Raw genomic sequence first — 71,151 nt, 5'->3', positions numbered from 1 at the left:
CCACTGCGCAGGCCGCGTGGTAGAATTGGCGCCCAAGAGGGGGGCATTCTGAATTAGTTAGATTGAGTGGGAGCGCGTGCTAAAAAGATTAAGGGAAAAAATAAAAAGGAAGATAAGGAAAAGAAATAAAGAGAAAATAAAGGAAAGTAAGGAATAAAGAATAAAGAAAAGAAAGAGGTGACATTTGGGTCACAAAAGTAATAAAGAGGATAAAGAAAATAAGAAATAAGATAAGAGAAAGAAAAAAGTGACATTTGAGTCACAAAAGTCAGGAAATTGGAGATTACTGCAGGATTTAAGAGCAATAAACCAGACAATTCAGCCTATGGGATCATTACAGCCAGGACTTCCCTCCCCCACAGCCATTCCTTTAGATTATAGCTTGATGGTAATAGATTTAAAAGACTGTTTTTTCTCTATAAGGTTACATCCTGAAGATTGTGAAAAATTTGCTTTCACTGTCCCAGCAGTTAATTTTAAGGAACCTGTTAAAAGATACTGCTGGAAAGTCCTTCCTCAGGGAATGCGTAATAGCCCTACACTGTGTCAAAAATATGTTGATCAGGCAATAGATCCCATTAGAAATAGCTTCCCTGATGCATACATTATTCATTTTATGGATGATATATTATTGGCCCATGCTAATCCAGAAATACTTTCAGAAATTTTTACTCAGTTAGAGGCTTCCCTTACAGCAATGGGTTTATGTCTAGCTCCTCAAAAAATTCAAAAGGTATCTCCTTTTCAATATCTAGGTCAGATAATTCAAGGGAGTACAATCCGTCCTCAAAATCTTCAGATAAGAGTCAAGGAGTTACGTACCCTTAATGATTTTCAAAAACTATTAGGAGATATTAACTGGCTAAGACCATCCTTAAAGTTAACTACTTCTGAGTTAAGTCCTTTATTTCAGATATTACAAGGAAATCCTTCTCCAACCTCTCCACGTCAACTAACTTTGGAGGCCAAAACAGCCTTAAAGAAAGTGGAAATTGCAATTAAAAATGCACAGCTTACTAGAATAGATCCTAAAGAAATACTGTATTTATTAATATTTCCAACTGAGCATACCCCAACAGGAGCCATATGGCAAAGATTAGGAGTTATTGAATGGATCTACTTATCTCATTCCCCTCAAAGAACATTAACTCTTTTTCATGATTCTACAGCTCAATTAGTAATTAAGGGTAGAACTAGGATTTTACAATTAATTGGATCTGAGCCTGATATCATAATTATTCCATTTTCTGTTCAACAGACTAATTGGCTTTTTCAAACTTCTAGTTCATGGCAGATAGCTTTTGCAGATTTCCCTGGCCAGATAGATAGCCATTATCCTCGTGATAAGATTGTACAATTTGCATCATTAACATCACTTATTTTTCCAAAGATTGTACTTTCCCATCCAATAGAGGGAGCTTTATCGGTGTTCACAGATGGTTCCAGCTCTGGTAAGGCAGGTTTCTTAAGCCGTGTTCACACAGAGGTAATACAAACTTCTTATACTTCAGCTCAAAGGGCAGAACTTCAAGCCCTGATTTTGGCCTTAGATTATTTTTCAAATGAGCCTATTAATATCTATTCTGACAGCTTATATGCAGTCAGAGTTACCAAAAATATTGAAACCTCAGTTATTGGGTTTACTTCATCACAGGAGTTATTTGAATTATTTCATAATTTACAAAAGACAGTGCTAATGAGGAAGTACCCATGTTTTATTGGACATATCCGAGCACATTCTAGCCTCCCTGGACCTTTGGTTGCAGGTAATGATAATATTGATAAATTAGTAGCTTTTTGTCAACAGATGTCTTCATATGACTGTGCCCTAGCTTCCCATTCCTTGCATCATCAAAATGCTTCTAGCTTACGTAAAAAATTCAGTATTACCAGAGAACAAGCTCGTCAGATTGTAAGCCAATGTCCTAAATGTGTTATTCACACTCCATCTCTGCCATCAGGGGTAAATCCCCGTGGATTAAAACCAAATCAGATATGGCAAATGGATGTAACTCATATTCCTCAATTTGGTAAGCAATGTTATGTGCATGTCATAGTGGACACTTATTCTAGATTTATTTTTGCCACAGCACGTACTAAGGAAAATACTCAACATGTAATTTCTCATTGCTTAGCAGCTTTTTCTGTTTTAGGGTGTCCTATGCAGATTAAAACAGATAATGCTCCAGCTTATGTAAGCTCTGCTTTTCAACAATTTTGCCAAGAGTTTCAAATTAATCATAAAACAGGAATTCCTTATAACCCCCAAGGTCAAGCCATTGTAGAACGAGCTCATTTATCTATTAAACTTCAATTACAAAAATTAAAAAGGGGGAATAAGATAATGACTCCCCAAAATAGCCTTAATCATGCCTTATTTGTTTTAAACTTTTTAAACTGTGACGCAGAAGGTCACACAGCTGCTGAGAGACAAATGTCTCCCTCGGTGACAGGCCCATTAGGCAGAGTTCTGTGGAAAGATTTACAGACTGGTCAGTGGAAGGGCCCAGATCCGGTAATATCATGGGGCCAAGGGCATGCTTGTATTTTTCCAGAAGGTGCTTTTCGTCCTATCTGGGTGCCTGAACGTGCTATCAGACATGGAGGAAATAGAACCCAGACTCAAGCGACTGAGGATAGACACGGAGGAGCCACAACCCAGAAGGAGGAGATATCGGAAAAAGATGAAGAAAGACCAGATTGAACCAGCCGAGAAGCTGATTTCGTGGAAAGATGTGAAGAAATTGACAACCCAGGCTTCCCAAATACTTCGACGCCTAGAAAAGAACAGGACACCAGTCTTGATGGTAGCGACAGTAATTGCCCTACTGGGCTGTCAGGTAAAAGGGAATCAAGTAGACACTTATTGGACATATTTCCCAGATCCACCCCTGGTACACCCAGCTGTGTGGACTGGAGAATCTATTCCAGTATTTACTAATGACTCATTCATGATGGGAGGATTTACAGATACTCATATTACTCCCAGTCATGTGACTAGATTTAATTATTCTGGCTACAGTGCCCAATTACCTTTATGTTGGTCACGTGATAAACATGCTGGCTGTCTGAAAGTATCATTTGAAGAAAAGACAGCGATCGGTAAACCTAGACTGACAAATAATTCTATTTATGGAGACTTAAAACCTAATACTAGATCAGTAATTAAGATGGGACTTTCCCATAACAAGCCAGTCATTTCTGCAAAACCTCCACCGGTACCCCACTGTCCAAATAGTTCTACAATTGAAATTGGCACCTTTCCTAAATGGATGGATTGTGTAAATACCTTTCCTGTACAACATAAGGTGTCTAAAGCTAGTGGGTATATTTTAGACTGGTCTCCAAAAATTGATAAGAGACAATTACGAAGAAATTCTGCTATGACACCTGCAGGATTTGTTAGTAATATTTTGACTTATAGTGAAGGAGGCATTCAAAGAGATATTTGGCGTTTAATTGCTGCCTCAGAGTATTTACATTTTTCAGACAAACCTTTACCAAAATTTGTCGGCAAGAACTGTAAAGAGGGATCTTGCTATGGCCTAAGAGCCTGTGTCCAATCTCCTTATGTTTTAATTATTGGAAATGTAAAAGTTAGATGGATAGATGATAGATATTTTGTTACTTGTAATAAGTGCAACCTAACCAATTGTATTTCTAGGTATAATGGAGGAAAAGGAGTGCTGATACTTCATCAGCCCTCTTTTGTTTTATTACCTGCTAATATTTCAGAGCCATGGTATGCTGATGCTGGTTTACAAGTTTTGCAACAAATTCATGCCCAGCTAACAAGACCTAAACGTGCTATTGGAGTCATAATTGTTGGTGTCCTAGCACTGGTCTCATTTATTGCCTCAACCGTCTCTGCATCTCTGACATTGTCTCAGAATATTCAGCATGCAAAATTTCTTAATAATTTAGCTCAAAATACTTCCAAGGCTCTGCGTAATCAAGTAAATATTGATGAAAGGATTGAAACTAAATTAAACGCCTTAGAGGCGACTGTTATTAACATTGGTAATGTACTTTCAGCCTTAAAATTTAGGGAAAGGCTTAAATGCCATGCTAATTATAAGTATGTATGTGTTACAGCTGCCAAGTACAATGCTTCTCTCTGGGATTGGGAGAAGGTTAAAAACCATTTATTAGGTATTTGGCAAAATAGTAATAATAGCTTAGATATTCTGGAACTTCATCACCATATCCAAGACATTCAGAATAATAGAGCTGATTTTCCAGATCCTTCTTCTTTAGCTAACCAAATATTGAAGGAATTAAATGGATTCAACCCTGGAAATATTCTTAAACACTCCACTTGGTACCTTATTGGATTATTCTCCTTGCTGTTAATTCTCTTTTGTATTGTAACTATAGGATGGCGAGTCTTCCAATCAAGAATCCGGGGACTCCAGAGAGTGAACCGCCGCCTCATTGTTAAGAATAAAAAGGGGGAATATGTGGGGAGCCATTCTGACACGTGATTGGGTGACTCCTGTTAAGGGCCTGAGGCACTCTGGCTGTGTCGGAGTTATCCCGACCCTTTCCTGATGAGAGAGCCCATCCGTGTGGGGGTGTGCGTAACCACTGACCCTGGAGACCCAATCACTGACCCTGACCTTGGAGTACAGCCCCCCCTCAACCTTCATTGGATGGAATTCTCCCCTGAATCTCTTGTCCCCCCAAATAAAAGGCTGATCCCCGGCGTGTTCGCTCTCTCTCTCTCTCTCTCTCCTGCTAGCCCAGAGTAATCCTCGCTGCCTTGCTGAGCGGCTGGAGGCAGGGAAACAGGGAGACCGAGCCGTCTCGGACCTAGCATTAAAATAAGGTACTGTCTGTGTGTTTTATTTTGATCTCTTCTAACTAACTGAATGCCAGAACCTCATTAATGAAACCACTGCGCAGGCCGCGTGGTAGAAGGACCATCTTAGCAGAATCTCCAAAAAAAAAAAAAAAAAAAAAAAAAAGGAGAAGAAGTAGAAAGAAGGGAGGAAAAGTAGGAGAAGAAGAAACCAAATGGGAAAACATTGCAAATACACTGAAAAAGGACCCTGTTTGTAGTATGAGAAGAAGCCAGGAGGGGATGGTGACCTTGCTCCTTCTCAGCTGGGGGTGTGCACCTCACGCAGTTCATCACGAGCTCTAATGTAGGGGCTACAAATAAATGTTAGCAAGTAAGTTAATTTGCAACAACAGGGTTTGCAAAAATGAGAATCAACTGTCCTCTTACAGATACTCCTTGGCTTACAACAAATCTTAATAAAACATTGTCAAAAACTCATTTAACTGATTTCCCAATCACCAAGATCACCCACCCAGCATACGGAGCAGCGTTGGTTCTTTGCCTTGGTGACCAGAGTCTGATGGAGCTGTAGCTCATCTGCTGCTCCGCATGGAGAGAGCATCGCCCCACAGCCAGGAAAAGATCCACAGTCAGAGTGTGGCATACAGCTTCTACTGGGTTCATATTGAGTTTGTATCATAGTAAAGTCGAAAAATCACAAAGCATCATGAGTTGGGGACTGTCTTCACGTCCCTGTTTCACAGATGAGAACCTGAGGCACAGAACCGTGAGATGCCTACCCCAGAGCTCAGCCACTAAGTGTCAGAGACAGCACAGGCAACTCAGGTGCTCGTGCACCTCCATGGGGCACTGCGCTCTCACCCCCCAGGGCCACCAGGTGTATGGAAGGGGCAGTGGGCGCCTCTGAGGGGACACACGTTCACTGTGGACAGAGAATTACAGAGAAGGAGGAAGTGCAGACCCCATCTCATGGCACTCAGTGTGAAGAAGATCGTGTGTGGGCATGCAGAGCACACAACCTGGGCTGGACAAGGGGTCCCTGAACCAGCACACGCAGGAAAGGACACAACCCTGAACCCCCTGCAGGTCTCACAAGTGGCCTTTGACCTGAATGCAGATCCTTGTTCAGGGGAACTCTAGCCTAGACTCAGCAGCCATCCAAGATCCTATAGTTTTACACAGTTTAAGAGTACAATATCCACAGGAACCTGAGAGCCACAGAGATGCCAACAAACGTTTTCAGATTATTTGATGGACATTTTGAAACTCTGCAAAATCCTAATTGTAAAAATTGCAAAACTGCCACAAAGAGAAAGAGATGGGGATTTTTTTTTCCCCTAATGGATCCAAATGATCAGGAAAAATGTTTGGAAGTTTATTCATTTAGAAAACTCTTTCAATGGGTTAGACACCCATTAATTGCTAAGATACAGAATCCAAGAAGGCTCTGTGTTCAGTGAGGTGTCATCAATTTAATATGGTGCTTTGCTAATTAAATGCATAATGTGAATAAATTCTGAAAGAGATGTCACACTTGCACAGGTTAAGAAAGAACACAGACTAAAATACAGAAAGAACCTGGCAGGCACGATGATTTTTAAAACAGGTTGGGGATAATAGGCACATTAAGATCCCACCTCTGGTGCATTCAAATGGTTAAAGAGTTGGAGGGCAAGCGAAAGGGGTGACCTGGAAATGAAGATTGGTTCCTGGCACAGAGTGAATGGGAGCTGGGACACACTCGAGGCCTGCATTGGTGGCTATGCCAGGCAGGTGGGCTTCCGGGTGAAACCAGCAAGACCCTAAACAAACAAGTGAAAAGACCTATTTACCTGCTTTGATGGATGCTCAGTTTTCAGCTGAGTTGGAAGCCATTGAGCTTCTCACTCACTTGTAGATCAACCGTCTCCACAGGGAAACGGGGAAAGTAGTCTCTGCTCTCGGTATTTCTCAGTTCTATCTCAGTGGTGACAATAATGGCTAACATCTAGTAAAACTTTGTCCTGAGCCTCGTGTCACACCAAACGCTTGACATGCTCTCCGTCCTTTCACCTGGAAGTGCAAATATTCCAGTTTTCAGATGGAGAAACCCAAACTTGGAAGGTTCAAGAATAGTTTCCATATCTATAGTTAATGAGTAACAGCATCTGGAGTTGAACCCAGACCCATCTGCTCCAAACCCTTAGTGTAACCATTTTACCAAATGTCTTCTCAAGGGTAATAACGCTTTGAAAACATGAAAAGCCTGGCTAAAAATCAAAATGTTAGCCACTAGCCCTCAGGATGCAGCCCTCAGGATATTACCCTCAGGATGCAGCCCTCAGGATGCTACCTTCAGGATGCAGCCCTCAGGAGGCAACCTTCAGGATACTACCCTCAGGATGCAGCCCTCAGGATATTACCCTTAGGATGCTACCCTCAGGAGGCAGCCCTTAGGATGCAGCCCTCAGGATGCTGGCCTTATGGATGCTAACCCACACCGTGGGAGCCCAGATGCAAGTCCCCTTTGCAGTGGCTCTTGGGAAATCACAGTGTCTTGGATAATAAAACAGGGTGACAACAAGCCCCAATAGTGGAGTGTGAAGAGATTTTATTGGCTCCTTGATGCCAAGGAAGAACCATAGGTGTCTCATTGCTGTTTCCGAATGGTCCTTGTAAGAAAGACTGCCAAGAAAGAGAAAATGCCTGTCCCTGTTGGTATTTGTCACAGTCTATTTGGGTTTCTGCCACCTTCATTATTGGAACAATTTGGGGTGTTATCAGAGAGGGCAGCTCTCTGCAGCCTTCATCCCTAACCCCAGGGTGCCTGACCTGGGAAAGCTCCCACCCCCCTTCCCAATCCACCAGCAGGCCAAGCCAGGAAGGTCCATGTCCTGGCAGCTCCAGTAGGTCCTTCCGCGTCCTGCATGGCACCACAGCCTGTGTTTCTGATGTGGATGGTATCACATATTTGGGCTCCAGGACCCACCCTCTTAAAGAAGACACTGCAGAATAAAAAGGGGAGGAGGTTGTTCTAGAAGCATCTCTGACGCTGGGCCCCTGCATTTCAAGTGGAAATCGGAATGACCTCCAGTTCTGAGCCTGGAAGACTTGGGCTACTTTCTGGAAATGCCAGAAGTGAAGCCTCCGGGGTGGGACCTGCCAAAGCCAAGAGCAACAGGAAGTCAGAGACACAGCAGGTAACCCTGGTGAGGACCCTGCTCCTGAGTGGCCCTCTTGCTGCATCCACACATGGCAGGGAGAGAGCAAGCAAGCCTTCTAGCACCTTCTCCTACGAGGGCACAGATCTCATCACAGGGCCCCCTCATGACTCCATCCAGCTCTAATTATCTCTCAAAGGTCCCTTAGACACCCTCACTATGGGGTTAGGACTTCAACTTATAAATTTGGGGTGATAAAAACATTCAGTTCGCATCACTTTCTTTTTTCTTAAAGTTTTCTTATGGTTTCCAAGAAACCCTCCATGTACCCGCCAAGGACTCAGGCTCCCCGGTGAGGATTTAAAAAACCAGATTCTGCTTCTTGATGGGTGTGCAGCTTTTTGTACCCAGGGATCCTGAAGGCCAAACCCAGCTCTCAGCCTCCTAATACAATTCAGACTTTATTGGAACACAGCCACGCCCAATCATATACATGTACTATGCTACTTTCACACTAGAACGATAGTGGCAGCAGAACGCTCTGGCCCTCAGGACCTAAAATATTTACTATCTGTCCATTTACAGTACCCGCCCCCACATTAGGCAGATGATTTTGCCTCTCTGAGCTTCAGCTTCCTCTTTGGGAAGAGTGGGCAGAACAAAGCCTGGGACACTGTGTCGCATCCAACTCAGGGTTCCACGCAGAGGACGTAAACGCCATTGTCAGGCTCCAAGTCCTGGTCACTGCTGTTCTTGCAGATGAAGAGCCCCTTCCCTCTGTTCTTCCAGGCAAACCTCATCTTGCCCCTGACATTGTGGAGCACTGGCTGGGCTGCAGCCCCAGTGCTCGAAGGTCTACGGCAGCTTCAGAAAGGAACAGACAGCCTGGACGTTCAGCAGGAGGTGACTTCATGGAACTCGGGGCCTTCAGGGCAAAGTCCACTGAAATCTCCTGTTGGGCCACAGCATAGAATACAGGTTGAGTATCCAAAATGCTTGAGAACAGGGGCTGGGGTTGTGGTTCAGCAGTAGAGCACTCGCCTGGCATGTGTGAGGTGCAAGGTGCTGGGTTCGATCCTCAGCACCACATAAAAATAAATAGATAAATAAAGTGTCTGACTACAACTAAAAAAAATGCTTGAGAACAGAAGTGTTTAGATTTGGAAGTTTTTCAGAATTTGGAATATTTGCATAGATGTTGCCAATTGAGCATCCTTAATCCAAAAATCTTCTAAAATGCTCCAAAATCTGAAACTTGTTGAGCATCATGTTTTGGAGCGTTTGGGAATTTCAGATTTGGAGATTAGGATGTTCATCCTATACACCCTTGGAACTGAGAAGTTGCTACTTTGGCAGGTTACCCTAATGTCCTTTCCCCTGACAGCCAGGAAGCTGCTACAGATGGGATTGGGGATTGTACACATCTCTTTTAGATAATACCCCATCCCCAGCTGCCCCAAGGGTTGGTTGCTGAATTCTTATGGGGTTACCCTTTTTCTGATTATTGCCTGCAAATTAGAAGACATCTCACAGGGAAATGCTTGGGTGGCTATGTCCTCTCCAGGTGCAGCTGGCAACTACTGACTGACCAGGTCCACCTGTTCACTGGGGGAGAGCTGACTGTGTTATTTCTTTATGCTCAGGAGCTCCCCAGGGGATCCAGCATAGGCCATTGTCCTGCGCTGCCCCTAGAGCCAGCTATGTAGCAAATCTCTGAAGTTGATGAAAACTGCCCTTTTTCCAGAGATCAGGCTATCTGCAGTCACAGATAGTTGTGTTTCTCTTTGCTGAGCTCAAATTCAATCAAGCACAGCAATTACCTTCTTTGGTCTCGGTTATTTCTCTTCCAGTAGCGAGTTTGCTCAATAGGGATACAAATTTAGCTTTTAAAAAGATCAGTTCGTTTGGAGGAGACCATGTTTCAAAGCAGGAGTCTGTGGACAGGGAATAAGGATGCATCCTGCAGGGAGAGAAGAGTGGCCACCCGAGCCAGCCTGTGCTTGCCTGATGGTTAATTAGTGGCTTTCCTTCTGGCCGAGGCAAGTCACGTGCCCCATGCAGAAGAAATGTGGAGAGAACCATAAAGAGGGTGGGTATACGGGGGGGGGGGGGGGGGGGGGGCAGGAAGCATGGGGCAGTGATGCAACAACATAGCACAGTTCCCCTCTGGCTCCAGGCTACTGTCCCTCTCAGGGGCACAAGGCACTCCATCGGAGCCTCAGCAAGGTCTGGGAGTTCCCAGCTCACATCAGGTCCAGATGGGCTGCTCGAACATGCCCTTGGGTGTGGTTCTCCTCCACCCTGGGACTGAAGAGTCTGATGATTCCTGGAAGCTCTGACCCAGCTAGGCACCAGTTCTTTGGCTCCAGATTTAGGATCCAGTTTGTACCTGGGGAGTGGCTCTCTAGGCCCTGGGTCCCCACCTCTTTGTCTCCACCTCTGGGCTCTGGGCTCCTGCCTGTGCCAGGAATGTCTTTTCTTTCCAATGTGAAAGGGGGCCTTGTTTGCGGAGGGGGCTTCTCCACCCGCTTCCCACCGTGGAAATGTAAGAGTCTTGAATCCTTGTTTTCATTTTTCAACTTCTTTGTTCCAATCTGCTAAAACTCACTTAACATCTTTGCGTGGGTTTCTTAGGGTGGTTGATTTTTTGCCTAAAAGCCGCAGCTCTAATTCTTTTTGACACAGCTTCTCTGTACTCTGGAGTGATGGGATGCTGTGGGACAGACCTCGCGATTGTTGGAAGGCCCTTCCCCGGTGAGAGGGCCTAGGAGACATCACCTTAAATTGACCTGGCCTGCCTACGTCCCACAACTAGCTGGTCTCCGTGTGGGAAAGGACCTTCTTCTCTCCTCAGTCCCAGCTCTGCGGAGCATGCTCACATGCCGCCCTGTCGAGCCTGCAGCAACCCAGACGGGAGACTGTGTCCTTCCACTCCTCAGATGAGAAAACTGAGCCTCTGGAGAGGAGGTGGTTGTGTGAGGTCACCCAGTGGGGTGTCTAGGCCAAGCCAGTCTGATTATCTGGTCCCCAGAATCAGGGGCACGTGGTGGCCAGGAAGCTCCTGCAGTGGCCCAGTCCCTGCTCCAGGGGAACCTCTGCCCCACACCTCCCCCTCCTCAGAGGAAGGCGGCCCAGGGAGGCTGCCAAGACGTGGGGCCAGAGTGAAATGCTTCCCAAGATGTGTTTGCCCTCTGATCCATCCTCTGTGGTCTCTCCAACGCAGAACTGCAGGGGCTGTGTTGAGTTTTTACCTAAATCTCACATTCTCAGCGACTCCACACCGTTTTAAGCACTTTCATATCCATTATCTCATTTGTTCTTCACAGCAACCATGTAAAACAGGCAGCACAGGTATAATTACAATCAGCAAGAGGATGGAGACATTCAGATGCCAGGAGGGTCCCACAGTGAGGCAGCCTTGGAGAGAGAGCCCTGCACTGCTCTGGATGGGTAGCACGAGAGAGAGAGAGAGAGAGAGAGAGTCCTGGCACACCTTCTTATTCCCCAAGTGTGGAAACTGAGGCTCAACAGGGGAAGAGGAGTCTGAAGCTTGCTCAGCTAGGGAACTTTCAGGATGTGAACACAGTCTCCACCTTGGAGTGAGTCTTTTGATACAGACTACGGGCTTTCTTGATCTGTTTCTGTTTTTCTCAGTCTGCAAGGCAAGCCTAACTCATCTTGTATAGGGGACAGTAAATTCTGGGCTTCTTCTTATACCTACCAGGGGTGAGACCCAAGCCTGCCCTGCATACCTGTGTTTTCCTACCAGCTACATCACATGGGAGTGAATTCCTAGCATCCCCCCGCCGCCCCAACTTGGGAAAATGATAGCTGATCACCAGGTCAAGAGACTCAAAGGCTTTATCACTGTAGGGTGAGTCCAGGCTGAATGAAGTGAGTTGCTCCGCATGCAGCTGGGTTAGACCCAGTCTGAGGAAGAAATCAGGTTTCTGGGGTCTAAGCCTGGTCATCCAACAACATTCTTAACCAGGAAAGCAGAAGAAAGAGGGGGAAAGCTCATAATTGGAATACAAAATTTCCTGACTCAATTAGGCTGTTGGCCTCATCTGTGATTTACCTAAGAACAAATGAGATCTGACCTACCTGACTGTTCATCTCTATTCATCCATCCATCCATCCATCCATCCATTCAATAATCCGTCCAACCATCTATCCATGTATGCATTCATCCATCATCCATCTACCCACCCATCCATCATCCATCCTTCCATGTATCCATCCATCGTCCATCTAACCAACCATTCATTCATATAGACATGCATGCATCCATCATCCATCCATCCATCACCTATCCATCCCATCCTTCATTCCTTCCTGATCCTTTCCTCTCTCTTTCTGTGTTCTTTTATTGCTCCATTTATTCATTTGTTTACAAATTCTATGATTCTATTGATTAACCAACAATCAATTATTAAGCACGTGGTTTTTCTCAACTATTCCTAACAGTATCTTGGATTCCTTTTCCTCACCCCACATACCTTTGTAGATGAGAAAAGTGAAGGATCAGAGAAATCACATAATCTATTCTATAGCTATGTATTGAATGGTACATAATCAAACTCTTTCTTTGGAGGATTTTATCCAGAGAAGGAAGAGCGTCAGGCGTGAGTTAGTCCTGATGATCTGTTTCCTGAAGACCTTCTCCTAGCTCATTTCTGAAATTCTCAGCAAGCATTTATTGCAGACCTATTGTGTATTTATTGAACCATACTATGTGCCAACAATGAACCAAGGTTTTTAAGAATAAAAACCATTTGTTCTGGTGGCAGATACGTACACGGAACAGTCAACAACTGATCATTTACATTTTAAAAAATTTTAAGTGTAATAAAGATGGCCTGGAAAGTTCTGGCAGAGATGGGTTCTGTATAAAAAGCAAAATTTGCAAAATAGGAGTTTGGGATAATTTTTAAGCTAATTTTTTAAATTATAAAACAACTACACACATATGCACACAACATGATGAGCATTTTGAAGGGGACAGATTGACCAAAATTATAAAGTGGATTATGTCCTTTGCCACAGCCCACATCCTTGACACCCACTCCACACAGGCCACCCTGCCCCTCTGTCCAGTGTCTTGCTCCAGAATCCTCTAGCCAGGAGCAAATTATCTCTTCGGTGACTGTGAATTTGGGATTTTCTGATTTCTGGTAAGCTAAAGTTGGTAAGGTTTCCTTTACCAACTAGATGAACTATGGTCCTTCTGAAAAGTAAATACTTGTTTCTTCTAGTTATTAATTTTCAAGGTAAGGAGTTTATATCTATCCACATATTTTTCCATATTGTCATTTTTTTAAGAATCGCTATGGATAGGCAGATTTTGATTCTTCCTGCATTTTGCAATCAAGCTGTTTTTCTTACCATGTTCAAAATGTCCCAGACATGGCCAGTGGGGGCTTCTGTGACCTGGCCTCTGTCTTTTGACAAGCCTCCCTGCTCTTGTTCCCACACCTCCATCTCCTCTTGTGCTCCCCTGACCTCCTACTTAGAATCACCCACTTTTTCTGCTGTTTCCTTTCAGAGAAGAATAGTATGTAGGAACCCAGTTCTGGGCACTAGGTGAGCTCACAGCTATTCCAATATCTTTTATTGTTGTTTTTTATAGGTCCACCCCAATGCAGAGAGCCAGAAAATATGTATTTTTAATAAAATCATGTCTTCACATTGATATCCACAATTCAAAATTAATATTACAGGGCTGATTCTTAACACCTGAGTTGCAGTCACATATACTCATCCCTCCATATCTTCAACATCTGTGTCCACGAATTTAACCAACCGAGAATTAAAGATATTTGAAAAGAATTTCTTTGGTACTGAATGCGTAAAGATATCTTCTTGTCATTATTCCCTGAACAATAGAGCACAGCAACTACTTACATAGACTTTTCATTGTCTTAGGTGTTATGAATCACTAGAGATGGTTTAAGGTATTCAGGAGGATGTGCACAGGTTACTTACAATACACCATCCATTTAATTGAAGGGACCTGAGCACCTTCAGATCCATTACCTGTGGAACTCCCGGAGCTAGTCCCTGGATAGTGAGAGCCAACTCTATGCATTCTAGATTTGCTTGACCTTATAATGAACACTAAATAATTGCAAAGTTACAATTACCCTATGAATGTGAACAGTACTGAAAGGTTAAAGATTTCTTTGCCGTTCTTTTTGCCCTAAGGATATACAGTCTGAGAACTGTGTTCAAAAATCACTTGAAATCTTTTCTCTATGTTGATGTTATGAATTTAATATGCAAGCATGGTTATTTGCTTCAGTTTAATTTCAACATTTGGTTGATTTTTCCTTTTTAATTTAATTTTTGAACGATGTGAAACATTAATAGAGTTCAAAAGTTAAAATGGCACAGACTAGTTTACTTAATCATTCTCTGATTGATGCATGTTTGAATTGCTTCCAGTCTTTCTGCTCCCAGCAATAACAGCAGGAGCCATCTTTCTTATTCAAGCAGGTGCACCTTCAGGGTGGATTCCTAGAAGCAGAAACAGGATGTCAGGTTCAAAAGGTAAGTAAGCGTGTAATGTTGTTGAATGCTACAAAATTTTCTTCTTAGGGGCTGGGCATTTTTCGTTGTTATCAGCAACATGAGAGTGATGGTTTCACTGCACAGTACATAGCTCTGAACTCCTGGATTTCTGACAACCTGAGAGATAGGAACTGGCATTTCAGTGAAGGGGAGCTATGCCCTACCCCCGTCGCACTGAGGGTGAGAAAATCTTCATATGGGTGGGGACCTTTGCCTTTTCTTTTTCTCTATGAGCTATCTGTTTATGTCTTTTGCCCATTTTATCTCAATTTTGAGGAGGTTTTGAATGCATTAGCATAATTAGCTCTTCATGATGTACATTGCAAATGCTTTCTTGGTTTTTCCTTTGGCTTTTGACTTCTTTTTGTGTGTGTGTGTGTGTGTGTGTCATGCAAAACTTTAAAGACTTCAAGTAGTTCAACTTACCAATTTTTTCTTTTAATATTTCTAGATCATGAGTCATAGGGAAGAGGCTCTTACAGTTCCAGGTTCAAAGGAATTTGTCTATTTTTTTTTAATCTTCGTATTGTTTGATCTTTTGGGATCTAACTTTCCAGTGCATGTGGGGCTTTCTCTGGTGAATTATGCCAACATAATTCTAGCATTTTCCAATGTCTATTCTGTGATGCCAACACTGTTTTGTTACAAAGCCATTTTCCTGACTCTGGAATTTGAAATATCTCTCTTCCTTATACCAGATTTCCATGTGTGTGTGGTCCCTCCTGGACTTGATTCTACTTACATTTGTCTTGTCCATCCATATGCCAAGGGCTCTGTTTTCATTCCAGATTGGATCTCAAGTCTTCGCTTGCCCCTGTGGGCCATTCCCCAGCTTCTTCACCTTGTCCTCAATCCTGGGAAGACAGCCTGCAAGTGCCAACCAGCCCTGTGCCCCTGGCTTCTGGTTGGAGTGCAGAGAGGAACCTGGTGAAGATGGAGGAGGGGTGGAAACAAGGCCCAGGTGTTCTTTTCCCAGCTCTTCCTGCCAGGCTCCCTGATCTGTCTGTATGCCTGGACCGGGGGCCTGCAGTCCTCTCTGGACACCCCCAACTCGCCCTCTTCTGGGCTCAGCTGGCCACTCCCTCCTCCCACACCTCGGGTGGGTAGAGCCACTCTCAGAACTCAGGGGAACACCTATGGTTGACAGTGGCTCTAAAGGACATTACACGAGTGCAGACAAAGTCATGCCTGGAGTGGCCGAAGGGGCAGGACACTCCTGTGCCCACTGGGGCATGCCACCCTACAGGAAGCTCCATCTGTCCAGCAGCTCTCCAAAGCTGTCCTTCTGGGTTTCTGTGGGACATGAGACAGGCAGATTGATTAAATCATTGACTTACTGATGACCAGATTAATGCTTAGCCCCTCTGGTCTCCCTGAGTTTGGGGGTGGGACTGAACGTGGCTCCCCGTGGTTCCCTGCTGATCATGCCTAGATCTTTCCTGTGACCGGCCACCCTTCCTGAGGCTACCTTGGGCTGCCGGCCTTCAACCACCTCATTAGCCTACAAAAGACACAACTTTGGAGATTATAGGATTTTAGAACTTGGACAAAAGTCAAATAAATACTTGACAGGATCAGCAGGCCACCTTCACCTTCCCAAGGGACAGCCTGCCTTGCCCAGATGGCGTCTCTCCTGTGCAGGTCTTAATCCCCCATCTTTTGCCTGCCTGTGGCGGAGGCCTCCATTTCTTTATAATTTAAAAAGTAGCACTCTTGGCATTAAGTATCTGTTTTTCCATATTAAAGTTATCAGATTCTTTACATTTTATTTATATTGTAGGTACTGGGTATGATGGTTTTATTTTCTCTCTCCTCCTCCTCCTTCTTCTCACCCCACCCTCTCCACTTTTTTTTTTTTAAACCTACGGAGAGATTCTAATCTAGGCAGCCACACTTACTCTGGAGGACTCTAGAATTAATGTGAGCCTCTCAAATACATATTAGCTACATTTTTTTTTAAAACAAGGAGAGCACCTCTTGGAAGCAGTGTTTCTGCCCCACTTATCTGATCCAGCCAGTCACTGTCAGGCAGGTACAGTTTGCAGCGACAATTTTTTGCGAAGATGTAAGACAACTCATTGACCCTGTTTGAAAACAGCAAACCTCCTTAGGGTCTTCCTGGGAGACACGAACCCTTCTTCTGCCCTTTAAACTCCTCTCAATTCAATGAGATGCCAACCTTTTCCAGAAAGCAGCGTCTCACTGAAGATTTATAGTCACCTGTCATTCCCCAGTCAGTGTCCCTCTCAGAAACGCTAAATGCCGTGGCCTGTCGTGCCTGGGGCAGTAGAGCCCACAGTTGGTTGATTATTGCTTGTCTGGTTCCTGAAATGAGCAATACATAGACGTAGATGGTGGGTTAATGAAAATGATCTGGAAATGAAAAACACTTTTTCTTGAAAATTCCAGGGCTCCACCGTGTCTTAGCACACAGGAACTTCCTGTGACTCCCACTCCTACTCTTCACCAGGGTTCCCGCCTTCCCATTAACACTATTGAACATGTCTCTGGGGAATCGAGGGCTATGGGTTTGGATGGTTCCCCCACTGCATGTGCAGGGACGGGGTGGGGGGACTTTCCTTTTGTTCCCTGTGGTTCTCTATTTGAGTCTTTAAAATAAACTGACTGTAGACAGATTGAGGGAAAAGACTACGAAAACATTGTCTGCAAACATGGAGGTGTCCCAAGACTGACGGAGTGGGGACCCCAGACCCTGGGAGAGTTAGAAGTTTAGGTGTATAGGCCCTCTCCTCAAGGGATAGGAAAATGGGGGTGTCAGTGATTTTAGGGGAAGAGCAAATGGAATTTAGGTGAGATTAATAGGCCCAAAGAACAGGCACTCACCGGGACAGATTGGCTGTGGGTGTAGCATCAGTTTCAGTTTCTTGCTTACTGAGCTAGTCTTCCCTGTTTAGTGAGACTCTGGTCAAGGGCTCAGGAACACTGTGCTCTTTCTGGAAGCCCTCCTTCAGCCAGTTAGGGGAACTTTGGAGGTAGTCCCACCCTGTGTTTGGAAGACAGGGGAGAGAAGAGCAGGTGGAGGAGTTCAGGGACCTGCGCTCTGAGGCTTCTCATTTACTTCAAAGTACTCGGGGTGCAAAGCACTGTATTTTGGGGGATCATTTTCAAAGCTCCATATATGCCATATTTATGCCCCAGCCTTGGGGATCTCAGGTCACGCTTTCCAGAGAGCCTCCTCCACCCGAAGGCCAGTCTCATAAAATTCCTCTTCGGCTTCTTGAGATGTCTGGCTCTGGTTTGTGGAGTTCCCTTGCCCACGGGGCCTCTGAATGCAACACTAGTGAATGCATTTCTGCAATCAATTGAAATGACTCCATTGCTCATCTCCTGGCCTGGTAGGCTGTCTGTGCTGGGCACCATTAGCTCTATTCCCCACTGTGCATGCGTGTGTGTGTGTGTGTGTGTGTGTGTGTGTGTGTGTGTGTTTTCCTGCCTTGTCCTCTGCCGGGAATCTCTTGACAGGGGAAGTTGATGAGTCATTAACTGATGTAGCCCCCAGGGTCTGCTGCAGGGCCTTCAGTTGTGCTTAAGTGAACCTGGGCAAGATGCATCTAGAGTTAAGCTCTATCAGTGCCAGCACACCGCCATGATCCCAGGAACTCGGTAGGCTGAGGCAGGAGGATCTCAAATGCCAGGTTAGCCTTAGCAACTTAGCGAGACCCCAAGCAACTTAGCAAGATCCTGCCTCAAAATGAAGAATCAGAAGAGCTGGAGATGGAACGCAGTGATAAAGCGCTCCTGGGTTCAAGTCCAGTACTTAATAGGTCTGAGGAGTGAGAGTTAAACCCTGGCACTGCTAACCCTACCCCAGCCAGGGGATGCCCAGGGCCCGTTCAGCTGTGCTTTCCTGCAGTCTAGAGAACAGCTCTGTAAGCGTCTCCATGGAATAGATTTCATGGTTACCTGTCTAGTGCAGGGGTGGGAAAGGTGTGGCCTCTTTTCCTGCTCATCATAAAGGATCATGGTTGACAGCTCTGTAACCAAAGACGGGTTAAGGAGAAAAACTGGTTAACAGGTTAAGAAATGCAACCGATGGGCAGGGCCTACCGGGGCCTAAGCTGGGCCTGGGCTCCTGCACAGGTTAGAAAGCATTTATTCTTAAGAGCCACTTAAATATCTTATTCAAAATGTAAATTTCCCCTTTCCTCACGAGCTAATCAGGTTTAAACAAATTCTAAGACCTGAAGGGCTTGGAAAACACCATTTTACCCAGCTATCCTATTCCTCAGTCTATATTTAAAATCAGCATACTCTAGTAACACAGCCACAGCAGTGTTCATAGCAGCTCAATTCACAATCGCTAAACTGTGGAAGCAACCTAGATGCCCTTCAATAGATGCAGACAATGGAATATTACTCAGCATTAAAAGAGAATAAAATTATGACATTTCCAGGTAAATGGGTGGAGTTGGAGAATATCATGCTAAGCCAAGTGAGCCAATCCCAAAAAAACAAAGTCCAAATATTCTCTCTGATTAGTGGATGCTGACCCATAATGGGGGTATGTGGAGAGAATGGAGGAACTTTGATTGGGCAAGGGCGGAGAGGGGTTATGGGGGCAGGAAAGATGGTGGAATGAGGTAGACATCATTACCAAAGGTATATGTATAACTGCACATATGATGTGACACTATATCGTATACAACCAGAAAAATGAAAAACTGTGCTGCAATTGTGTACAATGAATCAAAATGCATTCTGCTGTCATATAGACCTAATTAAAATAAATTAATTAATTTTTAAAATTAAAAATAAAGGCGAACAACTTCCCCTGACTTGGGAGCTTTCAGATAGAAGACCCAAAGGCACAGGGAAAGCCAACAGATTCAAGCTGAGGTTTGGGAAGCAGTAGTAGCCGTAGAAACGTCACTGGATAAAAAGCAGGCCACTGAAGGACCCCGATTGCACCCTGCAAGCCTGTCCCTTTAGATTCCCCCAGCCCTGGGCTACAGCACCGATTTCCTCCTGAGAGGGGCAGGACCCTCTGGAGAGAGGGTCTTAGTCTCTCAGTGCCAATTCTTACACAGAAAGGAGGGGGCAGTTAGAGCCACATTCTGAGCTCCGTGGTTGGCTTTGGGAACTAGGCTTCGTTTCCACCACCCTTCCAGAAGAGGAATTCTGGCTTCTCTGGATTGCCTCATGGAAAGGGAAGAGTGAGCGTCAGGACAGTGAAGAAGGGGCCCAGAGAAAGCTCGAAACCTTGACCTTGAGCTCAACAGTGGGTGCTATATCTTCAGTCCCTCTTCAGATGGTGCTCACACCTGGGAAGGTTGGTGCGTTACAGTTCCCAGGAGCCTCCTAAAACCATTCCTAGAGCAGGGCTTATACTCTCATTGCTCATTAAACCTTTTAATTAATACTTCATTACACCCTAAGAAGCTACTGCTATAAGAACACACTTGGGGTGACAGGAAGAGGAGCTGAGTGGTTGTGACTTTACGTCCCCAAGCCACACAATGCGTCAGTGCAGAGAAGGAGCCCAACAGTGGTCAAGGATCTTTATTTCTTTTCTTTTCTTTTCAGGTAGGGATGATGGGGATGGAACTCAGGGCCTTGCATTTCCTTTTCTCTTTCTTTTCTCTTTCTGCACTGCTTGGGATTGAGCCAGGGGCACTCTACCACTGAGTTACACCCTGAGCCCTTTTCATTTTTTTTTTTTTGAGAGAGAGAGAGAGAGGGAGAGAGAGGGAATTTTAATATTTATTTTTTTTTAGTTTTTGGCAGACACAACATCTTTGTTTGTATGTGGTGCTGAGGATCGAACCCGGGCAGCATGCATGCCAGGCGAGCACGCTACCGCTTGAGCCACATCCCCAGCCCCCCTTTTCATTTTATTTTGAGACAAAGTCTCACTAAGTTCCCCATGTTGGCCCAGTTGTGATCCTCCTGTCTCAGCCTCCCGAGTTGCTGGGATGATAAATGTCCGACAGTGGGACTCTTTCTGTGAGACTGGTGCTGGGTCAGCTGCACAGAAGCTCTGCTCAGGTCCCACAGGAGCATCGGGAGCACTGGGCACTCATGGCTGTGCTGGGTGCTCTAACAGCCGACCTGTGTGGTTGCAGTAGCAGAAACTCAGCTCATGCCAGGATGTGCTCTGGCACCCAACCATCTGGCCCAGAGCTTCAAGTCAGCAGACAGCAGACTCTCTCCAGTCTCTCAATTCTACCCTTCCCTGTTGGGGCTCATTCAATAGAGGTAATACAACCACGGTCTCTGACTTATTCAGCTTCCAAATAGCATACTCCATGGAATAAGAGCTTCTCTAACCCGATGGCTCCAGTGTCCCAGGGCTCTCTCTCATCAGATAAAAAGGGACTGGGGTGTGGCTCAGTGGCAGAGGGACTGGCTCAGGAGATTTACTTTGGAGCAGAAAGATGGAATCTCTCCACCAAGCCAGGAAGACATAGGAGCTGGAGAGCAGTTTCCAAGGGAAATGAGGCTGCAAGGCTGCAATTACCAGATGAAAGGATCCAGGGCAGGCCAGAGGACAAAAGCACCAACCAGCAGGAAGAGCACAGAGGAGGTTAAGAGGGAGATGTGGGCATCGAGCCAAGCTGCTCACTGCCTTATGTGCAATGATTTCCCTCACTGTCCCCAGGAGGAGGCTCAAGTCTGGTGAAGCAGTGATTTGATGGAGGTCACATTCGTGGACTCTAAACCTGGGGCTGCTGCTTATCCATGACACTTGCAGCGACTCTCTGCTTTGCTACGGAACATTTCACCTCTTTTTCCCCCCATTTTTATTTGGTATTCTTAATCATCACATCTCACAGCGGCAAAAACGGAGCCTGGGTCATCCAAATTTGCTGCACTTTCAAATGCCTCTCCTCCTCCTCCCCTATCTGTTCTCACTGAAACAACAGCATCATGTTCCAACAAGTGGGCCGGTGGGAGTGGGTCTTAACTTGCTTGAGCAGATCTGCGATGCTTGGGCGGCCACCTGGTGTGGCTACACGGGTAGTTAGCAAACTCTGTGCCTCCCTTTCCCCTCCCATCTCTCCATAACCACTTTTTTTTTTTCCATTTGCACAACTCAGAGAACTTTCCCTGGACCAACTTGGGGCCCAGAAATATGCATTTCAGGGAGACTCCTGCTAAGTGACTTCCTGGCTGCTGGCTCTTCCCTCTTGCTTTCCTCAAGTCACCAGGGGCTTCTGACCCCCCCACCATTGGCCTCCCCCATCCTGGTCATCTCATGCTCCTGGAACTTCCCAGTCTTCCTGTCCCAGGGGTACATTGCTCCAGACTATCTGGAGCTCAGAGAGCTTGTAGGTGTGGGCGCTGCAAGCGTGGAATGGAAAGATGTCTGTATTGCGTAGGACAAACAGATCTGGCCCACTTCACCATTTCTGTCCTGGTCTTACTTTAAAAACACAAAGGCAGAACAGTAGCCACATACAATTGATGTATTTGGTCAAACTAGGTAACTGGGAGATCTGAGTAGGGAAGCCTAAATAAGTACGAAAAGTACCTGTTCGTAGCATGTGCTCAGTGTGCATTTGCTGAGAAGACTTACTTGGGGAAAATATTCCCCAAGGGTGGGATGGGGCAGGCACTTCCAGACGTATTCCCCCAAGTGTTACTTTAATAAGTTCTCTATCCCAGCTGGTTGAGACCAGAACAGGACGCCCTGGTCCGGATCTGCTAAAGCATAGGTTGTACTAGTTCCTGGGAGGAGAGGTTTAATTAAAATATAAATCACACCACCCTGGGCCCCGTGTGAATGATGCACATCATTTAAACTCATTTTAATCTCCTTCAGCGGAAGCCCTTGACTCTGATCTTCCAGGCCACAGCAGCTCCTCATGAATTCAGGAAGCGGACTCATGAGTTTAGACAAAACATATTTTTCTTCCATGAATTGCAGAAGTAAATTGTGAATCAAAAAGCATCCACTTCCCTCAGATGTGAACCTGTGGCCTGTCCCTTCCCACCTGTCTTTCTCTGGAAACAGCACCATGCTTCTGTCCAACAGCAGGGGGACCAGAGATGCTGATGGGCACCAGCACCCACCACCCAGACTGGATACGCCTGGCCCAAGGGACAGGGCTTTGTGCTTCACCAACGTGTTTCTGATTCTCATAATAAGCCTCCAAGGGAGATTGAGTCACTACTTCCATGCAAGGGTCACTTGATGGAGGACCTGAAATTTGAGTTACAAGATCCTAAAAAAACATGTGATTGAATTAAGAGAAGCTCTGGTGCCCACCCCCTCCCCCTCCCCTCCTTCTGTCAATCGATGGGTAAAGAGGTTTAGGCCCAGAGAGGAAAGCAGCCTCCCAGGCCCATGCCTGGCCTCCTTTCTGCAGTGACCTTGGCCTGCCTGAGAATTAGTGCCCCCATCACTGCTGATCTTGCTTCCACTCTGGGGCTGCCTGGCTGAGGGTTCACTGCCCCCCCCAGGCTCCCACTCTGAGTTCTTGTGCAAAATACCAGCCTGCAGCTGCACACACCTCTGTCCCTACTCCCTGGCTCCCCTCATCATCTTTGCCACCATTAAAGTGGCCAAGTTCCCTTATCAAGGTACAGAAAGAGACTTTCCATGACAAGAGGGCAGTCATCGGAGGAGAGAAACCCTAGCAGACGTCATTTTAACCTGAAAGAACGTGAATGAAGGAAACCGGCGTTATTGAGCATCTTCGGGAAGCCAGATACCATTCCATGAAAGCGCTGTGTGGAAAGCTCTCTTCCGAATAACCGCGGCCCAGAGAGACGTCCTCACTCTGCAGATGAGGAAGCAGCAACTCCTGGGGGGGGGGGGCGGCCCTCAGCTCTTGGTGGGGCAGAGCCAAGGACTGGGCCTTGGTCTGTGCCTGCAGTGCCCACAAGCTTCCTATCTCTGGGTGCCTCCCTGAAGTCACTCCCTTCCCGGGGCTCAGAGCGGCCTGGCAGGCAGCAGGAGCTGACAAACTAGCAGCTATCAATGGCCGCTCAGCTGCGTAAGGAGGCATTGGGGCTGCATCTGCCCTTGCTCCAATGCAGGGAAATCCTGGTTGCACCAGTGAGTGGAGGCTCCTGCCTTAGAGCTGCTGGCGGTTCTGTTGGAATCCAGGGGGTAGGCCTCTGAAAAAGAATTGGCCAGAGACATGGGTAAAGGCAGGAATAAAAGGCTCAAGGGCTCAGGCATGCAGAAGAAAAAGGCAGAAAAACAAAACCGTGCAATTATGCTGAGAGCTAAAAATAGGACGAGCTCTCCTTGGCCCAGTTTCCCTCCCAGCCGGTTCCCAGGATGATGGACAGGTCACTGAAATAAGCAGGGTCACCATATTCCTGGCATCCGAATGTGGCTTTTATGGAGTTTCTCCAAAATCCATCCATCAAAATGATGACTGGCGCCCGGGTGGAGGAGTTTCTAAAGGAAAGACAAATAAAAGGACCCGTGGGCACAGGTAGATCGTCCCATCCCTCAGAAGCCTGCTGGATGTCTTCGACTACATCTTTCTCAGGCCTCCCCTCTGCTGTGAGGAACCACGGGACTCCCTCCCCTGCTCAGCTGAGCCGGTGGTGGCCTGGGGGAGACCTGATGACCTGGCAGTGGGACAGTGGTTGAGCCAAGTTTTTGGCCCTAACTGCCCCGACCTATGGACAGGCTCAGATTGAGGTGGGGGCCACCCCTCAATGCCCAAGTCTGCTTAGAGTCTTTTCCAGAGGGGAAGTTGGACTCTTCTGTGCCCTTCAGGCCCTGAGCCCCACTGAGCCAGTCCTCCATCTTCAAGGTCAAGTGCACGGATCTGACTCTCATGAGTCCTGTTGTCTTCAGGAACACTGTGCTCTATGCTCACCTCTTACTGAAGACTTCCCTTCTCCCAAGCCTGAGGGAGAATGCTCAGTGTCCAAGCACTTACCGTTATTTAGGGCTTAATTCTGCAGAAGCCACCTCTCCAGGGATTCTACCCTTCCCTGGAAACCGGCATTGAACCCTGATGTGGAGAGCTTTGCAGGGCCACCTCTGCTGGGTCCAGGACAAACCGGAGACCTCACCTGGGCCCACCCAAGTTCTGTCCTAAGCAGGAACCCTGCTCCTAGGAAGGGCAGGGAGCAGGGTGCTGGGTCCTGCCGTGGTGCTGATAGTTACACCATGGACAGATGATCAGGGGCCACCTGGGCCGAGGTTCTCTGTGTTTCCTTGTCATCCTTGGTATACCCAGTGTCCACCACATATGTGTCCCTTCAGTTAAGGGTTGCTAGAACGGGTTTCTTCAACCCAAACAAAAATGGCCTATCTATCTTGCTTATTCTGCTTTTTATGTTCCTCCTGACAAAGCTCCTCAAATACTGCAATTTTGTCCTAAATCTTAGTCCAGAGAAAGTGCCCAGTTAGGGACAGGGGAATAAGGGTCTCAGAGCCTCATTTCTCCCCTTCCTTCCTCCCCGTCACCCGCAGGTCCAGACGTCCTTTCTTCCTGTACTCCTCCCCACCCACAGGTCCTATGACGCAGCCGTCATGGACTGAGGCTTTGCCAGAACAGCAAGGGACGCAGAGAAACTTCATACAGGGAACTGCCTGAGCACAGAGTCCGCCCGAGTGGGCAGGGGTGACCCAAGCACGGCAGACACACAGAAGTGACGAGGAGCAGCGTAGGACTGTGCCCACTTGGTGCCACCCAGGCACTGTGTACGTCATCTCATCAAGAGCCCCAGTGACCCTGGAGGGAGGCCCTGCCATCTCTGCGTCACAGGAAGGACACTGAGCCTCCGGTTGGAGTGGCGGCCCAGAATTTGCAGGTGGTAAGTGGTGGCCGAGCTGGGCCCTGGACAGCAGCTATGGGAAGTCAGTGGAAGAGGTTAGAGACGAGCACCCAGGGCAGGAGGTCAAGCGGTGGAAGCCTGGACAGTAGAGATCTCTAGGCGATGACGTCATAGATGGGGAAAGGGGGATCTCTGTCCACAGGAGACCTGGCTCGTTGTAGATGGCCGGAGCATGGGCTATGGGATGCCCCTGCTCCATTGCTTATCCCCCCTCTAGTGTGGAGTCCTGATGCCAAGTGAAAGAGGAGGGAGGGCCGTGTTTCAGGCACTGGAGACAGACCCAGCCACCGAGTGCTCAGTGCTCAGGAGAAACAAAGCAGCCTCAGGTCCCCCCAAGTCTGGCTGGGACCACCCCATAGGGCAGCTGCAAACATACCTGGCCCCAGTGCTGGGGCCTACCCACTGCTGTTATTAGTCTGCTTTCTTTGGGCAGAAAATAGAACTTGAAGTGTCTTAAACAAACAAGAAGAAATGTGCTGATTTGAATACCAGGAATAGGAGTGTTTGGGGTGCCTGGCTCCCTGCAATCGGGGTCCTTGAACGTCTAGCTACCCCAGCTCTTCACCCTGCCTCTCTCGGTGTCAGCTGGCCTGGCCTCGCGGGGGAGTCCACCAGCCCTCGCACCTCCGCGTCTGCCGACCAGCTTGAGAAAGCCAAGTTCAAAATAAGCGCCTCTTTCCAAAGGTTTCCGGCAACGTTCCCAGACTGTGCCATTGGCTGGGATGGAGCAGATGCTGTGTGCTCATCCCAGAGGGCCAGGCCTGAGCTGTGAACAGGCTGCGAGACAGGCTCCGTGCTGACCCCGTGGAGGATGGACAAAGGAGGAGCAGGAGAGCACTGCCTAGAGACCGGGGGGTGGAGGGTGGGGGGGGGGTGGGGGGGGTGAGACACAGCGCTGGGGGGGGGGGGCGTCTGCACCAGGGTTGAGATGGCCATGGACAAGGAAAGAGAAGAGTCGAAGGAAATGCTAACCACTATGGTCTGATCATGACACATTAACTACATCAAATTATCACCCCATACATAGGTACAACGATCATTTCCATTTAAAGTAAATAGACAAGTGGGAAAAAAAAAACCCAAGACTATGGTATCTGTCATAAAGACCAGCTACAAATCCTTCTATTTTTCCATTTAGTTTAGAAGACATTTTCACCACTGCTGTCTCATTGACTCTCTGTGTCAACTTTCCATCCCTGGGACAAAATATCTAGAAAAACAACTGAAAGGAGAAAATATTTGTTTAGGCCACAGCTTCGGAATTGTCAATCTATGGTCAGCTGGCTCTATGGCTTCTGGCCTGGGGTGAGGCTGCACATTATGGTGGAGCACGTGGTGGGGCAGAGATGCTCACTTCCTGGCAGCCAGGAAGGAGAGAGAGAGAGAGAGAGAGAGAGAGAGAGAGAGAGAGAGAGAGAGAGAGAGAGAGAGAGAGCGCACAAGGGGCCAGAGACAAAACACACCCTTGGAAGTCATCCTGCATGGTATTTACAGCCTCAGTGCCAATAAGAAAACTGAGGTCCACAGAACTGAAGTCTTTCAAGTTTCCTCCTGTGGTAGTTTGGATTATCGTCCCCACACCCCCACTCTCCCCAACGCAGGATTATGACTCCATGCCCGTTGTCCTCTTGCAAGCCCCAAGGCAGGCAGATGGCCAGGACCCTGGAAGAGGGTGAGAATGGCCGTGGTGTGCACCTCCCCGAGAAGGTCCACAATGAGCTTGCAAGAAGTGTTTGGCCTCGTGAGCTCCTGTGCTCCTCTCTGGAAGCACCTGGCCCAGGAAGCAATGGCCCCCAGGAAATGCTAAGGAGAGAACTGGTCCTTCAGCTTGGCTCCTACATTGAGGAACCGTGCAGAACAGGATTGAATCCAGCCCACTTCAGGGAGCCAAGTCCAACCGAGACCACCAGGACCTCAAGGGAGTCGCAGATCAGAGGGATGGAGATGGCTTATGATGTTGTAAGTTGTTGAGATCTAAGGGATGTTTGTTACTCAGCAAGCCCTGACTTTCACATGTAACCCCAGGGATTTACAGGCTGGTCTAGAAGGCAGCACAGAGCATGCAGAAAGGGCTTTGGATTGTGAGCACCATTCAGACTTCACCTGAGGGTACTCGAAAGGACCAAGAGGTGTGACCTCATGAGGCATGGCATGAGCACCCCAGGGCCAGTACTTCAGCGAGCAAGGCCATGAACAAGGGGCCTGGGAGGAGGTGGGATTTGAGAGCCAGTAAAAAATATGCTAAATGATAAGGGACGCAAGTCTAGCAGCCAAGTTGTGAATGTGACTTCCTGTCCTGCTGCGGCAACTCCACGACTACTCAGCTAGTTAAGAGTACTTATCAGCAAGACCAGGTGAATCCATTAGGATGCCTGGTAAAAGTGACCCTGAGGAGACTATCCAGGTGATAACAGGAGACCCCACACACAACAGCTCCTTTGTGCTCAGAATTCACTTGATCATGGGCACTGAACGGGCTGTACCCTATTACACTAAGTGTTCTGGAGCCCTGGCCTCTGCCAACACTTGGCTTCTCCCCGTTCTCTCCCTTAACCTCTGGGACACTTGCTCCCATTTCAAAGATGAGAAGATGGGAGTTAGTGAGGTAGAACCAGCCAGTAGGCACCTGCCATTCTTGCGGCCACCCCAGTACTCTCAAAAGCCCTGTTGCATTCCCTCTTAGTCTCCAGCACCCCGGGGCAGCAGAGCCAGGTGGCCCCAGGCAGCCTGTCACCAGCAGTTGCATCCTGCACCCTTATCTTTGCACCTTCTGAAAAGTGGCCAGGTTGGTCCCTGAGCTCAGATCTGGTGCTTTGGTTTTGGTTTGGTTTTGACGTGGTGCTGGCTCCAGGGTGAGCTCCCTCTAACTTCTGTCAGCAGGTGATGGCTTGCTGGCTTGTGAGGCCACAGCAGGAGAGCAGAGCATGCGCCCGATGCCAAGTGCTGACCACGGCTGCCTCAGAGGCACGCTCTGGACCTCCGCCTCCACGGTCCTGTGCAATCATTCAACCAGGAGGGGGACGTCATTGTCATCCCACCAGGAGTGGGAAGCAGAGCCTCAGAGAGGCACAGTCACTTGCTCAGGCTTGCCCAGTGGGGTCCCAGAAGCCAGCCTCCTCCTCAGGGGGCCAGTTCTGAGCCTCCATAGTCCCTGGCTCACCCTGTCCAGCTCAGGACTCCACGGTGGTGCAGGAGGAATCAGAACTCAGCAGGGGCCTGGGTGCAGTGATGGGCTGTGTCTGGCTTCACACCTATCCAAACCTGCATCCAGTCCAGGTTCTCACACTTGCAGCGTATGCAGGGAAGAGCTGCTGGGGAAGTAGCTTAGTGGCGGGGTGCTTGCTAAGCAGGCGCAAGACCAGGAGTTCAATCCCCAGTACCAGGGGAAGAAAGCTGCTCTGGAAAATGGAAAAAGAGTGACATCCTGCTCTAGTTGACATCCTCCAAAGGCCCTCGTGTTGAAGGCTTGGTCCCCCACCTGGGGCACTAGGCAGACCGTAGGACCTTCAGAAAGTGGGGCTGGTGGAAGGATGCGGGTCATTGGGGGTGTGCCGTGGAGGGGGTGGGGAGGCCCCTTCCCTTCTTCCTCTTCCTTTCTCTCCCTTCCCGGCCACCCTGAGATGAGCATCGGCTCCACCATGTGCTCCTGCCATTAGTGTCTCTGAATGAAGCCTCTGAAACCGTGAGCCAAAATGAACCTTTCCTCTTTCTAAGTTGATTTCCTTAGATATTCTGTCACAGTCATGGAAAGTCAACTAACACACTCAGGAGGCGGCCAGAAAAGTTGCTCGAAAGATGAGTTTATGCTCCCGCAGTAGATGGAAAGTACAGGTTTCCATCATCTTGATCAAAGGTGTCTTGTTTTTAAGATGCTAACATAAGTTCTGCATCTACAGATATTTTCATAGCTGAGTCTAGGAGCTAGTAGAAAAAACAATCAGAGATTTGTTTACACCCAGCCCCAGTCATATATAACTTGTTTTTGACAAATTATTTAAGATGTAAACGTTCTGCCTTAAAAAATTAGGACAAGGGCTTTATACTTTGAGAGTTGCATTTGGAAGAACCCTGGAGCTTCATACATTATTACAACTTTTTTTCTTTCTTTTTTTTTTGTACCAGGAATTGAACCCTGGGGTACTCAACCCCTGAGCCACAACCCCAGCCCCCCCTTTTTTTTAATTAAAAAATTTTTTTGTAGTTGTAGATGGGCAGCATATCTTTATTTGTTTATCTTTATGTGGTGTTTTCAGTGTGGACCCACAGCCAAGGTGCAAGGCAGGAGAGCACACCCAGGGCGAGAGGCACCCAGCCTGCTTCTCCACAGGCCCACGCTGGCAGCCACTGGGCCGCTGTCACAGTCTGTGTGAATCCACGAACTTGAGCGGAGCCTTCTGGTTGAGTCACCTGCCGCCCTGCAGATTCGCTCTAGGGACACATTCGCCACAGGCACAGGTCTGACACTGTTCTCTGCAAGGCCTGCTCACAGGCTGGCCCTTAGATAGCATCTGGGAACTTGGATTTGGGGACAGTTTCCGTCAGGCACGGCTCCTGCACCTGAGCTGCTCTGGTAGCCCTGAGACTCGGGCTGACCCTGCTCTCCATTTGGGGGTCTGGAACCTGGGAATGCGCCTGATTCAACGTGGCTCTAATAAAAACCCCCAAGGGCCAAGTCTCGGATGAGCTCACCAGGATGCAACGTCTCACTACCTCTTGCTGGGGAGTTAGGCTCACCTTGTGTGGCCCTGCAGGGAGGGGACCTGGGAAACTGCCACTGTCCCCGGATTCTACCCTGTCCGTCTTTCCCCTCATTGGACAGTGCTGGGGTCCTTCTGCAGCAGTAACCCACAGCTGCGAGTGTGTACCCATTCCTATAAGTCCTCCCACTGAACCCCTAAACCTGACAGAGGTCTTGGGGACCCTGACACAGGACAGACTGATCTGACACTTTGCAAAGACCCACTGGGGAGGAGGAGGGCAGGTAGGAGCCTTTTGCAAAAGCCCAAGCCAGCCTGTGGCTTAGCCCAGGTGCCCTGGTGGGAGTGTCGAGAAGACGTGGGTTCTGGATCTGTACGTGCTGGGACTTGGGGACAAGCAGAGCCCTCGAGACCTGGAGCTGCTCACAGGAGGGTGAGACAGTAGAGCTGCTTGTCACCCTTTCCAGGGGCTTGCTGGCTTGCCGTGCAGGTATGGTACTCCATGCTTTCTTCCTTTGGTCTGGTTCAGCGGAGAAATCCCTTTTCTCCATGAAAGGACCGGGTAGCTGGCAAGACTGAACCACCCCATGTCCAAGATCGTAGGACTCGGCCAACAAACATGTCTTTTCCAGTCCATCCCAGCTTCCCAAGCTCCGCTTTGGCCAAGTTAAAAGAGGACAGACAGAAGGATTTTTTTTTTTTTTATGTTTTCAAGATTAAAAAAAAAAGAGCCTTTTTGGTGGCGAATACAGGTGTTGTGGGCTGCTTCTGCAGTGGAAGAAGGGAAAAGACATCTCTTTTTACGACTTGATTACACAAACTTTCTTGAACTCTAAATTTGAACGCATACTTCAAGGCAGGTGGGTGGATGGGTGAGGAGGAGGGAAAAGACAAAAGGGAGCTCTTGGAGCGGGTGGATTGCACTCAGAGGCTGCAAATCGCAGAGACATTATGCTAATCCGTGTTCTAATTGCTCGGCAATAAACACCCACCAGCAGCATAAATGTCAGGACCAAGACTCCTTCTAACTCTGCTTTGAAGCCGTGTCAGTCACTGTGGGGAGCAAAAAGAGACCACACACTTCCCTTAGGCCACAAGACTGTTCACAGTGACTGAGCTGCTACTGACAGCCCCAGACCCTGCGAGGGGGAGGAGCAGAGGGCGGGGCTGGGGGCAGGGCCAGGTGGCTTAGGAGGGAGGTGGCTGGGTGGTGTGTCTGTGACACTGTCCCTGAAAACCTTACAGAGCAGCTGCCCCTAAGCTAAGCTACAGATGGCAGGGGTGGAGGGAGGGATGGGGCTCCCCAAATGCCTAAAGAAAATTAGGGCTAGGAAAACAACTTCCAGGGTTCTGATCCACCCAGTCCAGAAAGATGTCGAAAATGGCCACCAGAAAATCAAATAAAATATCCAGGTACCTAATCACAGCCTGGGAAAAACCTGGAGCCTGCTCAAAGGGCAAGAGGGAACAGTTTGGGCTGGGGGGGCCCCACAAACTGAGACCTTCTTTTCTATTTTCCCCAAGCAAGCCTTGGTTTCCTTGTCTTTGATAATTAAGGGTGGTTATTTATGAGGGAGACACCTGCTGCTTGGAGTGGATGTGTGTCTATATAGGTACACAAAAGCCTCTTAAGTTACAAAGGAACCTTAGTTTGTTTGGCGTTGTTATAACAAAATACCCTGAGACTGGAGAAATCATAAAGAAAACTGGTTTACTTTGGTTCGTGGCTCTGAAGTCCAAGCCCATGGCACTGACATTCGATTGGCTTCTGGTGAGGGCCTCATGCTGTGTCACAATGGGGTGGCAAGGCAGAAGAACAGACGCAAAGGGAAAACTTGCTTTATTAACAACCCACTTTCATGGTGTCTGTCAGGTCACACGGGACCTCAGCCACTTCAGGGAAGAGGTTGTAAGCCCTTTCAAGGGTGGTGCCACGACCCTGCTATTATGGTTTAGATAAGAGGTGTCCCCCAAAATGCACGTGTGAGGCAATGCAAGAGAGTTCAGTGTGAGATCATCAGTTTATGAAGCAAACCTAGCCCCTGGGCTAACCCACCGACATGGGTTAACTGGGTGGTAACCGAGCACCAGAGGTACTTCCTTCCTCTAGTTGTTCTTGTCAGAGCCCTCTGAACTGGCCCATCCCCCACGCCAGCCTCTGAATGACCCTCCATATCATTGCGTTGGGGGCCAAGCGTCCCACACAGGAGCCTGGGGGAGCCATGCCTCACTCAGTTCAAAACAAGGAAAAATGCCCTTGGGAGCAGCCGGGGCCAGGGGACGCTGCCAAACCTCCTCAGTGCCTTGGTCCCAAGGCACACACCTGCCTCCACCAATCCAGGACCTGCCCGGCTTGCCCCGCGGGCCATGCAGAGCTCAGGGGCGATAGGTCTGCATCCAGGTGCTCTGGCCACACATCTTAATGGGGCAGGAATTCTGCAGAGAGACGGGGCTGCTTTAGTTCCCATCGCCTCCTTATTCCAAAGGGAGACCAGTAGGCGATGACCCTCGCGGGTACGAGCCTGACCTTTGGCATTAAATAGACCTGACTTCAGTTCCAGGTTTGCCACCTCAAGCTGGGAGACCTTAGAGGAGTTGCCTGATGGCTCTGCGCCTCAGGGATCTGCATAATAATGGCAGGGGAAGGCAGACGTGTGTGTGTGTGTGTGTGTGTGTGTGTGTGTGTGTGCATCATTATGTACTATTATATTTACCTTTATTCCCAGTTTTGAAAAGACAGCTGTGTAGGTTTATTTAGTAAAAACAAAGGGTGTTTAATCTTTTAAAATGTCTTCCCAAAGTAGAGTTGTTGGAACATGCCCTCAAAAATGACCAAACCGACCGTGTTCTCTCCAATTTTACAAGCTTATTTTCTGCTGTTGCTCTCACATATGGCCAAATATTTGATTTCATTATAGATATCAGTAGAAATGTTATGCTTTTCAACAGCTGAAACCCTGAGGAGGTTTTGGAAATGGAAGAGAAGAGAAGCATCCTCTTCCACGAGTAAAGCTTTCCCTAGACTCCGAGCCTGGCAGGAGGCCTGTGGGCTGGAGGACTTATTTCATCATTCACAGGTAGGGGTGCGAGCCGAGGACCTCAGCCCCCTCCTGTGGAGCTGGGGATGGAGCCTGGTACCCAGGACATGCTAGGCAAGGCTCTGCCCTGTGCTGAGGGTGCCTTCCTATGGGAACCAAAGTGACCGGTGGCAGTGGCGTGTCCTCATTTGCCCAGAGCCACCTGGGGCTCATGGGTGGGACCTCGGGAGCATGATCTGATGCTCTATGGAACCTCCTGGGAATTGGTGGGTCCTCAGTCAGCCCGCATCATCCTCAAGATGGCATGGAGGCCTTAGAGCAGGACACGGGCCACCTTCTCTCTACGGGAGACCAAGAAAAGCCCCTGCGTCCCACCACAGGGATGAGAAGCGGGGACCTCGTGAAGCATCCGGACACGTCCTGCAGGACTAGGGTTAAGGTTTGGTGGCTCTTTCCCTCAGAGACCCAATGCAGAGGCCCCCAGAGGGCTCGCTTCTCTTAGCTCCGTGGGAGAACAGGGGGCCGGGGACTGGGGGGGGTGGTCTTTGACAGCAAAATGCTTTCCCAAGACCTGAAATTAGCAGAGAAGCCCCAGGTCTGGGAAGGTGGGAGGGTGTGTGGGGGTGGAGGGGTAGAGCCCAAAGCCCTGGGTTCCTGGGTAGACACAGCACAGGAAGCCCGGTCCCCTGTGTAGAAATAACTGTAAAACAAGGACGACTTCACAGAGAGACGAGCAGCCATGTGGCTCCGGAGGCTGGAAGTCTGTGGTTGAGGTCAAGGGTGGTGGCCCTGCAGCGTCCCTCCTTGGCCTTAGGTGGCACCATCCCCATACCCGGGTTCTTCCTTCCTCTGGGGTGTCTTCTCCTCATCCCCTCTTCTTATGAGGCCCTGTCTTCCCGGGTTCAGGTCCACTCTGATGACCTCATCTTCTCACCTCTGAAACTTCCAATCTCCAAGTGCGTTCACCTTCTAGGATACAAGTTGAATGTCCCCTCTGAAGGGCTTGGGACCCGAAGCATTTCAGATTTGGAATTTTTCAGATTTTTAGAATGTCTGCATCGACGAGCTGAATATCCCTCACCCCAAACCCTGAAGCCTCAGTGTTTTGAATTTTGGAGCATTTCAGATTTCAGAAGGCCGTATCAGAGATCCTCAGCACTCCAACCTGTGGGTTTTAGGAGATACTATGCAGCCTCTAGCACTCTCAAGGAGCAGTATCCAGCCCAGGACCTGGCTCCCAGCCTTCTGCCCAGCAGGCAGGTCACTGCCCATGGGCACCTCCTCTTGCACCCAGTTCCCTCCCGCACCCACCCGACAGCAGGCGGCCAGGACTGATGCATGTTGGAGTTGAGGGCAGCTAAGGGAGCAGCCCTGGAGAGGACAGAGCTGGAGGAAGCCCTGGAGGCTCAGCCTCACTGACCAATGGGGGCCACGGGCGGAAGGAAGGCCATGGGCAGCCGCCTGAGTGCAAGTCCTGTGGGCTGATACTGAAAACGGACCTCAGTGCTAGGAGTCACATCTCCTTATCTGCAAAATTCTGACATAATATTTGAGCACTGACTGTCAGGAGGCGCTAAAAGCTCTTATAACACTCGGGAATGTCTCAGCTATAGCTGATAGAATTGTTAAGTGGTAATTACTTCAAAAAAATACTCCAGTATCTCACCTAACAGAACTCTGAAGGCAGGCGGCTGTAGGTTTGGCTCAGGGACTTGGTGATTGAGACACTTTGTTCTTCCCATCCCACCATCTTCAACATGCTATCACCTCATGACCACATGGTGGTTGCCACCATGCCAGTCAGCATGCTGCTCCATCATGTCCTCATGTAAGGAAGAATGAAGAGGTGGGACAGAAGTCTTTTCTTGGGAGATGTTGTCTTTTCTTGCAAATTGAGAGACCATTTTCTTAACCCCTACCATATAGGATTATCGTGAGACCTAACTGTATGAGGTATAGGAAATGAACTGGCATGAAGAAGCATTCCTGAGGGCCAGTCCCCTTTGTGGGAAGGGCTTATAGCAAGATCCCAGTCTTCTGAATTGTCTGGGCAAGACCACAGCAGGCACTTCCCTCTCCGTGCCTCAGTTTTCCCAACCATGCCAAGGGGCTCATAGTGGTCAAGTGGGGAACACTGTAAACCACTCACCCTCCCATGATGACGCCAGCCCTAGGCGGACTCACCTTGCAGACCCACCTACTAGTCACCCAAGGTGCAGGGATGTGGAGGGAGTCACCACCTGGCCAGGCTCCTGTTAGCACTAAGGATGCACTGACTGAGTCGCGGGCTAACCTGGCGCCTCGGTAGAAAGTAGGCATTGAGTGCATACACAGATGACCGTCCCTGATGGGGAAAGCATCCATACTCCTGCTTGATGAGGCTTCTGCTTAAGAATGGGATTCTTGGGGCTGGGGATGTGGCTCAAGTGGTAGCGCGCTTGCCTGGCATGCGTGCGGCCCGGGTTCGATCCTCAGCACCACATACCAACAAAGATGTTGTGTCCGCCGAGAACTAAAAAATAAATATAAAAAAAAAATTCTCTCTCTCTCTCTCTCTCTCTCTCTCTCTCTCTCTCTCTCCTCTCTCACTCTCTCTTTAAAAAAAAAAAAAGAATGGGATTCTTTGCAGGAGGTTATGACACTTTTGTTTTTTAAATTGAACAAACGTAATTCGATGGGGACACACACAAGAACTCGGAGGCCAGCGTGTCAGCTCTAATGACTTCTGCCATTAATCTGATCTACATTTCCAGTATTAGATCATCAGAACAAGAGGCCCTTGCTTGGATGATGTTCATTGTGCTTGGAGACTGTGTGTGAATGTGACCAACCTTTGTCACAGCCGCCCTGTGACCAGCCCCACGAGGCCCTGGGGAAGGAGAAAGGAGAAAACCTGCGGGGCCCTGGGCTCCCAGCCGGGCAGATAGTGCTGCTGCACACAGCTCCAGGGCAACTGGCTGCGTGGACAGAGTGTGTGCTCAGGGACGCTCGGGGACACGGCTCTGCTGGCCGAGGAGGCCCCTCCGGGAGCTGGGAAGGCAAAGCTTCCCAGAGAGCAGACAGACCGGGCAGGGGCGGGCCAGGGAGAGGATGCGCTTGGGCAAAGGCATGGAGGCCGGGAGCAGCATTGCTGTTAAGGAGACTACACTCAGCCCAGAGCCAAAGTGGGAAGGGGAACAAGGGGACCAAGGGGACCAAGGCCAGAGGAGCAGCACTGGACAGCAAGAGGTTGGTGTCACAGGCCAAGGTGCTGGAGCCTGAGGACACGTACCCTCTCTCTGCCCCACCCCTTCCTCTACCTTGGTGTGGGGTCTTAGAGAACCACTATGGCTGTGCCCTGTTGGGGGGGGGGGTGACGGGTCAGGAAGCAGGTGAGCCAGGGTTTAGGACCTGGGTCTGTGGCTGACAAACAGGTGGCAAGTGCGGGGCTCTTCCCCCCCTGGGCTGGTGTGGGTGGGGCTCATCCCCTGCAGCTGTGCGGGAGCTGGGACCCCAGCAGGGTGGCCCAGGCGGTGGACCTTAAGGAAGCTGGCAGCTGTTGGGAGGGATCCGTGCCTTTCTCACAGGAGTGAGGAGAGAACTGGACAGATGGACCCCTTGGCTCTCCCTCCTCCTCTCCCCACAGGATGCCGAGACCCTCACCACAGGCTGAGCAGACGGGACCACCCCTCTTGGCCATTCCGCCTCCAATTGTGAGCTACACAGACCTCTTTATAAAGCGTCCAGCCTCGGTGTTTGGCTATAAAACATGCAGTGCCCAAAGGACAGCGGGTGGCCTTAGCTTCCTCATCTACCCAAGGGAGTGGGTCGGATGTCACTCATGTCCTTCAGAAGGCACAGACATTGAGCTCTTCCATCAGAGGACACCCAGGGTGCGTGCTCCCGGCCGGGTGAGCAGACCCTAGCTCTCATGGGGACCCGGGAGGCTCAGCCCCAGGTTTTCCCAAATAAAGATTCCAGCGCATATGGAGGAGTCTATGGATTTTCCTGGCCACTTTCCCAGGGCCGTCCGCCCACGCCTGCAGAGGCAGAGGAGAGGATGGGTGCTCTTTGTGTGACCCAGGAGAAGGGGTCGCTAGCTCCTCAGCTTGTGACCAGGGGTGTTTTCAGCTTCTGGAAGGAAAAGTGCCATCTTCGGATCCTGAGAGTCAGGGCCGCTGGGAATACTGTGGGCAAGTATTTAATGAAGCTTTTAAAAGTAACAATGGCCAAGCGTCCTCAGAGGAGGACTGACGCTGCACAGCGAGGAGCCCGGGGTCCACTAAGGTGCTTTTGTGTTGGAAGCGGATCTCCCTGCACAGAGGGACGCTGGCTAGTGTCACCCTTTCCCAATTAACAAATTTGGTCCTCACTTGGAGTTTTGCATTTCCAGGACTCTGAACAAGCTGCCTTCACTGTGCGCAGTGGACAGAGACCTGGGGCGTCTTCTCCCCCATCAGCCAGACTTGGGCTGGGAATCGGTCTAATCAGTGTCACCTGGGTCCTGTTTCCTCTCTCTCTGTCTTTCTCCAACTCTTTAAGACCCTAGAGAAGAAATGACATCCCTGTCTGTGATTTCCTTGCTTGCCAAGTTGGCTGAGCGAGTGAGCCCTGTGGAGACTTTCCTGCATACCTGGTCTCCTGGCCTCCAGATGTGGAGTCTGGCTGGCCTCATCAGTGGCAGGGCCTCTGCAGCACCATGGAGAGGAGAGGGTCCTAGAGACCAGGTATCGTGGGCCACGCCTCTAACTGGAAACTGGCTTCCGAGTTTGAGAGCCGTGTCCTTTGGCCAAGCGACTTCCCCGTCACTGAGCCTGTCTTCTGTAAACAGTGACGGATGCACACCCTTCCTCAGCACCCACACCTCGGGGTCTGGGAAGCAGCCAAGGAGCTGTGCTTGGAAAGGCTCGAGGGCCTAGCACCGCCAGCTTGGCTTCAGTGCCCACTGCACAGACGAGAAAGCCGGGGCTGGATCTGGAATCAGGACACGGTGGCTCTGTCCTCCTGCCACCCCCTCCCTCCTCCACTGCCCCTCGTCCCACCTTGCTCCCCCTCCACACCCCACCCAGGCCTCCAGCCCATCTCCCTTCCAAAGCGGAGGACCCGACACTTGGTTCTGTTTTCCCTGAGCAACTGTTCTCCTGTGTGCTCCTGGCCACACCCCGAGGCTCCTGGAGGGTCTTTGAGAAGGTTTGTCTGTTTAAGTCCAAAGCACTTGGAGACGTCAGGTTAACTATACGGGAATTTTCCTGGTGTGTGTGTGTGTGTGTGTGTGTCTGTGTGCCTATCTCTGTGTGTGTATGTCTGCGTGTGTGTGTCTGCGTGTGTGTGTCTGTGTCTGTGTGTGTATGTCTGCGTGTGTGTGTCTGTGTCTGTGTGTGTGTCTGTGTGAGGTTTCGGTGGAGCTGAATACTGGGGGCTGGCGGTGACATGCTTGAGCAGCAGCCACGGCGCTCCTGCTGTCATTGTGAGGAGGCCATATTGTATGGCGGATGAGATGAGGTGCCTGTAACATGGGGAGGAGGGTGTAACCCGCCCTTGGCTGGTGGTGGTGGGGGCTCGCGGGACACTGGGCACTCAGCTCCTGCATCTGGAGCAGTGTGACTGGCGAATTCATCGTCAGGCCCTTCCCAGCCCCACGTGGCCAGCTGTCACTCAGCGCTCTGTCAATCATGGCAGGTGCAGTCCTGCTTGCAAGGTGGGAAACACCTGCCCTGGATGGATGTGGGTCTGGCACGACGAGACCCAGTAGCCATCCCAGGATAATGAGATGCTCAAGTTAGACGCACAGCAGACACCCCTCCTGCAGGAAGGAAGATGGGGAAACGCAGGGGTGGTGGACGAGCTGGAATGCAGAGGGTGGTGGCCTGGGAGCTGTTCCAGGTGGTCCCACCACCACACAGCACCCACCAGAGCCTGCCAGCCTCCTCCAGATGCAGTCTGCCTTCAGACAATTCTTGAAAGGCTGAAAACTATGCATGGCACGGTTGTAAGGTGGGAAGGACGCTGTGTCCACTGGGTTGACCAGTGTTCTTTGGAATCCTCAAAGCAAGCTCTGGGAAGCAGGTGTTCGTATCCATTTTACAGATAAGCAAACCAAGGTTCAGAGAGGTGAGGCCACTTGCCTGATGTTACACAGCTTGGGGTGGGAATTTCAGTCTCTTTTTCTGTAAAACTCTGACTTTCCTGCTGGACCTTATTGTAGTCCATGGACATGCACGGGGCCAAGTGAGCAACATGAGAAGGCACTTCTGCTTTGCTGGGGTGGGCTACAGGAGTCACTGAAAAGTAGCCCTTGAGGACCAGCCTGTTTAGTGGGCTCAGGCACAAATTCTCCAACCTAATGGTAGGCTCCTTTGCCATCCCCAGAAGGCTGTTGAAAGTACTGAATAAATGTTGATTGGATAGAGACCTACAATAGTTGCTCACTACCAGTTACCATATGCCAGGCTCTTCTGCCATAGCCATTTGACCTTCACCATGACCCCCAAGAGTCAGCAGCACTTAGCAGCAGGAGTGAAGTCGCAGAGGGGTAGGACCTCTCACCACAGCACCGCAGTCCAGAAGGGTCGGAGCCAGGATTTGGGTCCAGGCGGCAGGTCTGGCTGTGAGCATGTGCTCTTCAATCCACCATCAGGGGCCTCGGGGACCTGAAGACATGACGGATAGACACATGGGTGTCAGACCAAGAGACACATGGACGTCGGGCAAAGAGATGACGGACAGACACATGAACATCCCGCAAAGACAAGAGGTGTCTCTGTCGAAGGTCTCTGAACCTCAGGCCCTGCACTGGGCTCTTTCTTTACCTCCTGGACCCACACACCAAAGGGCTGTGGGTGAGTGACAGGAAGACAGGGGCTCAGAAAGTCGAGACCCTGGGAGCCAGGCAGCCGCGGAGCCAAAATTTAAAGCAAAATGCTTCACCAAAGCCCAAGGCCATCCCAGGCTTCCAGAGGACCCTTGGAGGTCGAGAAAGGGGACTGTGTGCCCAAGTGTGAGAGGATGCAGCCCTGGGCATTTGGCCGGTGGGCCAGGGACAGCGCAGGAGCACGCGGAGCCACCATCCCGTGGCGCACCGAGGATTGGCAGCCTTCTTTTGTGGGAATTTCACTCGTTATACGTTTTCAGCTTTCGTGATGCTCCTGACAGCCGCCGTGGGATGATTGCAGGATAGGAGACTGTAACCTTAGAGTTTGCTGAAAACTCAGCCGGTGGGCGGTCTGTTGTCTCCCTGGGCATGCTGGGAGCCGCTGCTTCCAAGTGTTTCCTTACCAACTCTGGCTTCTGAGCTCTCCAGGTGAGCAAGCCAGGCTGGACCACAGGGGAGAGGCACCAGCCGAGGTCCTGTCGAAGCTGCAGGATGGGGACCCTGTGGGACCTCGTGGAGGAAGGGAGTCCAGGGTGCCTCAGGTTCAGGGCACCCAGATGGCTGGAGATGAGGACCAGCTAAGAAGAGAGAGAGTTCTGCACACACTGCACAGCTCTTCTCCGTGGCCTCAGGGTGAAATCTCCGCCTGCCACTCAGGCCACACTGTGGTCCCTATGCCTACTGCCAGGCCTTGGGAGGTGGCACATTCTGGCCAGAGGTATTTCCTTCAGTGTCCCTGGAACTCAGCCTCGGCCCTTCCTTTCCTAACTCTTCTGTTCTCAGGGGACTCTATGGACACAGAAGTGATGCCCACCAGCCCAGTGTCTTCATCCTTTTCCTGCTCCGAGCTCCCTCGCCTTTCGGGGTGAGGCCCTGGGCAGGCAGGGGCCCAGCAGGCAGGGGCCCAGCAGGCAACGCCATGTCTTAACCCTTGAGCCCAGCGAGGGTGCCATCAGATGCAGATGGCAATTCTGGAATTCACATTTCTCCTTCTTCTCCTCTCCTTCCTCTTCTTCTCTTTCCTCTCTTTCTTTTTATTTTATTTTTTGCGGTGCTGTAGATGGACCCCAGGGCCTCGCGCACACCAGACCAGCACTCCACTACTGAGGCACCTCTGCAGCCAGGAGTCAGCACTTTTAAAGTGTCTCTGTAGGTGTCAAGTGTCCCTGTAGGTGTCAAGTGTCCCTGTAGGTGATGCGAGCCAGAGAGGCTTAGGCTACAAAGTGATGAAGCTACATGAAACCCCTGGAGGGCAGAGGGCCTGATAGGAGGCTGTCTAAATAAGTCCCCTGAGCACCAAAACGAGGGTACAGATCAATAGTCCAGGAGGCCGGGCTTCGCTACCCAGCTCTCCAGTCCAAACTTTGCTGGGAATGTCCCTGAAGACAAGGACTGCCAGCTTCTGCTAAGCCTCAGGGATGGGAACCTGGCCTGTGGCCAGGGCTGTGCTGTGGACACCTGCAGCCCAGCATCAGTAGTGCTGTTCCCAAGGCCTGGAAGGTGGCTGGTGCTCTGCTGCTGTGCTGCCCCTGGACAGTGCCAACCAAAGTTTGCAGGAGAGACCCCCAGAATCAGGAGCTAAGGTCTGGTGGTGGGTCTCCCTCATCTTCTCCCACCATAAGAGACACTGGCCCAGCTTGCAGGGGATCTGGGTCAGAGTTTGTCTGCCGAGATCTCTGGCAGTGCTGACACTGGGCTGTGGCTTCCTGCTGGGCTCTGAGCTGCCCTTCAGCATGCTCCGGAGACTGGCCAGCAGTGGAGGATAGCGGAGGGAACCCAGGGGGCCCTCACTCTAGCCAGATCTTATATGTTCCACTTGTTAGATGCCTGGGTAAATTTTCCATTTGTCCTCAGTGTCCCAAAGTGTGCAACACCATCAAAAGTCCTGAACACATCACAAGTCCTGCTTATCTATTACTGAGTACAAACCACCTTAATTGGGGGGGGGGGCCTTAAAACAAAAAAGCAAACCTGAATTCTTCTCTCATGGTTCTGTGGGCACGGTCTGGTGGTCTTTGCTGGGGTCCCATGCACTGTGGTCAGATGGCAGCCGTCTGCTGCAATGGCTGCCTAGGGACGTCTCTCTCCCCATGTGCGCCCTTTCCACATGGCCAGCATGGGACCTCTTCATGCTAGGGCTATCTCAAACTGGTCAGATTTATTACATGCTGCAAGCATCCCAGAGACCCAGAGATCCAGGGCTACTTAGGACCCAGCATGGGAATTTACTCAGCCTGGAGTTCCACTGGCTGGAGACAAAAGGCTTGAGCAGCCTCATTTGGAGGAACAGGAACCAGTTCAGGGAGTGGGTGCCCAGAGTCCCTGATCTGCAGACGAGCACCACACCTGCCCCGGGGGTTGGGTAGCACAGGACTTGAGGAACATGAGAGAAGAGGAGCTGGATGAGTAGCCCAGAACCTGCGACAGCCGCCCAGATATCCAGAACATTCCCAAGGAGAAAGCAATGCCCACATGTTTCCATAGCTCACTTGCCATTCTTCCTCATGGCAAACTGTCCAACAGGACAAAGGAAACCGCCTCTGGCACCGTCTGGCCAGAGTCCCCCACTGTCTTTCCCTGGGGTCTTAGACTCCTTCTTTTGTATTGTTTCTACATGTTGCCAGTGATTTTGCTTTTCGTTTGTTTGTTTTGCTTTTGTGCTCTGGTTTTTGTTCTTAATGCAGCTTTCAGAAAGGGTAAAGACCCCTTGCTCTCCTGTTCTGCCCTCCAGAGTGACCCTGATCCCCAGCGGTTGGCGCATCCTTCCAGAGACGGACGGCATACTCACAGGTGTAAAGGAATTCTCCCAAACTAAGTGAGGAGCCCTCTGTGGAACGCACTTGGACTTGTGGTGCACATGTGTGCAGGAGCACAGGCAGGTGTGCATGAGTGTGTGTCTCCTCAACATCCTGCAGGGAGCAGTGCACTGGGACCTCAGAGCACCTCACTGGCCCCTTGTCCAGCTGCACAAGGTTCCGTGGCATGGATGAGCCACCCTTCTGCTGCCTGCAGTCCTGGCTGATGGGCAGTGAGTGGGTAGGTAGTTTGCAGAGTGGCCTTTACAGACACGATTTCCCTCCTCTTTGTGCCAACCTGCCTATTTTATTTTATTTGTCACTATGTCTGTCTGTAACAAGATAGTAACTCCTTTGTATCAGAGTTGAAATTATCCCTTAAGTTAATTGTTAATGTACAACATTTTCCGTCACTGTATCTGTAGTTGTTGCACGTTCCCTTTAAGGACAGAGCCTAGAACAGCAAATTGACCCAGGAGAGTTATAGCCAACGGAGTGGTCCTAGACACCTGACCCCTGCTGCAGGTTTCCAGGAACCAGGGCTTTGGGACCCAGCAAGCTCAGTTACATAGTCCAACTCCCCTGAGTTCTCCCAGCCTACCCTCTCCTTTCCCAGATTTTAGAACACAGTAATAAATGCTCAGACTTTTAAGTCAGACAGAAAAGGGACCAAATCTTGGCTTCGCCTTTGGGGAGTGCCCACAGGGGAAGCACTCACCCCACAGAACCTCAGTTTCCCAGTATAGAAAATAAACCTAGCTGGGCATGGTGGCACATACCTGTAATCCCAGTAACATAGAGGCTGAGACAGGAGGATTGGGAGTTCAAAGCCATCCTCAGCAAAAGTGAGGCACTAAGCAACTCCGTGAGACCCTGTCTCTAAATAAAATACAAAATAGGGCTGGGGATGTGGCTCAGTGGTTGAGTGCCCCTGAGTTCAATCTCCAATACCAAAAATATAAATAAACAAACAAACAAATCAAACCTTAACAGAGCTCCTAATTCCCTGGCTGAAGAGGTATGAAGTATCTGTTTATTTACACACCCACCCCTTCACATCCAAAGGAGACTAGTTCCCAGGGTTCCCTTCCAATACCCAATCCTGTGGATGCCCAACCCTGTAGGTGAAGTGGGTAACATTTACATAGAACCTGCACATACCTTTCTGTGTAGCTTAAATTACCTCTGGATTATTTATAACCCCAAATACAATATCAGTTCTCTGTAAATATTTGTTATACCACATTTCAGAAAATAATTTCAAGAAAAAATGAAGTCTATTCATGTTTGGTATACACGTTTTTCCCTCTGAACATTTTCAGTGCATGATTGAACCCAAGGAAAGGAGGCTATAGAGAGATCCCCAAAGTCCAGCCAGCACTCAGGCTTTGTAATCCTTGTGTGACGTCCCCCGTAATTTGGAGGAGAAAAGCAGGTGAGGAGCTGAGCCCAGATTCCCCTCTGGCCCCGTGAAGCCCACGGCTTGTTCTAACCTCAGAAACTCAGACAACCGCAGACATGTATGGTCTTCCTACTTGCAGAGGCAGGAGCATATTGCTCAGAACAGAGCATCCAAATGGACCTCTTGCAGCTGCTGGGTGGAAGTGTCAAATAGTCTTCTGGCAGCTTCTGGTCCAACCAGAGTGAGCATCTGTTGAGAGCTACAGCTGAAGGGGCCCCAGCAAACTTCCAGCTGCCAGCTGATTGGCTCCTCTGTGGTGATGCTCATTGGGCTGTTTCCCCCGCCCTTTCAGACCACTGGAGCTGCTCATTGGGAGATTCTTTTGGCTCCGCCCACACAACCCAGCCAATCAGCCTCAAGAGTGGGAGGAGTGGGGGTTGAGAGGCTCCCTGAAAGCTGGTGGTGGCAGTTGAGCTCTGAGGGAATTCCTGAAGAGCTCCTGTGGTGCTGCTTGTGTTCTAAAAATAAAGTTCATTTCTGCTTGACAAGTGGCTCGTGAATTGTGCCCAGCCAGACTGTGGCAAGTGTCACCTTCCAGCTGCAAGGCAACTGCCAAGGTTTAACCCCAAAGAATGAAAGTCCAAGCCCAGAGAAAGACTGGCGTGACTGTTCACAGCCTCCTGCTCAAACCAGCAGACAGGTGGAAGATGGGGCCCCATCCGAGGTGTCCATCAACAGGAGACTGGATCATCAGGACTGTAGAACACTCTGGGGCTGCAGGAAGCCCCGACTACTGCAAGGCAGCGATACAGAGGAAACTGAAAAGCACGTCGAGCAAAGAGAGCCAGACAGAAAAGGTAGTATTGCACGACTCCACTAATAGAAAGTTCTGGAACAGGAAAAGAAAGGGCTGAAGGGTGGTTTCTCAGGGGCAAGCAGCGGGAGGGTATGGCCTGGGGGTGTGCAGAACCCTGGATATGGTCTGCAGCTGAACGTCGTCGCTGAGAGGTGCCAGGAAGACCTGGGCATTTCTGTCTATGCAGATTTTATCTCTATAATGAGGAGAACATGAATTTTGAATCCTAGTGAAGGACACCATGCTGAGGTGTTTAGAGAGGAAGTGTACGCATGTTTGCAACTCACTTTGAAATACATCAAAAATAAGGTAGGTTGACAGCTGGACAGATGGATAGATGTGAGGTAAAAATAAACAGAACCCTAAAAACCATGGATCAAGAGGGTGAGCCCACGGATGTTCACTGTAGAACTCTCCAATTTTCTGTATGTTTGAAATTCTTCCTAGCAGAATGTTGGAGGAGAAAACATCTGAAAAGTTATTGCCTGGGTTTACCTCCTGCCTTTACCCTCCTACCTCTGTGACCTTAGAGGAGTTGCTTGGTATCTCTGTGCTCTGCCTGTTTCCTCATCTATAGAACATTGATAAACTTTGGACTATTCAGAAGATTAGATGAGGTGTTACTATGAAGCATTTAGAATTGGCACAAAGTAAGTTCTCAGTGCTCCGAGGTGGTGACTGCATGGCCTGGTCCTCATGGGCTGTATTGTTCAATGCTTCCAACACTGATTCCAAGAGGCAGTGTCCTAGAGGGATGTGTGGGGCAAACTGTGATTCCCCTCCACCCTCAATTTCTTCAACTCAAAAGTGGAAATAATTAAACTGCCTGGGCTTTTAAGAGGCCTAAATAAAATACTTTGCATAAATAAAAGCAATTAAAACACAGCTCAGTTGAAGCCCTCAGCCCAACCTGCTTCTCCCCTGACTCAGATGGAGGAGGTTGACTGAGTAGAAGCCTCCCCAGCCCCTGCTACAGACATGCTCAGGACGGGACTGCACCTGATGATGGACGGCTGGGGGCATGGGCAATAGGAGGGAGCCCAGCCCCAGTCTCAGGGCAAACTTGCAGCTTCCCTGGGCAATGGGAGATGCGGCCTCAGCCCTTGGAGTCCTGCTGGCAGCCTCTGAGTCACAAGAGTGTCTGAACAGGACAGATCCTGGGATAGTCACATGGGATTCTTCTAGACTACATAGGCCACCCATTGTGTGGCATCCACACCCGGGGCTGGGTGGCCTCCCTGCGGGCCTGCTCTGCCAATCAGTGGGAACGAGGCTGCCTGTGTCACCGTCCATTGTCCAGCACAGCTCCACTGTGAGGCCATCACAGGAAGCAGATTCCTCCTGCAGTTATGAGCACCGTCCTTGCAGAGTGCTGGACTGTGTCTGAGGCCACCTGCTAGGATTTCAATGAAAACACATAATTTAAACAAAAAAGTTCAAACTGTCATTCAGGACTTCCTAGAGCCTGTTATTTCACCATCTCCAGTTCTTTCCTAATGGGTGCTTTGACTTCCTGCAGAAATGCCCTCGAAACACAAATCAATGGATGACCCCATGGCCTGGCCCTGCCTGCTTTTCAGGGAGCAATTTCTCCTTCTCGAGTTTAAAATCCATCTGGGTTTCAAGAGGCTCTTAATTCAGGGATTGCTGATTCGCTTCTTTCTGACAAAAATGCTGTTTTGTGAGAGAAATTTGCAACCCCCCAGAGACTCTTTAGAGATCTTCTAGAAACGCTGGGCGTATCGGCAGTGAAGGCCCTGGGTGAGCTCTCGAGTGCTCTTTATCTCCCTCTCAGCAGCACTTCATGGAATTCAAACCCCAAACCTCATGAGTTTTCCATGGAGTATAAAGCAGCTAGGGAAGGCTGCTCCTGGGGAGAAGGGGGCTGGGGGGTGAGGAGGTGCAGGTTCAGCAGGCACTCCTCACCCCACCTGGCACCGCTCCACCACCCAGGTGGCTGCTCATGCCCTCATCCGCCCAGGCGGGCTGTCCCCCACCAGTTCCTGCACAAACTCAGCAGCATTGTTAGCTGTGTCACCAACATGGATTTAAATTTTTTTTTAATTGACACATGATGATTGCACATATTTATGAGGTACATGGGACGTCTCCATGCACATGTGCAATGTGAGATGGCCACATTAGGCAGCACGCATGGCCATCACTTTATCCGTCATGTTGGGATGTCCAGTCTCCTCTTCCCTAGCTACTCTGAGGTACACAAGGAGCTGCTGTCCGTCATACCTACCCACGGGCCACAGGTGTTAGATGTCATCCTTCCCATCCAGTTGCACCTGTGCCCAGTGCCATCCTCACTCTGTCTCCCCCCATGTCCTTCCCAGCCTCTCTCTCTCTCTCTCTCTCTGATTTTTAACTCAAGTTTCCTGTCGCCCCAGGTGGGGTTCCCCTGAACTTCACTAGTTCCCCTTGAACATGACTTTCCCCATCCACCCTGGCCCTCGGCTGCCGAGCCCTCTCCGGCCACCCATACCCATCATGGGTATGTGAAGCGGGCATGCAGAGTGGCTGAAGCTCAGAGCCTGGAGTCCCACGTGAGGTCGAGCTCCGGTTCTTCAGAGCTCTGACTACGTGGGCTGAAGCCGGCGACCTCATCCTTCCACGCGTAGTTCCTTTCCTGAAGAATGGACAGAAAACAGGCGCCCACCTGGGGCTGTGAGAAAGGTGAACTGAGATCCTTGTAAGACTGTTGGGCCATGGAGTACAGTCAGTAAAGAGCCACCCAACTAGAGGGCAGGCTGGCCCTCCGTGGAGCTGGAGAAAGAGCTTCCAGAGTCTGTCTCCTGGGAGAAGCACTGGTAAGTACACCTTGTCCACCTTGCCACACGCAGACAGCCCAGGAGGCGCATAACATGGATGTCTTAGGACGGATGTGTCTCTGTCTCCTCTCTCCACTCCACTGCCGGAGGACACTGCCCGCTGGCTTTCTCTGGTACCCCAGTCCGAGGTACTTAGAGTCAGGCCTGCAAGATGTCCCTGTGGAGAACAACCTGAGAAGTGTCTTTGGGATGCTCTGGGAGGCAAGGTGCCATCCGAGTGTCACTTTGGATGTGAAATTCATCCTCCAGATCCATGCCAGAGACTCAGAAAATCCATCACTTAGCAACAGCTGACCCCATCAGAAAGGGACACCAGACTTCTGCGACCTTGGGGACACACAGTTGGAAAACCATCAGCAACTACTGATTGGAAAGGACCCCGAAGGCAGAGGCATTTGTAAATAACCATTGACTCACTGTGGTGTGAGGACACAGTGTGGAAACAGACCCAGCACTGGAGTTGGTCTCAGAGAGCTCAGCTGGGGCGGATGGCGTGACCTGGAGCAAGAACTTGGCCTCCATGAATGTCACTCTCCTGACCTCCAGCAGAGAGGATTGATCATATTTGTCAACATTATTACAAATACTGAATAATTGACACAGAACGCACTGAACACAGTGCTAGCCCAGAGTGAACCCTGGCGAGCAGTGGCCATTGTTCATATTAACAAAGTATGACTCAAGAGTTCACTCTGAAACCTGGCACCGCGTGTCCAATATTTATTAAAATTCACGTGCACAGTAGTGAACCTGCCAAGACTCCCTAGGGACAGAATGACACATGGCTTTGCCAATCCTGTTTAGTCATCTTGCCCTCCCTCTGCCGCATCCTGACTTACGCGACTTCTGAACAGACCAACCTGGGTGGGTGTGGACACAACTGTGTGTCGAGAGCTTCAGGACTTCCCTGGATGCTCGGGTACAGGGCCACTAACGACAAATAAACAGTAATGATAAGGTCGTGTTTAAGTGCCAGACACTGTATTACATCTCACACACACACACACACACACACACACACACACACACACATTTTTTCCTATTTCATCAAAAATACAAGTGCTATCATCCAGTCTGGAATGTCTGGCTCAAGACTAAAATGAAGTAATTTATACCAAGAGGGATACATGCAAAAATGAGAAAAGTCACATTGACGGCAGAAGAATTTTCTAACTCAAATCTGAGTCCATCATGAACACCCTTGCCATGCCACCCATCCAAGTACCTGACTTAAACAACTGAATGAATGGAAGATGGAGGGAGGGAGGGAGGGAGAGATGGATACAGGGAGGGAAGGAAGGGAGGGCAGGAAGAAAGGGAGGGAGGGTGGCTGAGGTGACGGGTTTAGCTTTGGAAAGGTTGAGTCTGCAGAGCCGCTGGGTAGATGAGGGAAGCCCTGTCCAGGAGGCAGGACAATGCATGGGCTAGAAAGCAAAACAGTTTGGGGAATGGTAAAATAGAATTTTATGATTTTTAAATTTCTTTTGCCTGTCTCAGACTCAGTTTTCCCTTTTATAAAAATAAAATAAGAGAAGGGCTAGGCTCAGTGGTGCACACCTGTAATCCCAGCAGCTCAGAAGGCCGAGGCAGGAGGATCGAAAGTTCAAAGCCAGCCTCAGCAACTTAGTGAGGCCCTAATAAGGAATATAGCCGGACCCCTCTTGCTAACAGAGAGAGAGAGAGAGAGAGAGAGAGAGAGAGAGAGAGAGAGAGAAAGAAAGAAAGAAAGAAAGAAAGAAAGAAAGAAAGAAAGAAAGAAAGAGAAAGGAAGGAAGGAAGGAAGGAAGGAAGGAAGGAAGGAAGGAAGGAAGGAAGGAAGGAGGGAAAGAAAAGAAAAGAAAAGAAAAGAAAAGAAAAGAAAAAGGGCTGGGGAAGTGGCTCATTGGTTAAGTGCCCCTGGGGTCAATTCCTGGGACCAAGAAGAAAGAGTATAGCTGGGGCATACCTCAGTGTTAGAGAACTGATCCCCTGTGCACGAGCCCCATTTCCCACCCAGCACCACCACAGGAGGAGGGGAGGGAGGGAGAAAGCAATGCTCCTTCTTTGCAGGTGTTTTGGGAATCCTCATCCCACTCAGACAGGTTGACAGGGCCAGATGACATTCAAGCGCCTGCACACAGTGCCTGTCCTTGAGCATGACTGGAGCCATGTCACATGCGGAAAACTCCATGGGCAAGGGGACAGAGCAGAGGCGAGGAGGGATGGTGGCCACGGGGAGCTGCCTGTTTCATCAGGGGAGCCCCACAAGCAGAAACATCTGGACCCATCTGAGGTCCAAATATTCAGTCCCTGGGTGCCCACCTACCTAGGATTGCACCCATGTCTGATCTGGAACTTGGGTTCCCTGGAATCCTGAGGGGCTCTAGGCAGGGAACCACCCTGCTTGCAAACCTTTGACCCTGTCACGGGGTGGAAGGGCGGCAGCTGCAGCTTAACCACACAGAAGGAGTGGAGTAGGAGCCAGGGTGCCGTCAGGCGTCCAGGACCTGAGGGTGTCCTCGGAGGCCAAGAGCAGAGCGTTCACTGGAGGGAACCTTGAGGAAGGCCGAGGGAAGACAGTTTATTTTTCGAAAAGAGAAGATCCCACTAAGAGGGAAGGGCCCTGGAGCAGCACCACCTGGCACCTGAAGGGCACACGCTGTCCCCTTCCAGTGACCAGTCCCTCACTCAGGTGCTCAGTCTCTGAGGTCTTTGGCCAGGACCTTCCTCCCTCCCTCTCTCCTCTGTGGATGGGTATCATATCCATTTTCTTCAGGCCTTTGGGGGTTGCAGGACAGAAACAGCTCCGTGTGTCTGGGGCAGTTCAGACTCCAGCAGGGCAGAGCCTACTGCGCCCGGGTGGCCTCTCAGCTGCAGTCCCTCTTGTCTCGGCTTCTCTGCACACCTTGGCTTTCTTGCTCTGAGAACTGACATCTCCAAGAAGCTGGAAGGGTGGCCACCGGAGCCCTTGGGGTCACTTTGTCTTCATTGGCAGAGAAGAAAGATGCTCTGCCCTACAGGGAAGAGCTGCCTCTCCCAGTCTCAGTGCCCGCCTGGCTGAGGCACTCTGGGCGTCCCTTTCAGGAAGAAAGGCCACCCCACTTGTAGGAAGGAGGGGACGTGTCTCCCTGAAGGCGGGTATGGCCCCCAAAGAGGTGGAAAGTGTTGGGCAGACAAAACAATCAACACACACCATGTGTCTTTCATCACGGGGACGTTGTGACAGTCGGCAATGTAGCTGGAATTGCTATATAAATGCCACCATGTCTAGCACAATAGCAAGTGTGCTATTAGGTCCTTGTTTAAATATTAAATGGTACAATAGGCTGACCAAGTGAGAGAGACATGCTTACTTCACAGGGCTTGTAAAGAATCTCCCACCACCGAGGGGGGACTCAGCGGCATTCGCTGGTATTTCAGGAAGCTGCTGTCTGCCCCTCGCCATGCTGTGATGCACAACAGGGAGAATCCACTTCGGTCTCCATTCTGCCGCACGACCAGTGCGCAAGCTTCATATCAGAAGGTTCAAAGCATAGAAATTTTACTAGTGAGTTTTAAAATTAAAGAGACAGACTCTCATTACCTTTAATTCCCAGCTCTGGAGACGGCTTCTCCTAGCTCCCGCCTCAGCTACCTAATGTGGTGGCGAGGTTTACAGAAGAGGCTAGTGAGAGAGAAAGAGCACGCCAGGGAGTGAGCTTTTATTGGGGAACAAAAAATTCAAGGGAAATGCCATCCAATGAAGGTCGAGGGGGGCAGCATTCCAAGGTCAGGGTCAGTGATTGGTCTTCGGGTTAGTGGCCAGGCACACCTCCACACGGACAAGCCCTCTTACCTGCGACAGGGTGGGGAAGGCTCTGTCACAGTTGCATCTAAGCGCCTCTCACCCAGCCAGGGAGGCAACTCAAATTACGTGCGAGGATGGCTTCCCACACTCCATCTCTGGCTTCTAAGTCTAAGCTTCTGAAGCCTTTGAAATTTCCTGATAGGAGCCTGTGACACCAAGCTCCTGAGCAATTAGCCTTTCCCGGGTGGTAGGAACAGCTTTTGTCACCAGGGAGGGAAACTGGACACTGAGACCAGCAAAGAGAGCTGGGGACACTGTCATTTCCCTCTGGGAAGGGTGGCTCTGCATTTGGATTTGCTAGGGACAGTCTTAGTTTCTCCCTGTTTCTGGCGTGATTCCATTTTTCTTTCACACCAATAGGTTTCCCAACATCCCGTTGCTCCTCCAAACTGTGGAAGGAAAAGCCAAAGGAACCGGGGCAGAAACCCACAGGAGGCATCTCCAGCATGGCAGACAGGTGACCTTTCCCACCCATGAGCAACAGGACTAAGCCATCCCCTGTCCCAGCCTCTGACCTTCACAGTCGACAACTATGGTGAGTTGGGGACCCCTAGGAGAACCAGGAATTCCTCCCAAGCTGTGTGACAGTGGCTTTGCCTCCTGGCCGCTGACCTCCTCCTCCCCTGCAGCCAGGCTGGAGAGGGTGGTGATGTCCCCCTGCTGTCTTCCCTCCACCCTCCCGGCTTCTGGGCCCACCCCAAGCCTCTGAAGCAGGAAGCCCGTCTGCCTTGTCAGCCCTGCCTTCTAGCACTGGGCCTGGCACCCAGGGCCTGACTGAGAGATGCACAGGACTGTGGGCAGGTAGCTATACCTGCCTGGCCAGCTGAGCTACCGGGAGATTCATTCAAGGTGGATTTTTCAGAGGGACTTGCTGACTAAAAACAGAAGAGGGGAAAAAGCAAGTGAGCAAATTGTCTTAAAAAAAGGTGGCTTCTGCCTCATTTGATTAAACAAGGACAAAAGCTCCAAGACAAGGTGGGGCTGCTCCTTTGCCTCCAGCATGCGTGTGGCTCTGAGCAATAATTCAGGATCCTAGAGAAGAGCAGAGATGAGCTGGTACCTGAGACTCGGAGCATCAGCAACCACTGGCCCGTGAGGGGGAGGAGGAGGAAGAGGAGGCAGGGGATTCAAGGCCCTGTGCGACCCCTTTGCTGGTGTTCCTTAGCATGCCCACATCCAGGTGACAGGGAGCTCTGTGCCCTTTGCTGATTGGATGCAGGGCTGGGGAGAGCCAGGGAGGCTTTGTGGGCCCAGCTGGGGTGCCCAGGCCTTCACTTGCAACAGCACCCATGGTGTGGTCCCAGGAGGAGTCCCCCACACCATGAGTCTCCACCTCTCTCCCTACAGAGCTCAGGAAAGAGCCCTGGGCAGGGCTGTGCCAGAGGCAAATCCAGAGCAGCTTCCAGAAGCCAGTTCCGTGCCTGGTGGATGGCTGCTCCCTTCTCACCTGCCACAGTCCACCTCCCTGGAACACAGAGTCCCAGAGCCTGGTCCTTAGCGCTGGCCCAAGGTGTAAGCCCTATTTGCTCTCCACTGGCTGTGTTTGGAAAATGCTTGCAGCTACGCCATCACCATGGGGTAGCTGCATATCACTGAGCCATGGGCAGGTTCTGGTCAATGCTTTGTAGGGGACTTTATCGTCTGATCATCAGAGTGCATTTCAACTAAGGCGCTACTGCGTCACGGGGCCACTTGGTCTTGCTGGATCACTGTTCGTACATGACCCAACATTGTCCCAAGTGTCATCCTGCAGTATGTGGCTACACTCCATTTTGCCTCTCTACATGTAATCTGCCTCCTCCCCTTTGTAGAGGGCTCCCAAGGCTTGGGACTGGCTGGCCGTGGCCTGCTCTGTGTCCATCTCTCTGTGACGTTCACACAGTGAAAGCCCCTAACAAAGCATTTACCCACCACCAGCATGAGTCAAAGCCTCCATGATTTTGCTTTCAGTGTGCAAGGACTGGCCGTCACTGCACCCTGTGCGCTATTATTTTAGTTTCCAATGTTTCTGCTTCACGATCTCATTTAATACTTACTGCTAATGAGTGAAATGGGCCTCATGGGGCGGAGGCTTGGGGACATGAGAGGCTGGCAGGCTCATGCAGTCCTTCTTCATCCCACTAACAAGCTTCCTGCCGGTGCTGACCCCCACAAGCTTCTGAACTCACCTGGAGACTCAGGAGTGAGTCGTCGAGATCCTGTTCTCAGGGATCTCAGCCTTACAGGAGGGAATGACAAAGCAAGAAGCCACTTGGAGACTCTCTAACAGTGCCAGAATCTGTATGGACCGGCAGTCACTGGAGGAGGCGGGTGGACTTGGGTTAAGTCAAGGAATCAAAGACGGCATCACTTGTGTGAGGAATATTCAGGTACATGAGAACTTACAGATGGTGTGGCAACTTCCAGACGGAGGACACGGTACAGTTGGCACTGAAAATGCCAGTTGCAGACTACAGGTGCGGAGGAGGCCCTCGGGGATAACACAGCTAAACACGCCCTTCATCATGATGTCACCATGTCACAGCGGAACACCTGGCTCCAGGTTGTGGCGATGCTGGTGCGAATGAGCCCACTACACTGCCAGGCATAGGAGAGCAGGGCGCTAGCAGGGCTGCGGGGCGGGACCGGGTGACGGGCTTACACGTTTACTGTGCCGCACTCTCTGTGGTTACTTCAGTGTGTTCTCCCTCCACTTACAAAAGAAAGCTCACAGGAAAACGGTTTGCAGCGGCCCCGACATCTTGTGTTCTCTGTGTCTCTTGATTGTTGTGTTTTCTCTTGTGCTTGATGGAATCTAGCGTGGTGTTGCTCAGCACGGCCCCAGGAGCGAGAGCGATGCTGTATCTCTAGGGTGTGTCTCAGTCCAAAGCAGGCTGCACCGCCTGGGCCGTGGAAGTTTGCCCTGGTGATCACATGGTGCTGAGTGGCCTGCTGCTGCAGTACTCAGAACATGTCCCCCTCCCTGGGCAACGCATGCCTGCATGCCCAAGGACCAGGAGAGGAGGAGCTCCCAGGAGGTGGGTTTGGATAGGCAAGAACTTCCAGGTGGTCTCTCAAAGAAAAGAGGAGAGGGGAAACTCATAGGGTCAGAAGTTCTCGGATCTTGGAGCTGCAAGGGTCACCGCTGCTCTCCTTCCTTGCTCCACACCTGTGTGCCCTGGGAGGTGGATTGCTAGGGGAGCTCACCTGGGGTCAAGTGAAGCCAGCCAAATATGCTGTGCAGGGCCCAGCAGCAGCACAGAAAGGGGTTCCGCATCCACAGTCTGACCGCGCTCTCCTCCTCCTCCCACAGTGGATGTTTAATGAACTGCATACAACCAAGAAAAAAAAATGGCCTCCACCTGAGCCATCTGGGCTCTTACCTGCCAGGAGCAAGCCGTGGTTTGGGTTCACTGTCTGGTGGTCATGATTGTGTGCCAAAAGACCATCTTTTAATAAGAGACTGTGTCTGAGCGAGAGCGGAGTGTTCTCCAAGCCGGATCACCAGGACAGCCTAGGAGCAGGCAGATTGCCGGGCTACAGCCCAGAGGTTCTGATTCAGGAAGACCCGAGGTGGGGCTGTCATTCTGTGATGGATTTCTAGGTGGTGCTGCTGTGGCCGCTCTGGGTACCACATTTTGAGAACTGATGCTCTAGATATATTGAGAATGTTGTACAGACTGGATTTCCAGCTCCAGGTGCACCTTGGCCAAGTCGTTTTGCTCTCTGAACCCCGTTTCCTTGTCTATCAAACAGACGCTGCTGTGGGTGCTGAGCCATCATCTGCCTGGTGCCCAGCCCTTTCCATGAATGCCTGCTCCCTTCAGCTCTGTGACCCACCGTGCTCACACACACCATCGGTCATCATGGAGATGAACTCAGTCACCAGAAATGCCGCTGTGGAGTCAGGCAGGGGAGCAGACCCCAGCTCTGTGGCTTCCTGTGAGCACTCAAGCAAGACTGTCACCTCTTTGAGCCTCACTTTCCTCATCTTCAAAACAGGAACTAAAAAATCACAAGGGAATCTACCTTCTAGTGTTTGTGGAATATTATTATGCGCCTAGCACATAGCAAGTCCTGGTAAGGGAGAACTCTTAGCACAGGCAATTTCTTTGGGTCAGTAGAATCTCTGCTTTGCCATAAAGATTAGCCCAAGGGATGGAAATTGTGCACAAAATATCAAACATCAAGGAGAGTAAAGAAGTATCTAAAAAGCTTAAACTTGAACCTATAAGTCAAGATTGCAGGAAAAACCAATGTATATGACACATTGGTTTTAAAACTAATTCATAACCAGTGGATGGAACTGGAATACAGTTTGTGCTGAAGATGAATATCCTTCAACTCCAGAAAAGTCTGCGGGCCACAGGGCCCTTTCCAGTGGTCAGTTGTGATGGATGGCAGGCTGCTTGTCAATCAGCTCAGGGTCTCTTTCAGCAGCCTGGTGGTCCTCACCTCTGGGGATAAAAAAATTGGGAGTTGGAAGGATTGAGCTGATCTGAGGGCTGGAGAAGCCTGTCTAAGAGGTCAGATGTCTCTGATCCTGGGGCCAAACGACACAGATTCCTTCGCATGCTTTTCTTTTGCACTATGCACTTAATTAGATTGGTAGTGATAGAAAATTAAAACACTTTATGTCTTTCATACAATACCTGAAGAAAGAGGAGATAGCAAAGGACAAAGAGTTAAAGGTGAAGAGAGAGGCTACAGAATGGGAGCAAATCTTTACCACATGCACATTAGATAGAGCACTAATATCCAGGGTATATAAAGAACTCAAAAAATCCTAACACCAAAACCACAAACAAGCCAATCAATAAATGGGCAAAGGAACTGAACAGACACTTCTCAGAAGAAGATATACAGCCAATCAACAAATACATGAAAAAATGTTCAACATCTCTTCTTATTAAAGAAATGAAAATCAAAACTACTCTAAGATTTCATCTCACTCCAGTCAGAATGGCAGCTATTATGAAGACAAACAACAATAAGTGTTGGCAAGGATGTGGAGAAAAAGGCACACTCATACATTGCTAATGGGACTGCAAATAGGTGCAACCAATCTGGAAAGCAGTATGGAGAATCCTAGGGAAACTGGGAATGGAACCAACATTTGACCCAGTTATCCTACTCCTTGTTCTATCCCCAAAGGACTTAAAACAGCATACTACATGGACACAGCCACATCAATGTTTATAGCAGCACAATTCATAATAGCTAAACTATGGAGCCAACCTAGATGCCCTTCAGTAGATAAATGGATAAAGAAAATGTGGTCTGTATACACAATGGAATATCACTCAGCATTAAAAGAGAATAAAATCATGGCATTTGCAGGTAAATGGATGGAGTTGGAGAATATCAAGCTAAGTGAAATTAGCCAATCCCAAAAAAACAAAAGCTGAATGTTTTCTCTGATAAGTGGATGCTGATCCATAATGGGAGTGGGGCATGGAAGGAATAGACGAACTCTGGATAGGGCAAAGGGGAGAGAGGGGAAGGGAAGAGGACCAAGGGGTAGGAAAGACGTGGAATAAGATGGAATCTTTACCCCAAGTACATGTATGAAGACTCGAAGGGTGTGACTCTACTTTGTGTATGAATGGAAATGCATTGTGCTGTCATGTATAACTAATTAGAACAAATAAATAAGTAAATTTTAAAAAGAGAGAGAGAGAAGACAAGGACGAGGAGAAGAGATCGTGCGTGGATGTGACCTTTCACAGTCCGGATTCTGAGCTGCATCGTCCACAGATGATCTTTGAGAGATGTCCACGTTCTTTTTTTGAGACAGGGTCTCACTGTGCTTTCCAGACTGGCTTTAACTCCCAGTCCTCCTGTCTCAGCCTCCCCAGTAGCAAGGATCACAGGCCCCACTGCACCCAACCAGGAAGATATTTAGATCTGAACTGCCTAAAAGGAGATATCTTTGTTGGATTTGTAAGAAGTCACCACCAAAGCAACAGAACAGAGTCAACACAGATGGTTAAAAAAGAAAAACCAGAGACTTTTAATAAATCCAGCCCTACCCTTGAATGCATAGAGCGGTTGGCTCTTACATAGTGACAGCTTCAGGTTCAACATGTTTGTACTCTAATTAGTCAACGCTATTTCTTGATCAGCGGATTAAGTCTTGAGTGTCCATCCAATAAAGATCCTTTAAGCAATGGCTGCCATGTCCCCCCTGGTCTTTCAGGAGTGGCAGTGAACACAGGGGTTGGAGGGTCTGAACTGAGTCCCACCTTTAGGGTGGCGGGAGCCCCCTTCCTTCCCCTAGTCCTCAATTGCCTCAACCTGGGCAGCCTGCCTGCCTCTTAAGGTGGGTGGCCATAGGTGGTCGTGAAACATCCAGCACGTAGTACAGTCACAATGAGTGCTGTCCCTGGTGAGCTGTTTCCTCATCGCTCGGAGGCTCTGTGTGGCCCAATGGCAACAGGAGTGGTCCATTACTTTGCCGTAGTGCTTCTCCCACTGGACTTGGAGTTACCCAAGTGTAGCAATTACATCTGTGCTCTATTAAATATTTAGAAAAAGGTTTTGCTATTGAAAAGAAGCAAGCATTTAGAATCCACAAGCCCAGGGTGCAGAGAGGCTTGGCCCAGCAGATTTAAGAATAGAACAGCAGATTTGTTCTATCAAGTATGGTGAAGGGGAAAATAAGAGAAGGAGGAAAATAAAACGTTTTGATTATTGGCTCTGGGACAGGCTGTAGCCTGGAATTTGCACGTGTTAGCAAGGACAAGAAGCCCTGGGGCATAAACACATTGCAAGGCCACACAACCAGTAAGCAGAAAATTTAGGGTTTGAGCCCAAGACGGCCAGAGCCCCAAATCTTAGCCTTATTTGACTCTCTGAGGCCAACTTCACAGCCCTTCCCCGTGAGCCCTCCCCAGCCTGCCTGGCAACTTTGTCCTGGGTCTCAAGCATTAGCAGGGCAGAAGTCGGCCTGATGAAGTTCTGTCCAAAGAGCCCAACTTCCCACCATGAGAAACAGGCCCCAGGAGGGCTGGTCATGGAGTAACTACGCTCCAAGGATGAATGGGCATGATAGGAGGAGCACGGGTGTTAAAGCAGCCTCCATGGGACCAAGAAACGTGCTCAATCATTTCTGAAAAGGGTCAGATCGATTTGCAGCCCTGTCGCCTTCCTTGAGTGGCAGGAAGGAGCTCAGGCCCAGTGAGGTTCTCCAAACCTGCAGAGCCCCACTGGGCACCACGACCCTGGAAGGTGCTTCAGGTGGCACGTGACTTTAAGGAACAAATCAAGGTTTCACTGCCAGGGAGGCTAGAATGGGCCCTCTTCAGTAGATCATGAAAGATAATGTGTTCCCTGGTGCATTTGGATTCAAGTGCACCCTCTTGGGCATGGCCTGGAAGGAGTGGCTCGTGACTCCAGCCACAGACTTGCACCAACTCATCTGCTACCTGTGACTTCCTACCCTCCTCCTCCCATCATGGGTGTTCCTTCTGTCCTGGACACCCCGGCCCACTACCCCTCAGGCTTGGTCCCGCTTTTGTCTCTGTTGGGGACATTCTTCCAAGCAGACCTTACAAGGCTGGGCTCCCGGGGCCTTTCTGGGGAAGGCAGCTCAAGCCGTCCCTCCGCCCTGCTCTCTAGCACTTTGGGACTTGAAAGTACTTACTGACTGCTGCTGGTTTTGTGGCTGTTTCCCCTCCAGGGGTGCATTTCTGTGACTGTCAAGACTCACCTGCTTTTGTCACTACTGCCACCGCATAGCTGTGCAGTTTGTAAACAGCTAGTAAATATTTTCACAAAAACAAAATCACTCTCAGGTTGGAGTCAGAAAGGGGTGGGGACCCAAGCGAGAGATCCACGCACTTTTACACTTAGGTTTTATTCTCTCTGCCTGGAAAGACCCCTAGTCTTTGACGTCAGATAAAACCCAGTAATTTTCTAGTCATCTTCAAATTCCAGTTCAGAAACTGAATGTCCCTCCTGCCACTGGGCCACGGGAGGCAGCCCCTGACTTCCTGGGCAATCCTCCTGTCTCCCACCCGCCCTGCTTTCACCCATGCCATGCTGTGTTCTGTTTATTTACTCAGATGCCCAGCTCCCCGGGCGGAGAGGAAGCAGGTGGGATTGTCTTATATTTCACAACTGGAACAACGTCTGGCATATCAAAGATGCTCGGTGAGTGTCTGGGAAATGAATTGAACTGAAATGAATTAAATCACATTAGTGGAAAGTATTTTTAAGTGTCATAGGCCATGAAGCCTATCTTCCCAGTTAAATTCAATTAAACAACTACTTATTCAACATAACCAGCAAATGATGACACCACCCAGCCACTGCACCTCATGTATAATAAATGAAATTGTCAGTTTTGAGTTGGGGTAGGTGGCACCTTGGTGTGGGTTTCTGACAGGCAGTTCCAATGCAGAATCAAGGGTGGAGAGGTGTGAACAGTCTGTGGGGCACCTCCTCTCCACTAAGTCCTGTGCCAGTGATTCTGAGTGGTGGGTGTCAGTAGCACACTGCACACCAGTTTTGTGGGAGCAAGTAAAGAGGGAGAAGGAATGATCATGTGAGCTCGGGGAAGGCCTTCCAGACAAGATGCATCATCAGGTCTTTGAAGCATGAATACTTTAAGCCAGAGGCCAGGAGGAAGAGTCCTGGGGATTGGGGCTTTAGCAAGATGAGAAAAGCAGGCCCCTTTGCAGCATACCTGCAGGGGAGGTTGTGGGGAAGGGAGATGAAGCCAAGCGACCCCAAAGGCCTGGAGTGACCAGACACTACCCATGAGGGCCAACCCCTATCATAGCCACCATCTCCAGTGAAGGTGAGACACTGGCTTTGGGTAGTGCAGACCCAGTGGGCTTCTGGGAATGGACTTCGTCGTCTGTGGGTCATTCGGCCCTTTTCTAGCAGGTGGACCCCTTGCTGGAGGAGGAGCTCCCCAGTCTGGGTCTGTCTATAAAGTGCCACGCCACCCTCTCATGAAGAAATCCTGTTCACCTATGAAGGTCTTGAAGATCCCCAGGGCTTCCTGGAGATGGAGTGGTAGCTGGACAGAGAGCTCTGGAGCAGGCCTCGCGGTCAGCCACGGAAAGCACGGCAGATAGAACATGAAACCAGCCCCTCTTTCCTCTGCAGCTCCAGCGTCTCCTTCTCTGTACACATCTCAGCATCCTCGTCTGTAAGAGGTCTCCCGGAGGACAGCTGATTTTAGATGGATCAAGATGCGGCATTCATAGGCTTTCTGATTCCTTCAGTAGGCACCCCATGGGGTGCCAATATCTTGAATGCCTCCTCTGACATTTGCTGATCTCCTTTTCAGTCAGGGTGAGAACAGGAGGCTTCAAGTTCAGAGTCATGACAGGCAGACTCTTGGGAGTGGCCACAGTTCCCCTTGACTCTCTAAACCCTTTCTCTTACCCCAGTCTCCTCTAGATACCTATTCTCTTCATTCTGCAGAGACCCTGGAGGCAGATTTGCAAGTCTTCTACTCCTCTCACCTGGACTCTTGTTCATGGATTTGGCAGCCATTGGCCTTATTTTTTTCCACCCTATTAGTTGTTACAACTGTCTTCTATTTATAGTTGATGCTGCTGCTATTTGATTTGGGGTGCTGATGTAAAGTTTCCTTATTAAGTAAATACATTCTTCTTTTTTCCCTAGAGGATCAATTAGGTGAGTAAATAATCTTGGTGGGACCAAGCAATGACAGGTCCATAGTTACGGCCAGGGGTAGGGGTGGCAGAATAGGGTGGCAGGAGTAGGGAAGGGGATGTGCAGATGACTATGCTAAATGGCAGGTCCTATGTGTGATCCCTGGTGCCAGCTTATTAGCTGATCTCTAATGGGAAGTTACCCAATTTCATAACTCAATGAACAGGACTCAGCATTGTCCAGAGAAGCCTGTGGACACCCAGGTGGACTTTCCCTGTTCTGCATGTCTGTGAGACATCTCTTCCCAGCGACTGACACCTCATTCCTGGTGGGAAGAGTCAACTTAATTTTCCTGAAAGAGCTGTTAATTGGGTGACTCTGCAGGGAGGCCATTTGTCTGTTGAGAGGTCCATGGAGCATTATGCAGAAGATAATGAGAGGCAGGTGGTGACAGTGTCCTAGGATGGAAGGAAGCCTGGAGACAGTCTTTGATGGCCCTGATGTGAGATGAAAGTCCAGTGAGCTCAGAAGAACTTTGCAGAGGGACGGGGGACAAGGGTCACTCTGATACCCTACAGAAACACTGAGATCTTTCATGTCTACTTGTGGCTAGTGGGTGGAGTGGAAGTCCCAACCTGAGTGGGGAGACTCAGACATGGGTAAGATGGCCCAGACGGGACAGTTGAATGGATTTACTCACCATCTATTGTGGGGTGGGGGTGGGAGTGTCCTCATAAACAGCCAAACTGCATCCCCCCCTGTGGGCTGGGCACACACCTGGGCAGGTGCACACAGGAGAAAGAAGGCTGGCAATCAGCAGGAGAAATCCAAAGCCCCTGGGCCACTTTGAGGAAGCCCAGGAAAGAGCCTTTGTTAGAGACTAAAATGATCTCAAGGACAATGAAGGGCCTTCAGCACAGTGTGGAATAGAGGGTGGGTAAACCCAGCCCCAGCTCAGGCGACAGGGCCCACTGGTGATGCCCTGCCATCATGGACCACTTAACAGTGTACTGATTTTTTTTTTTGGTGGGGGAAGGGTCTGCTCTCATAAAAAACGGCATGACAAAGAACAGCAGCTCTTTGCCATTCCTAAGGAAGTCACAACGCAGCCCACGTCCCCTCTCTAGGAGATGAACCAGGCGGAGGAAAGGAAACCTGTCAGATCGGCAGGTTCTCTGAAACAGAGCCACGTGGAAGGCCAGGAGCCGTGCCTTCTCCTAGAAAACAATACGGGAATTGCCCCTCTGTGGCTCAGAGGAGAGGGTAAGACTCGGATATCATCGCTGATGCCCATTTCTCTCTAGGGGACCTCACAACTGGGAACCAAGATGCCCCCTCTTTCCTAGTTCACTGGTGCTCTCCAGGAGGGGTCCTGGATTGTGGAGTGAATGCCTGTCTTCATCCCTTCGTCCAAGAGAGCTCTGCCGGCTCAGGACTGGTGCTGCGGTTTCCTCTCCAGCAGAGAGCTGATGTGAACTAGCAATTCTCTGAACCTACCAGTTATTGCAACTGGACAAAGCCCAGAGGAGACTGAGCCCAGAGAAGGGCTCATGCCCTAAGACACCTGCTGAGCCTCCGAGGATTTGTGGCAGTCACCATGGGGAAGTGCTCTGCCTGGTGGCTGTGGGTTCCCATAGCATGGAGCCTGCGTGACAGGGAGGACTGTGTTAGCCAAGTAGGAATGGAGGGCCAATGGCAGCGGCTTGTGTTCCAGCCTCTCAAGACAACATGGGGACTCCAGGAACTCTGGGGATGGGAACTGTCAGCAGCTGTGGTGGCCTTCCTGTGGAGGCTAATTGGTTTCTGTGGCTTCTTTTGCAATCACAGGTAATAGCACCTGGTAACTATCAGGCTGCCTCTCCAGGAGTTTGGAGCAGGCACGCCCCGGGGCAGACTGCAAGTATTTGAAGAATCCTACAGACACTTACCAGCCTGGGATCTCAGGACAATTATGAGTCCCCTCCAAGCTTCCCCTCTCTGTAGTCCTCTCTCCTGTGTCAATGTACCAAGAGGAGTCACAGTGATAGATGCAACCCAATTCTAGCCCAGGGAGCTTCTATTTTCATCCTGAGCAAACTTGACACAGGACCCAGCTGCTCTGCATCCACCCATTGCTGGAAAGCCCCCGGTGAGTTGAGCACATTTTCCTCCACAGAGGAAGGCAAGCTGCGCCGTACACCTGGAGCCACACTGTAGGAGCAGGAGCCGCAATCCCCGGTGCTGCTTCCAGTCCTGCATCTGCTGACCATAGCGTCTTCTACTGGGCCCATCCCTGCCCATCCCAGATGTTGCTTTCCTCCTCCTGATGAGCTCATTCTACATGCAGTGCGTGCAAGCTGGTCTCCTCCTCGCTGTGAGCTGAGCACTTTTACTTTTAACTGACACATAATTGTACATATTCACAGGGCACAGTGAGATAAGGTGATACATATACACAATATGTAATGCTCAAACCAGGTAATCAGCATTTCTAGCTCCTAAATATTTGTTATTTCTTTGGCTGGGACCTTTGAACTTTTTGCTTCTAGTTCTTTCTAAGATGCGGATGCTGTTGTCAGCTCACCTCCCTACTCTGATGGAGAATGCTGGATGCACCCTCCTGTGGCTGCCTTCTAGTGCCCACAGTCTGCTCTCCAACCACTGTCCCCTACTTTCCTAAACCACTTCCAGAATATTGGTGCTTCTGCTCCATTTTGAGCTCATTAAAACCTCTTTCGGACAAAGCTGGTCTCATTTTTCTCCTTGAAAAAGAATTCTCAGATTTGTTGCAAAGCTTTCTTGAAATTCCGCTGGGGAGCAAAGCCCCTAGTCTATGATAGATACAGGGTCAGGGGGTCTCTTCCCCTCTCCTAGGCACTCAGAAGATGTGGGTGGCATCAGGGAGGGCAGGGCACCAGGCACGTCGGAGGGAGAGAGGCCAAGTTAGTGGAATCCCGTGGAGCCCTGTTCCCAATGCAGTGGCTGTGCCATAGAGGCCACAGAGAAAACACCAGACCTCAGGCACTCTGGTGCCACCAGGACGTCAGCGCCTCACGTCAGGAAAAGGGAGTAGGGATCAGAGATGCCCAGCTGCTAGCAGCACTGTGAAGCTGAGAAGTGATAGAGGATGGGGAAGACGCAGAGCTCACCCATGTCTAGTGTCCCCGTAGGGACTAGGGAGCCTGGCAGGGTGCATCTCAGTGACAGGGTTCATGCCTCACCCATGCCAGCCCTGGGCTTGATTCCCAGCACTAAACAAAAACTATAGAGTGCCTAATTTAATAGCTAAATCCTCTGGAGAGATCTAAGTTTGACACCTGCTTCTGCCATCTAGGAGCCACAATGGTGGAGAAATGACCTGGCCTCTCCGAACCTCAGGGACCTTATGAATAAAAGGTGGCGGTGGGCGGGGTGGGGGGCGGTTGATATCGCAAGGATTGGTGAGGTTGAAGAGGTCAGTGTAGAAGCCCCGCAGCGGCCTCCTTCCTATAAGGCTGAGTGGTGCGTGTTGAACGTCTCTGGCTGCCGGCTGCCAAGCTTTCTCTTCTCCTTCTAGAATGACATTTCATATCCTAGCTTGTTGGAAGCTTCAGGAACCTTGACTATGTGACCGTCTCTGTCACTCTTTCTTTCTTCCATCCTTTCTTGCTTCCTTTCTTTCTCCCTCAATTTTAAGTTTACTCTATTATTACAAAATAATGAAAGCTCATTTTAGAATTTTTTTTTTTTTTAAATCATTCGTTGTTCTCCAACTGAACATTTCCCTTGGCAGAGCTCATCCGTCCACCCTCCCTGAGCCCAGCTCTTTGTCCTGGACAAGTACAGGTGCCAGGCAGGTCCCCGCTCTCCCAGGCTAAGATGCGAGCGGGTCAGGCGATCAAGGGACAAGTCAGGAATAAAACATGAACTAGCAGCAAGGGCTATGATGGACGTGAGGCAGGGCAGCGAGGCAGAGAGCCAGCCGCTCTGGAGGAAGAGCCTGGAGGCTGAAGGGGGACGTTGGAGTCGAGACCTGATGAGAAAGGCCACGACCCAGGAAGAGTGAGTCCGAGGCAGCCAAGGACAATGCACTGCAGGGAGGAGCACCATGCATGTGAGAAGCCAGAGGCCAGGGCCCTGGACTGCAACCATCATGGGCAGGAGCTGAGAAGAGCCCGGAGGCAGAGGTAGGGCTAGGGGACAGCAGGCCCCAAAGGCATTAGGAAGGGGTCCGGGTTGTACTTAGGTGAACAGAATGGTCACTGACAGCCCACGGGGGTGGAGGAAGGATGGCAGGGAGAAGGAGCAGGTACAAGGACCCACTGAGGGAGCAACTGCAGAGTCCAGGGTGAGGAGGCCGGGCCCACGGTAGGTGGAAGGAGGAGGAGTAGGCAGGTTGAGCCGGCCCCCAAGGGACAGTCTCAGAGCTTGCTGGTGTCTTGGACGTGGGGCTCTGAGGCTTGTGGGGAATCTGCAGTGCCTCCTGTCCCCCTGGTAGGCTGGAGAAGGCACAGGCCTGGGGCTGGGAGGCACGAGGGAGCTGGGAGGAGGCATCAGAGGTCCATGCTGTCAATGTTATATCTGATATGCCCACTGGACAGCCCAGTGGAGTCAGAGAGGCCCCTGGATGTGCCAAGCTCAAGGACACTGTAACATGGGGAGTCTCCAGCATGAGATTGATGGAGGTCACCTAGGAGAGAGCAGCCAGAGCAGAGCCAGGTGGCCTCGACTTGGAGTTTGAAATGAGGAGAAGGAGAAGACAGAAAGAAGACTGGGAAAGGGCCACCATGAAGAGGAGGAGCCCCGAGAGCATGGCCTCTCACGCCAGGAGGAAGAAGCCTTAGGGAGGGACCACGGAAGAGCAGGTGAGCATTGAGATCTCAGGCCAGGAATGTGGCCCCAGTGCATCCCAGCACACTCAGCCCTGGAGAGAGGCAGCTCTCAGGGGACCCCTGTCCTCTGTGTCACACAGTGGCCACCATCCCCCTCCCCAGCCACAATCCTGGCCAGGCGGGACGTGTGGGAGCTTTCCCAGCCTGTGGGGCTCAGGCAGGCTGACTCAGATCTAAAAAAATGACATATTTCTGGTTGAAGTTGGATTTTGAACAGAATCCTAAGAGCCTATTAATTATTGTTCATTTATTTTAAAAAGCAAAGTACGATGGGTATTTCCCTGAAAATAAATGTTCTAGGCATCTTGCATTTTTTTCTTTATGATTTGCCAACCACAATCAAACAATTTTTCAAAGCTATAAATAACACTTAGAGGCTAATCCTCAGAAGTCATTAACTTTGGGAAACATGAGAACTGGACTTCTCGGAAGCACTGAATATATGAATGCCAAATACAAGTTACTACCATATATTGAGTCATAAATACTTACTCTCTGAAAATCAAAAAAAAAAAAAGTTCCCACAAACTTAGGGAAACAGAGAGTGATCTGCAACCATGGTAATGAAACCAGTCTTGAGAGTCAGGATTGGAATTCCCTCCCTCCCCAAGAGTCTTCAATGTTGAAGACTGAACACCCGAGAAACACCAAGGCAAGCGCAGAAAAGAAGTTTTATTTAAAGGACTGAACAGAGAGAACCGAGAGACTCCTCCAGAGAAGAGGGGGTCCAGAGCTTGTGCCAAAGGAGTGGGGGTCTCTTGCCCCTTTTATAGATTTTAGGTTTCTTTTCTTCTCATGTCTCCTCCGCCTCTTATCTTGCCTATGTGACCAAAAGGGCAGGAAGAGAGCCAACGAGAGGGAGAATGGGAACCTCCCCTCCCCGTAGGCTCTTGGCAGCCAGGTGGTGGGAGTGCCATCTCCATTTCCTTTGATAATTAGCTCCCTGTCCTTTGCCCTGGTCTCAGTAACAAGCAGCACAGGAACAGACCTTAAACTTTGCAATGGCTCAACCACATCCTGCTCCAGCAGAGCTTCGGCAAGCCGGCCAGCCAATGCCAGCCAAATGGGGACAAACCCTCCCCAGAAGACAGCCATGAGCTACACTCAAGTAGCTGTGCTTTACAAGGGACATCAGCCTGATGTGGCATACAGGTCTATCCATCCCTGAAGAGCCTGCTCCCCAAAAGTCCTGCATGAAGCCAGCAGTGTGTGTCCCTACCAGGACAGCTGTCCCTACCAGAGGGACATAAATTCATCTTTTTCTTTCCGGTATTGAATGCCGATGTCATTGTTATATGGATTCTCCGTGTCTTGTGCTTAAATGTGCGAGGATAGGCTTATTCACTGATTCATCCCACCTGTCACTGTGCTTAGTGCTGGCAACACAAAGGAACCCAGGACAGGGTCCCTGTCCCCCAGGAAGCTCAGCCCAGGAAGCACAAGGCTGGAACACGGTGTAATGTCAAACTCCCAGAGGAACATGCCCAGAGCTACAAAAGCCAAGAGGAGGACATGCTAGGGGAAGGCCCAGGAGGCATCTGGAAGGTGATGCTGAGTTTGGGGTTTCCACATTGAACACGAGTGTCCCAGAGGCAGCAGGAGAAGGCACTCTGGGCGGGCAAGCAGCATGATTGCATGAGGCGGAGAAGCGCAGAGCCAGGAGCGTTCTCCAGGAGGGGAGAGGCAGGGGGCCACGTCCACCAGGGCCACACCATGGCCAGGAGCCCGGCTTAACTCACCAGAGCCTCAGCCTTCTCACTGATAACGTAGAATTGATGATACTCCCTAACCTCAGGCTTGTCCCTGTGATTAAGTGATTTCTCCCGGGATCAGTAGTGGGAAGGGGCAGGATGCTGGGAGAGAGTGCGTCTGGAAGCCCACTCCTTCCTTGGAGCAGGGTGACACAGACTCTTGAGGCCCAGGAGCAGGGTGATGAAGGGCACTCCGGCAGAAGGGCTGGCAGGTCTCCGGATGACCCTGGCCAGGCCCAGTCAGTGGTCAGCTGGCCTGCTGGGTCATGGGCTGTGCTACCACTTTGCTTCTGTTTGCTGTGGGCTGTCACTTTATGGAATGGGGCTCAGGTCTGGGTGGCATATGGCCCTGTAGGGGTCATGGGAAACCTGGAGCCGGAGGATTCAATTCATTGGCTGAGGCTGGGAGAAGGAAGAGAGGAGAGGGGGGCAGTGAAGCTTCGTCTTCAAGGGTCCCAGGCACTTCACACACTGTCACCTCCTGTGAGCTCACACGGTCTCATCTCAGGAGAGCTGAGTCCCTGTTGATCTGGGAGTGAGAGAGGGGCATTCAAGATGGCGAGGAGGTAAGCACCCACCACCTGGCTGAGCCCCAGGACCCAGAGCCTGCCCTCTACTCAAGGTCAATCCTGAGTCCTTCACTGATGACCCCAGCACTGAAATAAAAGGAAGAGGGACGTAGGAGATGTCAAGAGGCGACGGGCCTGGACTCAGGTGTGGCTCCTCCTCCCTTGCCCTGCCTCCCACCAGATGCGCCCGGGACTTTCCTCCTCAGCTCTGAGCCTCGGGTTGCTATCTGGAGACCAGGGGAAGGGGTTGGGATCACCTCCCAGGCACTGTGGGGGGAGGACGTGGATGAAGCCTGTGAGTCCCTGAGCTGTGTTTGGAGGTGCACGGTCTCAGCAATCCTCGGTGCCTCCTTGTTGCCCTCCTCTGAGGGGAGCTAATAGTTTCCACTTCCTAGAACCATCTAGGGGTGGAAGGACACACTGTGGGCAGCATTTGGAACTGTGCCTGGCTGTTGTAATGACGTCGATAACTGCAGTCATTACCACCAAGAGTGAGTGCGGGTTCGCTGCAGAGCGGGTGCTCGGTGGAAACCCCAACAGTCCACATGCTGCAAAGAAGGAAAGGGAACCTGAGCAAGGCAAAGCGAGCCGGACGGAAAGCATGGCGGGGAGAGAGAAAGAGGGGTGCTCAGCTGGCCCACTCACTCCACAGGGCCAGGGCTGGAAGGCCCAGAGGAAGGAGACCCCTCCCCACGCCCCTCCATCCCACATCCCAGTCCCTGTTCTCCACTGATCTCTTTGCCCCAGAAGGCTCCCCAGTGACATGCCCATTAGGGAGGAGGGCTGTTTTGGAAACTCAATGATTTTAGAAGCTCAATGATTTTAACAAAGTAATGGAACAAGCCTTCCGGCAGTCATTTGCCAAGCTATGGCAGGCGTTTGGGAGTTGGAGAAGCTGGGTGGCAGCCTGCACGGCCTGGGTGCTCAGGGCGATGAGTGATCCGGGTCCCGGGTGGCTCAAGGCTCCACCCTGCTACTCAGAAGGGCGCATGGTTTGAAACTTAAGGACTGTTTCTGAAATGTCCCACTGAACAGCTCAGCCCGGGGCTGAGTGTGGGCGGCTAAAGGGTGGACGTAGAGCAAGGGGTCTGGGGACCCTCTTCCATAGCCCCACGGAGCCGCAGCACCCTCACCTGGAGGCAGGTGACGGCAGCGCCCGTTATACAGGGTGGAGGTGAGACCCGGGTTAAATGGGCCAGGGCGTGCGGAACTCTAGCACATGTCCCGAGTACTTTACAACAACTCAAACTGTTCTCTGGGGAAAAACGTCCTCTGCACAATGCTTGCGCTGGGGAAGGTGCTAACTAACCATCCCACCCAGTCCGTGTCATCTGGGCCTTCGTGCCTGATGATGATGCTCATTTTTGTTCCAGTACTGGAGTAGCCCCCTTAACCCTGGGGGATGTTCCAAGACCCCTGTTGGGTGCCTGAAACTACTGATAAAACAAAATCCTACATAGACATTTTTTTTCCTGTATGCAGATCCCTATGGTAAAGTTTAATTTATAAATGAAGCACTATGAAAGATCAACACCAGTAACTGATGAGACAGTAGGGCTTCACAGCAGTGCACTGTAATGAAAGTGTGGTGTGGAGGCCATCATTAAGTAAGAGAAGGGTTTTATGAGGGGACAGTAGTGAATGGTGAGAATAGGCTGGACAGAAGGGCATTGTATGTCCCACGCGGGGTGGAGGGAAGAGCGCGAGCTTCCTCCACAGTGCTCCGAACGGCACTTGGTTTAAAACTCATGAATGGCTTATTTCTGGAATGAACGATTTTTTAAAAAGAACCGTGTAGAGTGTGGTTTTGTGTCTTCTTCCTGGAGACCCTTGAACATGTCTGATGCTTATATCAATAAAGTCGATATAATCGGAGCTCGGTAAACAGGTTAAAACTTGGTCTCACATAATATTTACTTTCAATTTCTATGATTGCTGTCTCTGATATGTTACTCAAGACTTTTGGGTTGCAAATATCAGAAACGAGTTTCAGCAAAAAAAGACTCTGTTGTTTCTTTGATTGGTCCTGGACGCCCGGCTGGTAGGCTGCCGTCTCAGGCCCTCCCTGCACCTGAACTTGATCCCTCTCTAGCTCCTCAGTCTACTTTCCATGACAAAAGCAGCCACAGGTATCTCTAGGCTCAGCAACCACAGAGAACAGGTCTTCTGGGAGCTCATTTCTGGAGTGTTCCTTTTGAGGTTGCAGGCTGCCCTGGGCCACGGGTAATGCAACCACAGAAAGCGAAGCCCCTAGTGAGGGGTGGTTCTCCAGGACTGGTTTTCTCAGCCTTTGTTTTCCAGAACCTGAGCAGGAGCCCTTAGGGGACTTAGGAGAGGGGAGGAGAGGGCAAAAGGGTCAGCCAGGCACCAGGGAAGGGCAGGTCCATGGGCTGTCCCCGATGTGGACAGGACCCTGGATTACCCGAGAGTAACCGAGTGCATTTCCCACCTAGAGATGGTCAGAGGCTCCAAGTCAGACTTGACTAGAGTAAGGAGAGTGAAGAAAGGTGATTTCTGTTCCCAACTCAGTAGAGAGGCGCAGGGTATTATGGTGGCAGCGAGATTGGCGGAGGGAGCTGGACTTTGTCCATTTCAGGAAAACCCCCAGAGGTTACAGACGGTCAGAAAAGCTCGGCCCTGTGAAGAAGAGAGCTGAAGGTCCATGGAACAGGGGGAGCAGCCTGTCCTGCTGCTGTTGGCCAGAGCTGTTTGCTGGGAGCAAAGTGAAACGAAGTCAAACCCTGCAGCGTGGCCAGAGCTGCTGTCGTGGAAGACAGCTCCTGT

General features: G+C 50.1%; 1 long non-coding RNA gene across 4 annotated transcripts; it reads left to right on the top strand.

Annotated features, from left to right (window-relative positions):
- The first annotated feature begins 32,913 nt into the window (after positions 1–32,913).
- Positions 32,914–65,405, top strand: LOC308648605. Of its 4 annotated transcripts, XR_014021880.1 has the most exons (9): positions 32,914–33,058; positions 42,601–42,748; positions 43,987–44,099; positions 44,206–44,923; positions 51,159–51,261; positions 51,946–52,120; positions 59,631–59,718; positions 61,003–62,460; positions 62,544–65,405. It is a non-coding gene; the product is annotated as an uncharacterized lncRNA (long non-coding RNA). The 4 variants fall into 4 exon arrangements; XR_014021879.1 differs by lacking the exons at positions 43,987–44,099; positions 44,206–44,923 and having other exon boundaries at positions 61,003–65,405; XR_014021877.1 differs by lacking the exons at positions 42,601–42,748; positions 43,987–44,099; positions 44,206–44,923 and having other exon boundaries at positions 61,003–65,405.
- The last annotated feature ends 5,746 nt before the right edge of the window (positions 65,406–71,151 follow it).

Source organism: Spermophilus citellus, assembly GCF_964194105.1.
Source record: "Spermophilus citellus genome assembly, chromosome: 1".
Lineage (NCBI taxonomy): Eukaryota > Metazoa > Chordata > Mammalia > Rodentia > Sciuridae > Spermophilus > Spermophilus citellus.
The sequence above is the reverse complement of the archived record's forward strand: the minus strand, read 5'-3'. Positions and strand labels throughout refer to the sequence as shown.